At 34.4% G+C, this 68957-nt stretch overlaps 9 protein-coding genes and 1 long non-coding RNA gene across 27 annotated transcripts in view; 5 read left to right on the plus strand and 5 right to left on the minus strand.

The window, feature by feature from the left end:
- The first annotated feature begins 230 nt into the window (after nt 1-230).
- EGY1 (Peptidase M50 family protein) lies at nt 231-7364 on the plus strand. The gene is made up of 10 exons (XM_011080957.3): nt 231-672; nt 2501-2965; nt 3069-3209; nt 4082-4183; nt 5374-5585; nt 5848-5898; nt 5974-6043; nt 6638-6706; nt 6834-6884; nt 6997-7364. Exons 1-10 carry the CDS (start codon nt 346-348, stop codon nt 7153-7155), a joined length of 1647 nt encoding a protein of 548 aa, XP_011079259.1. The 5' UTR covers nt 231-345; the 3' UTR covers nt 7156-7364.
- A 265-nt stretch (nt 7365-7629) lies between these two features.
- On the minus strand, nt 7630-13564 carry LOC105162824 (Polyketide cyclase / dehydrase and lipid transport protein). Of its 10 annotated transcripts, none has more exons than XM_011080955.3 (7): nt 13405-13564; nt 11341-11618; nt 10141-10474; nt 9565-9732; nt 9028-9262; nt 8081-8186; nt 7630-7992 (listed from the first exon to the last, which is right to left on the minus strand). In XM_011080955.3, the coding sequence occupies exons 2-5, from the start codon at nt 11589-11591 to the stop codon at nt 9050-9052; spliced, it is 966 nt and encodes a 321-aa protein (XP_011079257.1). In that variant the 5' UTR covers nt 11592-11618; nt 13405-13564; the 3' UTR covers nt 7630-7992; nt 8081-8186; nt 9028-9049. The 10 variants fall into 10 exon arrangements, with proteins under 10 accessions (XP_011079257.1, XP_011079256.1, XP_088736645.1 ...); XM_011080954.3 differs by having other exon boundaries at nt 11341-11604; nt 13405-13563; XM_088880519.1 differs by having other exon boundaries at nt 11341-11659; nt 13405-13563.
- A 1638-nt stretch (nt 13565-15202) lies between these two features.
- Nucleotides 15203-16206, plus strand: LOC105162823 (calmodulin-binding protein 25). Its single transcript, XM_011080945.3, has one exon. It carries the CDS (start codon nt 15392-15394, stop codon nt 16025-16027), a length of 636 nt encoding a protein of 211 aa, XP_011079247.1. The 5' UTR covers nt 15203-15391; the 3' UTR covers nt 16028-16206.
- Nucleotides 16207-25606: 9400 nt separating this feature from the next.
- Nucleotides 25607-28482, minus strand: LOC105162821 (transcription factor IIIA). Of its 2 annotated transcripts, none has more exons than XM_011080942.3 (6): nt 28212-28482; nt 27892-28023; nt 26847-27132; nt 26494-26726; nt 26190-26333; nt 25607-26079 (listed from the first exon to the last, which is right to left on the minus strand). In XM_011080942.3, exons 1-6 carry the CDS (start codon nt 28338-28340, stop codon nt 25897-25899), a joined length of 1107 nt encoding a protein of 368 aa, XP_011079244.1. In that variant the 5' UTR covers nt 28341-28482; the 3' UTR covers nt 25607-25896. The 2 variants fall into 2 exon arrangements, with proteins under 2 accessions (XP_011079244.1, XP_088736349.1); XM_088880223.1 differs by lacking the exon at nt 28212-28482 and adding an exon at nt 27265-27412.
- Nucleotides 28483-29268: 786 nt separating this feature from the next.
- On the minus strand, nt 29269-31351 carry LOC148787986 (uncharacterized). 2 transcript variants are annotated; one of them, XR_016065610.1, is made up of 5 exons: nt 31266-31351; nt 30687-30753; nt 29870-29928; nt 29506-29649; nt 29269-29436 (listed from the first exon to the last, which is right to left on the minus strand). It is a non-coding gene; the product is annotated as an uncharacterized LOC148787986 (long non-coding RNA). The 2 variants fall into 2 exon arrangements; XR_016065609.1 differs by lacking the exon at nt 29870-29928.
- Nucleotides 31352-36462: 5111 nt separating this feature from the next.
- On the plus strand, nt 36463-43298 carry LOC105162820 (Transducin/WD40 repeat-like superfamily protein). 3 transcript variants are annotated; one of them, XR_002287035.2, is made up of 16 exons: nt 36463-36618; nt 36740-36795; nt 36911-37072; nt 37658-37772; nt 37862-37961; nt 38089-38262; nt 38846-38904; nt 39544-39631; nt 39727-39802; nt 40595-40694; nt 41383-41434; nt 41949-42086; nt 42299-42386; nt 42653-42720; nt 42884-43053; nt 43143-43298. XR_002287035.2 is itself a non-coding variant. In XM_011080941.3 (15 exons), exons 1-14 carry the CDS (start codon nt 36561-36563, stop codon nt 42713-42715), a joined length of 1329 nt encoding a protein of 442 aa, XP_011079243.1. In that variant the 5' UTR covers nt 36463-36560; the 3' UTR covers nt 42716-42720; nt 42884-43298. The 3 variants fall into 3 exon arrangements, 1 of the variants encoding a protein (XP_011079243.1); XR_002287036.2 differs by having other exon boundaries at nt 42884-42961; nt 43054-43298; XM_011080941.3 differs by having other exon boundaries at nt 42884-43298.
- Nucleotides 43299-45646: 2348 nt separating this feature from the next.
- On the minus strand, nt 45647-52199 carry LOC105162819 (alpha-L-arabinofuranosidase 1). Of its 3 annotated transcripts, none has more exons than XM_020693619.2 (18): nt 52118-52199; nt 51019-51266; nt 50703-50757; nt 49861-50072; nt 49566-49687; nt 49324-49471; nt 48900-48969; nt 48548-48693; nt 48400-48445; nt 48258-48310; nt 47932-48076; nt 47688-47806; nt 47527-47598; nt 47331-47434; nt 46946-47002; nt 46665-46863; nt 46031-46177; nt 45647-45850 (listed from the first exon to the last, which is right to left on the minus strand). In XM_020693619.2, exons 2-18 carry the CDS (start codon nt 51193-51195, stop codon nt 45701-45703), a joined length of 2022 nt encoding a protein of 673 aa, XP_020549278.2. In that variant the 5' UTR covers nt 51196-51266; nt 52118-52199; the 3' UTR covers nt 45647-45700. The 3 variants fall into 3 exon arrangements, with proteins under 3 accessions (XP_020549278.2, XP_020549279.1, XP_011079240.2); XM_020693620.2 differs by lacking the exon at nt 52118-52199 and adding an exon at nt 51851-52107; XM_011080938.3 differs by lacking the exon at nt 52118-52199 and adding an exon at nt 51610-51799.
- Nucleotides 52200-52513: 314 nt separating this feature from the next.
- LOC105162818 (subtilisin-like protease SBT3.9) lies at nt 52514-56851 on the minus strand. The gene is made up of 10 exons (XM_011080936.3): nt 56600-56851; nt 56435-56526; nt 56201-56298; nt 55934-56092; nt 54948-55627; nt 54776-54843; nt 54224-54493; nt 54027-54144; nt 53735-53927; nt 52514-53197 (listed from the first exon to the last, which is right to left on the minus strand). Exons 1-10 carry the CDS (start codon nt 56684-56686, stop codon nt 52611-52613), a joined length of 2352 nt encoding a protein of 783 aa, XP_011079238.2. The 5' UTR covers nt 56687-56851; the 3' UTR covers nt 52514-52610.
- Nucleotides 56852-60353: 3502 nt separating this feature from the next.
- On the plus strand, nt 60354-64557 carry LOC105162817 (histone-lysine N-methyltransferase, H3 lysine-9 specific SUVH1). Its single transcript, XM_011080934.3, has 4 exons — nt 60354-60447; nt 60862-63311; nt 64101-64144; nt 64236-64557. The coding sequence occupies exon 2, from the start codon at nt 61119-61121 to the stop codon at nt 63255-63257; it is 2139 nt and encodes a 712-aa protein (XP_011079236.1). The 5' UTR covers nt 60354-60447; nt 60862-61118; the 3' UTR covers nt 63258-63311; nt 64101-64144; nt 64236-64557.
- A 2600-nt stretch (nt 64558-67157) lies between these two features.
- LOC105162816 (putative protein S-acyltransferase 1) overlaps nt 67158-68957 on the plus strand; it is a 4997-nt gene continuing 3197 nt past the window's right edge. For 2 of the 3 annotated variants that reach the window (XM_011080932.3, XM_011080933.3), the window contains exon 1: nt 67158-67706. In XM_011080932.3, the coding sequence (XP_011079234.1) occupies nt 67605-67706 (102 nt within the window). In that variant the 5' untranslated portion in view covers nt 67158-67604. The remainder of the gene's footprint in view (nt 67707-68957) is intronic. The other variant, XM_011080931.3, reaches the window with a different exon arrangement.

Below are 68957 nucleotides of genomic sequence, written 5' to 3' on the forward strand. Positions count from 1 at the left end.
GGGAGTGCAGTTGTAATTTTATAAAAAATAGAGGATATTTGTCTAATTTAACTTAATTTTAGGGGTGTCATGTAATTTAACCAAACTAAAAAATATAATTATAGAATGAAATTTTATATTTTTATATTAGATTTAAATAAGCGGATAAAATATTTAAATAGAATATTATATTAATTTAAAATATTTATTTGATATTTTGAAATTTCAAGAAGACCATATCTCAAAATCTTCTCTTCTTACAAAATATCTCTCTATTTTTCTGAATTTATCTCCGAAAAACACACACACACACACACGCGCGCGCGCGGTATACGCATAGGAGAGTGAAGCTGAGTCCGATCGAGAATGGGGATTCTATCCAACTGTAGCTTTGTTTTAGGTCCTCCAAATGGGTGGAAATTCAGAGAAAAGTATCAGAACAACAGCAGCAAGTGTTTTCTGTGCGGAGAATTATTGTCGAAGAGGAGGCGATTGATTTCGAAAGAGAAGTTGGGGAAGTTGAATTTTGTGATTAGGTCGTGTTATGATGGTAGGAAGAGTAATGGAAATGATGATAAGGGCATGCATGGCGAAAGAGAAAATAAAGAGAATTCAAATTTGGCGACGATGGCGTCATCCGAGAAGAAGTCCGATGATAGTTCCAAGAATTCGCCGGCTTCAATATCTACACGGGTGAGCTTATTCATTTATGTATTGTTATTCTTGTTGTTGATTTTGTATTTTGTGCATTTTCCTTTTTTTTTTTTTTGGATTCCTTTTTAGGCAAAATTTCGTAAGCATTGTGTGTGAGTGTGTGAAGCGTACATTGTTCTTTATTACTAGTACATTTTGGGGGATAAAGTTATTGACTTTGGCAAAGGGGTAGTAGGAAAAGCATGTTAGGATGAGAAGAGAGGCGAGAGTAACCATTGTGTATTGGATGGTTTTGAATTTTCCTCTCCCTATAAATGCCCGTGTTGCTGGTATAGGTAGAGGAAGAGATTTTTTAAATCAGTTAGGTATATTACAATCATGGACAAAGTTTAATGATGTATAGAATGTAACAAGTGAAGTATTAGAAGAATATTGTAGAAGATCTCATATACAACCTAGTGCCCCTCAAACTCGAGCTTGTTGGCAAAATATCTACTGAGCTCGAAAATCTGATGAATAGGCGTCAATGACTCAAATCTAACGTTTCCATAGATTATCAACCTGTTGATGAATGATGACTAAAGATTACCATGTGCTAAAACTCTGGAAAAATAGAAGACTACAGTAAAAGAGCATCAATCAACACTAAAGCATCTAGACATTCAATGGACAAAAAATTTGAATGTCCGATGTGATTTGATTCTCAGATTTCAAAAGGAAATATTTGTAAAATTCATCACAAACATACATCATGGAAGAAAATATAGAAAATGATAAGTTATACAAGCACCAGAAGATCTCGAAGTAGAGTCAAAAGACTAATAAATCTAATGAATTGAATTGAAATTCTGAATAAACGGATACATCATTCAGACAAATCAAAGGTTGAAAAATAGCTATTAATGAAAGAATCCTAGAAAAAAGGATGTGCTGTAGGACTGTGGTCAGGAATAGCAAAGAAGATGAGAGTAGTGATCACTTTTACAAAAAGAACCTTTATACTTTCATACATTAATTTTTCCTAGATAATTTAAAATAAATCTGCTTACATTATTGACATATTCATACATAGAGAACGCTAACATGTGAAGAATAATGAGAATACTCTAAAAGATCAGAGAATCTATTAACAGGGACTGTTGTTTCATGTTTAGCTGTAGTTAGGTTGAAGAAAGGATTGAGTCAGAAAACTTTAGCTGAATTTTTGTGGAGAATGTGAGTAGAATATATGCAAGTGCCCAAGGGTTGGAAATGAGGGGTTAAGTAACAGAGTTTGTGTCCGAATCTGGTGAAGCAAAAGTCAGAACTAGTTGCCAGGGACCAAAGAAGAAAATAATATAAGGGAAAGAAGAGAGCGAATCCAACCATGGCATTAAACACTTTCCATATATCCAATTTGCCCAGTACGAAGTGTCACAAACATAGCTGAGAATAAGATTTGGAAGCTTAAGCTTCAAAGACCAAGCTTGGAGTACAAGTCATTCATGCCTTGATTGGATATCGTTAGACATAAAACAACCCAATATAGCAGTAAGTTTTTCTCTGTCAAGTGCACAAACTGCAACAGTGGTCTGACTTATGCACTATCCCCGAACAATCCTTGTAAAACAAATAAACATTCCAAGGCATAGTTTGGTATCATGGACACGCATGAGATGACAAATAAGTAAGTCGTTGCAAACACAGTGCATAAATGTCCCTTCCGAGTAGTAACAGCAGCCAGGTGGTGAAAAGCCCTAAGAATAGAGTTAAATAATCTAGCAAGAAAGTAAGAACTATGTATCACATTGTTGAAATAGTCGATCACTTAGCTGACTGTTTGAGGATGAATGATCTCTCCAGTACTTAACTTTTTTTGCTTCCTCAGCCACCAACTATGTCACCAGTTGGACCAGCTTACAGTAACTTCCAGGTGGACTCTTTTAAATTAATGGAACTACTGGGGCCAGAAAAGGTTGATCCTGCTGATGTAAAAGTTATTAAGGAAAAGCTCTTTGGCTATTCGACCTTTTGGGTAACCAGAGAAGAGCCTTTTGGTGATCTGGGAGAAGGGATTCTCTTTCTTGGCAATATTCGGGGAAAGAGGGAGGATGTGTTTGCAAAGCTTCAGAGTCAGTTATCTGAGATCATGGGAGATAAATACAATCTATTCATGGTGGAGGAACCAAATTCTGAAGGAGAAGACCCACGTGGTGGACCCCGTGTTAGCTTTGGCTTGCTGCGCAAAGAGGTTTCAGAGCCAGAGCAAACAACTCTTTGGCAATATGTTATTGCTCTTCTATTGTTTCTTCTTACTATTGGTTCCTCAGTTGAGCTTGGAATAGCATCTCAGGTATGCTAATCTGCATAACAACATCTTTTAGTTGATTGCGTGTATGGATTTCTCAACAATCTATCCAGATGGCCTGAATTAGTTTTGAGTTTTTACTATACAGATCAATAGACTTCCTCCAGAGATAGTCAAATATTTCACAGATCCTGATGCTATTGAACCACCAGATATGCAGCTCCTATTTCCATTTGTGGACTCTGCTTTGCCTCTGGCTTATGGTGTATTGGGAATCCAGCTGTTTCATGTAAGTAACATTTTTTCTCCCTGGTAAGTTAAATCCATTAAGGCATACAACTTCTACCTAGAGGCTCGAATTTCTCACCATAAGCCCTTTATCATTCACTGGAAAATGTAACAGATGATGAATGGAGTATAGAAACACTTAACTATACTATTTTGATTTAAAAACCCTTTTGTAAGGCATACATCTGGCAGAGGTACACATGCTCTGTTTTGTTGCAGCCGAATCTTTTGTCATCTTGTATTTTCTTGTTTGGGCATATAAATTGCAATTTGAATTAATCTTTGTATGTTCCTTGCAACAGTCGCTTTGGGTCTTTCTGCAAGATTTCTCTTGAGGAAAACATAATACTTTGAATAACAACTAATTTTTCATATCTGACCAAAACAATAGCTGGGCAGCACGCCTTCCAACTTTGACAATGTTGGAGAGAATGCTCCTCTCAAAGTCTTCCACAATGGTCTATGGCATGCTAAACATCTGGTGCTTTTGCTTGTTTTCTTGGTATATATTTTAAGGAATTTCTAAAACCCGGAGGGTGTTTCTGGACAATCTGTATTTTTCTGAACACAAGGTTCTACTTCTAATTAAGTCAAGTTTTCTGGCATATTTAGGATTGGTAGTGATGAACTATGTTTTGAGAAAAAAAGTTTCCAGACTCAAAGCTTCTTTTTTTTCTGGGAAATTGCATAATAAGTGTACCAACATTTGGTTCTTTTGCATTATTTTCTTTGTCATTGTAAGACCTTGCTGTCAGATTGTATCAATTCTTTTTCATAAAGTTTGACCTTGAGAAGGTGATCAGATATAGAATTTCATACTATGGTCACATGTTTTTATGAGATCATCGACATGAAGGAGTTCATTCCCTGCAGGAAGTTGGACATATTCTTGCTGCCTTTCCGCGAAATGTGAAACTTAGTATTCCTTATTTTATTCCAAACATTACCCTGGGGAGCTTTGGAGCAATTACTCAGGTAAGAGTCTATCCACAAAATCATTCATTCTCATGGTCTAATTCACTGTTTATCATGCATAGACGATGTTTTCTGGAGTTGGAAAGCAGTATAGGTTAATTATTTTCTACTTAGGATCATACACAATCTTATGCTAATTTCTTCGCTAGTAGTTCTTTTTTGTTTTTCTTTGTTTCTTTTTGGTTTTTGGTTTTTGTTTTTAACTTAGGAAGCTCCCTTGGAAGACTGATGTGGTAATCTGTTATATGTTCCTTTTTATTCTTGCTTGTATGCTGGAACATTTTTTCTCTTAATCTCTTGGTATAGTCCCTTTTTCGTCTCCCTTTTGTGTCTAAGGTTTTCACTCCTTTCCATATTTTTCTTTACTTTTTTGTCTTTCTGGAGGGTGACATTTCTAACTAGTTTTGCTGTCCTGCTCCATTATTCAGCACACGGTCAGTGTAGTTATGAGTTAAGACCGATTGTGCATTTCATCAGCAGCACAGTTGGGAATTAAAAAAGAGGTAATCAGCTAAGTAAATGCCTTTGTTAGATACGATTAGCATATGTTAGAAAATCAGGAGAAAATCACTGAGTTATTAATTGATTGCCCCTTATTGCTTACAGAAAATTCTGTTTTGGGTTCCATTTACGATTTTTATTTTCCTGGTTTGTAGATCAAGTGTTATTGTACATCAAATTCTCTTTATTTTTTTTTATCTTCTGGCTGAAAGTGATCTGTAGTGCTGTTGTTTCCTCTTCTTTCTTCCTTGATGCCTTTGATCTTGTATCAGGCAAAGATCCTTTATCTACTGTTTTAGATGGAGGCTGCTATTTCTGATCATACTTCCCCAGAATGTTAAGGTTTAGCAGTTCATTTTACTCTATGTGAATATACTGTCATGAATTAGAGCTCATGTTGCCTTCATATGGCAAAGTTATTTTTTTTCTCTATACTACGAAAACACAAAATTTGAAGTAGCATAAAGATGCCAAAATCCTGCAGTTCCATCCTTGTACTATTTTATTCATTCCTAGATCATTCTGAAATCTACATGCAATTTACCATCCCAGGGCCAGTCAGATATTGCATATGTCTTTCCTTTGCTCGAATCAAGTAATTCTGAAACACTATTCTTGTAATTATTGGGGCATTGAGGTTTCTGACTCCAAAACTCCCAATTGTTGTTTTGTGTTGCTTTATTCTGTAGTTCAAGTCTATTCTTCCTGATCGGAAAGCAAAGGTGGATATTTCATTGGCCGGGCCATTTGCAGGAGCTGCATTATCTTTCTCTATGTTTGCTGTTGGGTTGCTTCTTTCATCAAATCCAGATGTGGCAGGAGATTTTGTGCAGGTTCCAAGCACACTTTTCCAAGGTTCATTGTTTCTTGGCCTCATCAGCAGAGCTGTTCTGGGCTATAAGTAAGTCCGCGTATTACCTTTTCAAGTTTCTGTCCTAAGGAATTCTCCTCAAACAGTCAAACTTGAATGCTGAGATCCTCATGTATTCAGTCATTCTTATTTACAATAAAAAGGGGAGGTTGGAGGTTTTGTTATGTCCGTATTCAGACTTAGGCTACCCAAATTGGTCTTGTTTTATAGCTTAGCATGATTCTTCAGTGATCCTCTTCTATTCCGAAGTCCTGCAATTAACATTCTGTTACACTGCTTGTGTATGTTACAGGGCTATGCATGCAGCAACTGTTTCAATCCATCCTTTAGTGATTGCTGGCTGGTGATGCATCTTTATGGAGATTTAAATTTATTACAATAAATGAGTATGCTAAATGTCAAGCCTCTCACGTTGTAGGTGTGGGTTGACAACATCAGCTTTTAATTTGCTGCCTGTGGGGTGTCTCGATGGTGGAAGAGCTATGCAGGTAGCTGCTTTGTTTGTTTTCTAGCATATTTATCTTTATATTTGTCCTCACTCCAGTGCATGATGAAAATTGGTCCCAGAGACATTACATTAACCCAAAATGTGCAGATTGCATCACCTTAGTTGCCAACCGAAAGTAGTTGCTTTTTGTTCTGCTAAAAAAGTATTTACCTTAGTGTTCAGGGAGCAACTTGGGCATTGATATAATGACTAGACGCCATATGCTTTCTTTGTCTCTGTGCCAATATTATGTATGAATGTCCTAAACTGATTTGCTTCAATTGCAGCATTCTTCAAATATGATTTCTTTGCGGGTGCATAATTCTTGGCTGGAGTGCAAGATGATAATTTTCTAAAATGGCTGTTTGTGAGTAATAATGTAATCTTTCTCTGCAACCTTGGCTATTGACACATCAAAGAGAAACTCTGAAGCAGATTCAACATATTATTTCATGCTACTAAGTCCTATAGCTTGATTCCATCACCTGCCTGCTTGTGTGGTTGGAAAGATATGCATATTTTTGTAATTTGGTGGGTTAATTGTGTACTTTAGAAACATGACATACTTGACCAATATCTTCTATGTCATCATCAGGGGGCTTTTGGTAGGAATACACTCATCGCTTCTGGTTTGGCAACTTATACCTTGTTGGGGTTAGGAGTGGTACGTTCATCTTTGATTAGCCAAGTTTTAGCAAATTTGCTAATCTTGCATTCTGTTTCTTGTTTGTGTTATATCTGTATTTGAAATACAACTACTATCACTAAGATCTGCTTCTTCTGACTGTTAGCTCGGTGGACCCTTATCGCTTCCTTGGGGATTATATGTGCTGATATGTCAGGTATGTAATGAATAAAAACTGTCAAACCAAAGATTCAGAATACAATTCTCCTTTTGTTCTCGTGATGATCATAAATGTTCTCATGTTGATGAGTAAGTGTGAATTTACGCAGAGGGCTCCAGAGAAACCATGCTTAAATGATGTAACAGAAGTGGGGACTTGGCGAAAAGCAGTTGTTACAGTGGCAATTGTTCTAGTAGTGCTGACGCTGCTTCCGGTGTGGGATGAACTGGCAGAAGAGTTAGGTATAGGCCTAGTGACCTCGTTTTGATTGAGGATTGTACCACTTGAGCAGAAATTCCAATTTTGACTTGGAATAAGGTGAAATTAGTTCTTTTTGTTCCTTATAATGAGGCATCCAGTAACTAGTTGGTGGTTGCAGATTGATCTCTCAACAGGCTCCACTTTTGTTTATCGTACATAAATACTGTATGTTCAAACAGAGTTATCTTTAAATGTCAATACCTTCAAACTTTAGTCTTTCTTGGAATCCTTGCATTTATGTATTTTCAATGTCACAAGATGGTGGAATTGCTTTTCTCATATTATAGTTCATTCGGTTTGTGATTGGCAGATCTGTTTGATGCCCTTTTACATGATTGTGACATCATATTTCCCTGCGAATTAAGTCTGACATCACAGTATAAATTTCAAAAGATTCATACTATAAAGTAACAAACTAGTAGTATAAATTGCAAGTATTTTCAGAACAATAATAAGGAGTGGTTTTCTCAAACAATTACCGTTATGAAATGGAAACTTCTCATAATAAGTTCCCTCTTCTTCCCTTTCTTTTGTTTTTTTACATTTGTGAAACAGCATTTGTACTAACTTAAAACCCTAACGTATAAACCAAATAATGAAATAATACATACAACTTACAAGCTAGAATAAACAAGTAATACTGTAAATAGAATAGACAGCAGGTTCCTAATCAAGTATTCTCACTGCAGTGAGTCAATCTGATGTACCGTTGGATTCTCTGGCAATGCATCCGCCAAGTGAAATTCAAGAGCGTATTCTCTTCAATACAGCTCAATGCAAGCTCTGTAGTCAGAGTACACAGGAAAATGCTGTCGTGCCCTTGTTCTTTGCAATTGGCAAGCCTCTGTAGGCAGATAGATGACCAGAAATTCAAGCGGCAGAATTTAGTTGAAAGTGTAATTTCCGAAGAGAAAAAGAGTTGAGAGATGGACCTTACTGCAGCAAGTCAATGTAGCCATTTGAGAACAATGTGACATCCGGGGCATGCTCAATTTCTGGGATTACTGATCCTTGAACAATGAATGAAGACAAACAATTCTGTCGGAAATAAGCAAAACAAGAAGTCCAGTTTAATTTCATCCAAAAAAAGAATCAAGAAGGTGAAATTACAGTATAACAATACTCATGAAGGTGTATGCATGCTTGCTCTCAGAAAGCATGACCGAACCTTAAATCTATTACAAGCATGCACAAAAGAAACTGGCAAATTGACTTGCAACTCAAGGCTCATACCATACAAGTTCCCATGGCAAGTTCATCGTATCATGTATTGTGAATAATAATTACAGGATAGAAGAAAGCCCGTTCATCATATCATCAATAATATTACAGGATAGAACCAGAGGTCAATTTTGAGTCCACGAATGCCAATATTTCTACTAAGTTCCATAATATATTCTAATAAAGATAATTTCATTCTGCAATGGGTACTTCTTGAGACGCATATATTTTGATTGCCAATATTTCTAATAAGTTCCATAATATATTCTAATAAAGATAATTTCATTCTGCAATGGGTACTTCTTGAGACGCATATATTTTGATGATGACAGTGCGAGATCATCTAACTGTAACTATTTTTACCCTTTACGGTACTAATACTTTATATCATCAAGCTCACTGCTCATAATCTCACAGATCAAGAATCCCTATCTTGGGTGCCGTCTGGACGCCAACCAACTTGCAACAACATATTACAAAAGTACAAACATGTCTATTTTTCCAAGTAACCTCTTGATTTATACTTGTATTATTCCATAATACAGAGATGCTTGCTCATTGTGCATTAGAGAAGTATAATTTAATTCTGACAGACGAAAAGGGAATTAGTGAACCCACTACCAAAAGCTAAATATTCAAGAAACTGTACAGAGCATACCTACTGCAGACATGCAAATCTACTACAAAGCAAAATTTGTATTCTGAAAAGCTTTCTCAGCTTCTTCCCGTATGCATGACAGGTTTGATCTGATCTCCTTGCAGAGTCTACCCTCAACAAGGCGCACGGGCAACCACACTTTAGGTTTCACCAGTACAATATACAGAAGCGTTGTTTGATATTCTTCGCCAATTACAGAATCACTCTGTGAATCTCCAGGATTCTGCTTCACCTCCTGAAAAACACAATAGTTCTTTAGACTCCAATATAAATCACAAAATGGATTCTGAAATAAAACATAACCACAAACTCTAAAAGAATTCGTAATCAATGATTACCTTCAGTATGCCTTTCATTTCATTGGAAAAAATCTTACAATTATATAACTAATACAAAAAAGAAAACTAAGTTCAAGAAAGTATGCTTAACAATTGAAGAACTTCTCACTGATTTGTTATTGTGAACACAGAACCTTGGGGCTTGAGGATATGAAAAATAAAGTTACAATCAGAATAGGAATGAGAAACAAATCTCAACCTGTTCAATAGACCACTTCCCTTCAAAGAGTTGGAAGTCACCCTCGACCATCTTGAACTCAATATCACGCTTTTGACCAAAAGGAAGAGTCTGAAGATCTTTCTCGAAACAATCAATAATGCCTTTTGCATTAAATTTCAGCCCAAATGCCAAATTCTGCTCGCCAATCTGTTAAACGCAGTAGATGCAATATCAGTTGAGAATATAAGAAAGAGAGAGTGAATGTGACTCCCATGCGATATGGAACTGGTTAGTGATAGATATGAGGAATAGAATATATAATAATCACTTGATGATTCCTAGACTCCAACTCATTCTCAACAAGCACCAAGAAGTATGGTGCAAAGTAGTAGGGGCAATAGTATGAGATTAAAATAATGGAGAAGTTCTTAATCTAAGATGCTAACCAAATCAAATAACAAGTGAAAATATAGAGACAAATGAATTTTGTGCAAACATCTTACTTTCTAGATCCCTATTTCTTTAAGAATAATGTACCACAAAAAGACACTAACAAAAGGAAGTGAGTGAGACAAAAAGAAAAATAATTTGGACTAAAGGAAATGATGAGGATACCTGAAATAGACGAGCAAATTTATCTCTCTTCTCAAGCAACTGGCTTACTGCTAGGCCTGGAATAAAATCAGCCAATCTTTCATAGTCGGTTAATATATCCCAAACTGTTTGGAGGCTGGCCTGCACAGCTACCTTTGATGTAATTCTCCTGCTGTTCTTGCCTGTCTTTTCTATTGCTATCTCAATGCCATCATCTAGAAGTTCAAAATCGGGTGGAGGGTCACACGCGTCCTGTTCACTGCGCTCATCACCACTACCATTATCATCATTCTCAGCCTCTGGAGTATTTCCAGAATCACCCCCAAAGTAAGCCCTAGTTTGAGAAGACAGAATCCTGGTGATGTTAAGATAATTTCCGACTAAAGTAGGACGTAGTTATCAAATAAAAATGTTCCCATGCAAGTCATCAAAAATAGATTTTTTGTAAAGGGCATGTATGAGTAAGCCACATTGATCTGTGTTCTTGATTTCTTCGTGTATCCCCTATTTACTGCAGCAATTTACAATGCTGAGCAAAATAGATCACGAATTTATTCCCATGCTTGTATGTATATTGTATATAAACCCAAATATTATAAGAAGCAGTCCGAGAGTTGGGGCGACTCAATCACTGGTTAAAAGTTTGGATGTAAACTTACAAGGATTCTGCAATAATGTGTTGACCGACCACCTTACCTAAAAGTTTAAAACTTAAACAGTTAGAAAGGAGAATCATTTAATATTAATATCTTAACACGCCCCCTCACGTGCAAAACCTGCACGTGAAACATTTCTTTTATGCATGGGTGGCAATGAGGTTCGAACAGGTTCAGCTTGACTCTTAGCTCTACTACCATGTTAAACGACCACCTTATGTAAAAACTTATAATGTTAGAGAGGACAATCATGTAGTATTAATATTTTAAGAATATGACTTTCAATGAGGATTACAAGATCATATCACAAAGGGTAATGATTAAGAATTCTTGAAATGTGAATGAAAAATGAAATATGAGCACCACTAGGCTGATAATCAGACTTTGGTTCCTGTATGCTGAAAATTCGGACACCCAACACAAAGGCTACATGAAGTCTATCTTTCTATCTATCAACACTCAAAGTCAACTTGAAAGTCAAATCAAAGGATTAAAGAATCACATGCACAGAACCAAACAAAATCATGAATTTGGACAAGGAAAAAAAACAAAGAAAAATCAGTACCTAGTACAAGAGTAGGAGATGCAAACAACCAAAGGCTTTTTCTGTTGAAGAAACCGAACATTGGAAAGTTCATAGGGCTTCCATTTCCTTGGTGTATTGGCTAGAAAGGCAGATTCTGCTTCCAATACAACAAAGGGCCCAGTTCGATTAGGGCATCTGCTGTTGAACAGAGACTTTGCAATGGATAATTTGGGACTTGTAGTGGTGGAAGCACATGACAGAGTTGCAGTTGTAGAGAACAGTGGAGTCATTTGTTCCAAGAAGCTGCTCAAAATGGACTGACTAGTAATTAATTGAATGTTGCAGTAAGATTGCATTTCTGCTAAGATGAGTGTGTATGCATTGTCAAAACCCTCGGTGGTTATTACATGAGGTGGAGAGCCCAGAAGACATTACAGATGCTGGAGCAAAGATACTGTGCTTTCAAGACCAAGCATCACACGAATATCATTTTCCCAGTAGTTAAAATTTCTCATTTTGAAGAGCAGAGGAAAACAGAAGTAACTGGAGGCTGCTAATGGGAAACACAACATGGAAAAAAAGCTAACCGATAAGTATCTTTTGTAAACGTGGCAGAAAAATTTACATACAGCGTTAACAGTTTAATGTTATTTTTCAAACAACTGACTTCTTTCAAACTTACATTTAGAGGGTGTTTGGCTAAGCTTATTTGAAATATCTTATAACCTCCAACATATTATAAGATGTTTTAAGAGGATCAATATGTTTAATCTTATATTAAAAATAAGCTCTGAAAGTCTTTATGTCAAAGCTTATAAGATGTTAGAGTATTTGGCATAATAATTAAGCTCTTCATACTATAATAATGACCGAAAACCTATCAAATTATTAGAATTTAAAATTATATAAATAGATAATGTTGATTTAGGGGGGAAAAATCAATTATACGAAGGAAAAAAGTGAAGTACTAATAAATTTATGAGTGTGTTTTTGTTTGTTGGGATATAAAGATAAAAGAGTTGATAAGATGTTTTAGAGTTTATAAGATCCTAAAATTCTTATTTTAGGATCTATATTTAAAAAAAATTGCCACAACGATTTTCAAGAGTATAATCTTTAGAATATCTATTAAGACGTTTTAAGGAGCTTATGACCTCACCTTACCATGAACAGGTCCACATCATTTTTCTTTCTCCAGCCAAGTGCTACATCTAAGATGTCTTAGACACAGTAGTCCATCGAATTTGTCTTTCCTACACCATATGAATTCTTATATACTTGCCTCTGAAACTGCGTCTTTTGGACAAATTTTTGACATTTGTTCTTAAATGATCCCTCTTCCCAGGATACAGCTCTCTAGTTGCTTAGTTTGAACCATAGCCTTAAATCGTAGACACAGATCACTACCTATCTATGAATATATCAGACCTCAAATGTCTGACCATATAAACAAGGGAAAAAGAACATGAACATGTGATTAATCAATATCATATACTAACACAGAGTTCAAGCAATAAAAAGAAAATAATTCAAACAACCCAAATAGTCGAGAAGCGTTTATACTCCAAATCATCAAAATCCTAAAAGTTCTTGTGACAAATCTAAGCCGACATCATAGTTCTTCATCTTTTACTGGGGTCACATTCCCATGAAGAACAAATAACTCATTCACCAAGAATGCCTGTATGCGTGGATGTAACAACACTAACAGCACCCTTAACTTATGCCTTTTCTGCATGACATGGAAACTTTCGTCTTTTGTCTACCATATATCATTAGTTTGCTTCCAGGTTCTCTCCAGCTTTCCATATTCCCAACTCCGAGACTCTAAAACAAATTGACAATTTCTAAGACAACCCTTGTCAGTTCTAATCCGTCCTCAACAAAAGGTCATACTTGTGCAAGAATTAGGAAATATGGAGCTCAACTACAGCCGCTTAATTTCAATTGAGTACTCTAAGCTCCGTATGACATCAGCGAAAATGAATTTCAAACCATGCACGGAATTCAATTGATGAATTATGTTTCTGGAATTACTAAAAGGAAAAACAAAAAAAGCCGGAAAAGTTATCGAAAGTAAAGAAAACGAAACGAGATGGCTACCAGTAGTTCGTCGGAAAAAGTGTACAGGCGGAGAGAGACGGCGGCGGATGAGACCGGAATTGTGGCTGTGAAGCAGCCAATCTTCAGGCGGCCTGCAAGCTAATTCATTCCAAGAAACGCGATAACTAAAAGCGCACTTTACCAGTGAAGTGAAGTGAAGTTTCAGTATCTTTTAATTTTCTCTTATGTGATGAAAAATAAATATTTCGATATAAAAAAAATGAAAATTTATTTATTTGAAATATTAGGAAACAAAAAATCTTAAAATTTCATTTATTTTCCATTACTTCTTATAATTAAGTTCAATAAAATTTATAGAATTAAATATTCATAATGCAACTATGAAATGTTTTGGGCAGTCACGTAACATTTCTGCGTTATTATAATAATTTTTAAAATTTAAATAATAGAATAATTTCCAAAAATACAAAATTATTTTAATTTAGGATATAATCATTTAAAAACTTTCAAAATTTAAAACTATTTAGATGGATTTAATAGTCGGACAATTTTACTTCTAAGAAATTCAGAAAATAATTACACATAAAAATAATATATTTTGATATTGATGTAATTTTTTTCCTAAATATAAGATAATAAAAGTAATATTTTTGTCCTAATAATGTTGTGCTTGAAATAATATTAAAAAATTGTGCATCTTATTTAATTTTAAAAAATTCATCTTATGCAATTCAAATTTTGTATCATTTCTAAATTAAACTTTTCATAATTATTATATGATTGTTTGATTTTATATTCTCTCTAAAAATATTCCGAAAAATATTTTAGTATTTAAATAATTATATTTTAAATTTATAGTTATTTCAGTCATAGTATAGAGATGTCAAAAGTATTAAAAAAGAAATTTTCATAATTTTATCATAACTATTTTATTTTATAAAATCCGTTGAACCAAATTGTTAAACTTTACAAAATTAATTTTAAGAGTTGGGGTGCAAGTGAAATATTTATAAGGGTATAAGGGGGTTTTAAGTGATACAATCATTAGTAAGGGGGGATAAAGTGAAAAAAAACTAGAATAGATGGGGCAAAGTGAAAATAACGCATTATTTCGTATCAAACTACTGTTATACATCTTCACACGCACTAATGTATGTAATGAAGTATATCCTCATCCTTATAAGGGTAGTTTCATCAGAAATAAATTATTTACCATGCTATAAGTTAACAGTAAGTTAATTAGAAGTAAAAATGGATTTTTGTTCAATTTTTCGATCAAATTTTGACTAACGAATGAATCTATTTATTGAAAGAAAACAAACATAAAGAATACTAAATATAAACTTTCAAGCTATAAAAAAATTATACATAATTACACCAAATCATATAAAGAACAATATAATTATCTCTTAATTAAAATATAAATATATTATATTTATTATATAATTAATTCAACTACGAGAATACTCAATTTGGAGTAAATTTTTGGGTAATTAATGTAGGAAAATTTTTGTCCAAATCTAGTTCAGTCGAACCAATTTAGTCATAGAACAAGTGTGGGATATTTGCTCCATAATTGACTATTTTTTATAAATTATACATTAATCACATGACAAGTACGTTGTATCTGACATATAATTGGTTCAGATTTAAATGAGATGATTGGGAACAAAAATTTCCCATTAATATATTTGGGACGCATATAACTAATAATTAGTCCTCTACAAGCAAGTTTAAAAAGTGTAGGTTCCGTACATGTCAGCCTGCTGCGTGTCCAAAGGAACGAGGTTCCTTCCTCCCCACCCCACCACCGCCCTATTTATTGACCCTTCAGCCTTCACCACCCTCTCATCCATAAATCTCTCCCCTCTCTTCTCTCTTCACTCACCCCCTCACTGTATTATTCAGTGTTGGAACTCTTTAAGCTATATATGTGTAAAAACAGGACTATCCTTTTAGCTTATACCAAGAATGTGTTTGTTTTGAACGAAAGCGTTTTTCTTCTTGTTGATTTTGAGAAAAAGAAATGGCTTCTTACGATAATCTGACGACGATCGAGCAGCCGTGGTCGTTCCGGCCGGCCTTTGCCGCGGATGCTTGGATTTCCGATGTTTTCACCAAGGAAAATGATGCGATAACGAAGGCTCTGCAGAGCTCATTCACCAGTACTACTACTTCCGACGTTTTCTCCGCCGGAATGGTCGGCTCTCTATTCGCTAAGCCGGATGCAACGCCGACCCCTTCCGGCGGCTCTGAGAACGACGCCCCCGTCTCGAAGCTGCAGTGCCGGAGCGTTCCCACTAGCGGAAGGGTCACGAAGCGCAAGTCGCGCAAGTCGAAGCGAGCTGCGACGACGACGTTTATCGCCGCGGATCCGGAGAATTTCAGGCAGATGGTGCAGCAGGTGACCGGCGTGAAGTTCGGTGGCTTGAACGTTCAGCTCCCCGTCGCGCCGGTGTGGACGCCCGATCCATCAAATCCGGTGCAGCCTGGTGGAGGATTACCAACACTGGACGCGTCGGCTTTTTTACTGGACGGCTCAGTTTCGTCTCTGGTGTCTCAGCCATATGCGGCGGTGGGGGACGGTGGCGCCGCTGCGACAGAGCGCTACTTTGACTCTTTTTGTAGCTTTCCCACTCTCGAGTCATGGAAAGCTATGTAGCTTTGGAGCAACAGCAATTTTAATTTTAATTTAATTTTAATTTTTTTTTTAGGAAAAAGTAGGGGAGGGGTAAAATGGGAAGATCTGTTAATATTGTTGGGGTCTGTGGGTAGAACATCTTGGCTTGTATGAATGCAACTCTTTTTCCTTTTTAAATTTTAATTTTCTTATTTCCATAATTATTTGAATTCAATTTATATCTCATTCAACTAAAGCTCATCTAAATTTGATTTGATTATAAATTAAATTAAACTCAAATATAATCTTTTAAGTTCAATATTAATTTAAATAATAATATATTAAATTTAATTTTACTTACCTTACTACGTAATACATATAAAAGTGGAGTTTACTTGACTCGAGTCAAGTCAATCCAAATAGTCGCTTTGCAGTTCTGATCGAGTCTCAAGCATGTGGTGTTCATTACTTATATTTTTCGTTATTTACGGCTGTATTTTAACATAAATATAAGAAAAAAAGTATTATTTTAGTCCGTTAAGTATGTCTATTTTAGTCCATTTTTGTTTAGGTCCAATAACTTACGAAATTGTTTACTTTTAGTTCTCTGATTGATTTTCGAACAATTTTATCCCTATGCAACTTTTGAAAAGCAGTTTTAGTCCATATGCACTCGTAGGGGTAAAATTGTTCGAAAATCTGCCAGATGACTAAAAGTAAGCAATTTTGTAAGTTATTGGACCTAAACAAAAATGGACATATTTATCGGACTAAAATTAAAATTAGGCATACTTAGCGAACTAAAATAATACTTTTCTCTAAATATAATGAAAATGTTTTATATTCAATTATTTATTTATCCAACTTTACATTATTTTGTATATACTTGGGAATCTAATTTTACGAGATATTATTATTTTATAATTAGACGGTCGAGATTCTATTACAATAATCCATAATATTAAATTTTATTTATTATTTTATTCTAGTTCATGAGCTACGCATTCACTCAAAATTTCAATTATTTAATTATCACAAGACATTGGCCACGATGTGGTGTTTACGTCCGCAAATACGTTTCAAGTCCAAACAACTTAATCAACGTATGATATATCCAACGACTTCAGAGTATATGGATTTTGTCACAATCATGCAGTTTGAAATCCATCTTTTTCTAAAATTAAAAATTTCAAGTTGATGTAAATAAATTATTTGTTTATAGGAATAATTACACTCGTCTTTTTTTAGATTTGGTGTAATTACATTAAAAGAATTATACCATTTAACAACAGTTAATTGTCATGGTTAATAACAAATAACCGTAGCAGATAGTTATTGACCACGACCCTACAACGGTTGTTGGCCGTGACCATGGCTCTTAGTCGCAGTGAATAACTTTTTTTTATGGTGAAAAAACTAATTTTCTGCATTGATTTTATTTAATCCTAGTTAATAATGATCATTTACCATGATTTTTTAGCCATATATAGCCACTAATATGTAGCTAATAGTAATTCGTTTTCTAGTGTTACACACATGTAGACCCCCTGTAATTACCCTCATATTTTTTCACCCGTTAATGCATGTGAAGAGGTATATCTTCACCGTCATAAGGATATAGTTTAGTTCCAAAAAAATTATTTAATCTGTAATAAGTCAATCGGTGTTAAATATCAATTTTCATTCAATTTTTTATTAATATAAGCAAATTCAGTGAATTTTGACCAACATATGGATTTATTTGTTAGATGAAACCAAATTTCAAGGATGTGATATGTCATTTCCCAACCAATAAGAGATCTACATAAAATTATACTAAATCCAAAAGAAGATGAATATGATTATCCTTTATTTATAGGGATAATTACACCCCTTTCCCTCAAGTTCAATATAATTACATGTAAGTCCTCTGTTGTTTGAGAAATTAATCTAACATCTCTGGTGTATGCTTTTATCTCACAAATAAGTCCCTTAATTATTTAAAATTCATCAAATTTGATAATATTAATAAAAAGATCGAAAAAAAATTATATTTAACCTCGATTGACTTATTACTAACCTATTACAGGTCAAATAATTTTTTTTTGTGATTAAATTTTTCTCAAATGTCTTCACGTGTTGATGCATTCAGGAGGTACATTTTTCGACATTATAAGGGCAGTTTAGTCCGAAAAAAATATCTGACCTGTAATAAGCTAATCGATGGTAAACATCAATTTTCATTCAATTTTTCTGTTAATATTAGTAAATTCAGTGAATTTCGACCAATGAGTGGACTTATTTATTAGGTAAAAGCAAACTTCAAGAGTATTAGATATAATTTTTCAGACTACAATAATATTATATACAATTACACCAAATCTCGAAAGAAAGAAATATAATTATTTTTTATTTATATTTTCAAGAAAAGATAGTGCTGGAACTCATGGTCATGGAAGTCAAAAGTTGTATCAGAAAATAAAATAATATTAATTGTAACATGTTAGGTGACAGCATTAGGTTGACTTGGGTCTCGAGATTTCTTTATTTTTGTCCTATTTCAATTTCGAAATTGACGAAGCTCGTGAAGGATTCGGATCTGTTTTTTTTTTTTTGGGGGGGGTGGGATTAATTTAAATTGACTTTTATTAATTTAATAAAATTATTTTATTTGTATCAAATAATTTAATTTTTTGCTTCTAGAAAGTTAGGTATAATATAAGCGTACGTGGTCGTGCAGCTAAACCTAAGTCAACAAAAATCTTAAGCGGATATTTGTTTAGTATAAAATAATAATCGCGAGCTTATTTTTGGAATATTTGTCGATATTTGGAACGTAGATGACTTGCAGTTAAGATCGTTTGGGGATTTTGAAAATGGTATTTGTGTGATTGTACATAATATTTGAGGGCGATGTGGAGATTTTATCAGAGGTATTGTTCGATCCAGAATGACAAAAATGTCTCCTCATTTGATGGGTAGATTTTTTTTTTTAAAATTATGAATAAATAAAATTAATTTAAAATTTTGACTAAATTACGGGATGAAAATGGCTATATGAGTAAAAAGTTATTTTAAAAAAATTAAACATAATATTCTTGGATCATTTAAAAATATGAAATTACACCTGGATCTATCTAATATTTTTTTTTTAATATCAACAAATTCAGTGAATTTTGATTGACTGATGGACTTATTTATTAGACGAAAGTAAACCTTAGGGATGCTATATATAATTTAACAAACCACATGGAGTTTTTGTGTAATTACACCAAATTTCAAATGGGAGTCTAACACTATATTTGTTTTTATTTCCAATTTATTTTCGAGACAAGTCAAAACATACCCAATGTTTGTCATCATTCAAAAATACCTTATTTAGATATTTTTAACTGTTTTAGAATAAATATATACATATATATATACACACACATATACATAAATATATATAAAAAAGACATGATTTGATAATGATTTGACATGAATAGTAATTTTTATCTCCCAAAACACAACATTGAACATATAATACTTATTTTAAATTTTCAAAAATAAATGCAAGCATACATACTATCTCTAACACACACGTATTTATCTTTATTTTTCTCTCTCTATCTTCATAAAACACAACAAAACACTCAAAAAATGAATCCAAACATTATGTAAATATCCCTATATTTTAAGATAATGTCAATATCAAAAAATATATATATATATTTTCCTTGAAAATTTGCATTCAAGTCATCACTTTTTGCAATTAAATATATGTATATTGGAATAATATTTCACCATCACATAGTTTTCTTCCACACACACACACACACATATATATATTATATTAATTTTAATAAATAAAAAAAAAACTTTCTTCTTTCCTACCAAATCAAAGTTCTATGCCACAGCTTGACTGCAAAGTCTACATAAGAGAAGGGTCATAATTTTATTTTATTTAATCTTCAATGAATTTTTTTATTTTTTTTTTTTTGTCAATGTTGTTCATTACTGTCATATAGATTAATATTAAGATGGGAAAAATGCAATTTATCCTATGTGTTAATAAAAAAAAAAATAACAGTGAAGATATATCTGTTCATATAGATTAATGCATGAAGACATATGAGGGCAATTTGATCTTAAAAAGATTTATTTGATATGCAACAAGTCAGCATTAAGTTAATCAGGGATAAATATAGATTCTTTTTTTTGTATTCTTTTGTTAATATCAGTAATTTCGATTTGTTAGACAGAAGCAAACTACAGGGATAGTAGATATAATTTTTCAAGCAAAAAATGGTCTATATGTAATTACATCAAATCTCAGGGAAGGAAAGTGCAATTATCCTTTTATACTGTAATATATATATATATAACTAATTCACTCCACGAATATAGGTTATAACATAAAATATTTATATTTAAAATCACATGTGTGTATGTATTTCGTTTCACTTTATGTGAGTAATTATAATTTATTATTAATTAATTTTTTAAATTTATTATTAATTATTTTCTTAATACATTGATTATTAGTTGAATTTAAAAAACTAACTAGGTGTATTTACATAAACTATTATTATTGTTTGAAAAATCCAACAGAAAATGTCGACATTATTTATGCAAGTTATCCTTAATTTTTGAAAAACTGTACATATATTCTTCAAAAAACATTAATATTATTACATAACTTATTTATATTTTTTTACTATGAGATATGATTTTAATAATTATATAAAATATTAGAATAATTTATATAAACAGATCATAGATTACGGAATGAAAATCGAAAGTAGTTAAAAACGACGACGCATTGAGGTGAATTATTCAAAGAAAGACACAAGAAAGGGTCAAAAAAGCAATGCTGTACCTGATTGTACTCTCTTGTCCTTTTCAATTGACTACAGAACTCCATTTTCTTGTTTTATCTTCCGGGGGTAAAATTGACTAAACACAAATCCGTTGCAGAATTGATGATAAGTTCGGCTAGGGTGACGCGTGTGAACTCAATAAATGCAGACATCCACCGTCCAATATTCCCAACAGATCATCTGACGGCAGCTGTCTGGTGTTGACTCTCCTGCATTGAAGGAATGATGGTGGTGGTTGTTTGTATCTGTGGGAGTCCACACCGTTGAAATCCCTAGTCCCCCCACACAGACAATCTTGTCAATTTATTTCTTCATCCCTTAAGTGATGACTATGATAATTATGATTTAGGTAAATTGCAATGAGTTTCTTTAAAATTTGTGTAATTAAAAATATTTTATTATATTTTAAAAAATTATAAATATTTTTTTATAATTATGAATACTTTAAAAAAATATTCTTTATGGCAGCTCACTGTAGATAATTATAATTTGTCAAAATAACGCTAAAATACATAAAAAAAAAAAACCCTATGTATTTGAAAAATAAGCAAAAAAAAAAAAAAAAACCCTCTGTGTTTCCTAATATAGCTCAATCCCCCCTTTTCGTTAAATCTAACTAATGGCGTTAGTTTTTTTTTTTTTAAAAAAAGTTGACCATTGCACCCTTATTTAATATGTATTAATTTTTATTTTAATAATCGTTGTTTTTGTATTGGTTATACCAGAACCGTTATATCTAATCATTTTTAATTATATTAATTAAATATATTTTAGTTAATTAAGAATAATTTTAAATAATTATAATAATTATTTACTTATATATATCTTTTAATTAATTAACAATAATTTTAAATTTAACAATTATAAAATTTATTTAAATTTAAATATAATTCAATTTAACATTTATTTAAAGATGTAAGATTTAATATAAATTAAATTTAATATAATTTAATTTAATATTTTAATTTAAAATATAAAAAATCACAAATTTATATAGTTCGTTATATTTTTAAGTAAATATATTTAAAAAAATTATTTTTTAGACAGATAAAAGTATAGAAAAAACCACTCAAAATAAATAGAAAATGTACATGTGAAATATATAAATACCATAAGGCCATTTTAGTACAAAAACATCCAATTATTATTTTAATAGAAATGAGTTGAATTTTAAATTCCATTGGGCTACATTTGGATCAAGTATTATTTTTTAATAGATCAATTACAATTATTTTTATCAAATACTTATATATAAGAATAATAAAAAATTATAATAATTATATATTAATTATCAATATCATATAATATATTATCATATCAACAATCACTATTGAAGTAGAACGACGACTACTATTAAAGTATAATAACATTCTGAAGTTTTAATCTGAACTATTTATTTTATGAACCAAAATTAATTAAATTTCAACTATAATTTGAATTTTATAAAATTCAAATAAATCAAAAAAAAATTATTATTAGGAATTTTAAATTTCAATCTCCAAATCTGTAAATCCAAATATAATTCAACGCAACTTTTTTCTCCAGAGACAAAATTATAATCTTTCATGGATAATCACACCATTCTCTTCTCGAGTTTCGTATAATTACACGTGAATTTTTTATTTAAAAAAATTATATTTAGTACTCCTGATATTTATTTTTGTATAACGAGTAGTTTACTCCATCAGTCAAAATTTTATCGAATTTGTTAATATAAGCAAAAGAATTGAATGAAAATTTAATCTGTTCCTTAATTGATTTATTGTATATTAAATATTTTTTTTTATACTAAACTACATTTATACGTATTCACACGTTAATGTATTATTGTTTATTGATATTGATGACAAATATTTAAATAGGTGATTGGATTTATATTTAAAATATTATAAATTATGGGAATATATATTAAAAATTGAGGGGGGAGGGGAATATTATGTTGGGAAGAGGAATGCAGTGCAGTGGAAGTGGGGAAGGTTGTTGACCAACACCCACTTGCGGTCGGTTCGGTAAGCAGTGACGTGGCGGTTGACTTTGTCTCTTATTCTCTGTCTGTTGAGTCATAAGTAATGCAGTTCTTGTCTGTTTCTATCACATTCACATACTCACTTCATGCTTACTATATCATGATCTCATCATATACATATACCCTTTATAATACATTCCCACATGTGTGTCGGGTAATTATATTTTGTCATTCGAATTATAATTATTTTTATATTTTGATGTATAAATTTTATTTTGTGTTAATTTATCATTTTAATTTTATATAATTTAACACTTATGTGATATGGTGTGTTTTCATATATGCACAACATGTGGTGTTTTTTCAGCAGAAAATTAAAAAAAAAAAAAAAGAATCATATATGACAAAGTGAAAATTTTACAAAGTTGAGATGGTGAGGTGATACAAAAAAAAAAAATTTAGATGCCAAAGTATAAAAATGGGTATAGTTCAGATGACAAAATGTAATTTACCCTAAAATATGTTCTTGATTTTGAAAATTTATAAAATACTTTTATATTAATAATCAACTAACACATAGCAACTTATTATAAAGGAAATTTATTAGACAATTATTAAATTTATTGAGATATTTATTAGTTTTTTAAATAATAAAATTATAATAAATTATTGAGCAAAAAATTTTGTTTTAATTTGGGTTGTTAAGCTTACAGATATAGGTCAAATGAAATTCTATCCATAAATTTCAATTTAGTATTTGAATAATTTGATTTATTTTTCGACATCAATAAAATTAGGCAATGGTATGGCCTGGAAAAATAAAATAAAACGGCGAAAGTGGAAATTAAATCGAATTTAAATTCCAATTAAAGAGTGTACCCCTTGATTTCTCGAGACATTCTTTACTTAAAAACGTGCAGTGAATAAATTAATACATGCTCGAACGTTTTTGGTGGCTAGTGGCAGAAATAAAAAAATAATAAATCTAACTACTTAGATTATACTTTTTTTATTTTATTTTGTTTTGCTACACACGTTGTTCCTTCTCAATAATAAATCTAATCACGAGATTATACCTTTTCGATTTCATTTTATTTTGCTACACACGTTGTTCCTTCTTCAAATCTGCGCTCACGCCACACACTTATGCCTCTGCCACCTTTCGCCGCAGCTCCTTCGACCTGAAAAATGAATATGTAAAATACAACGCTTTCAAAAAAATAGTATTTTTCGTCCGTAATTTAGTTTTTACACCTTTGGTTCCACTCGTCATGGGATCATCACTACTTTTGATTTTGTAATTTCTAAAAAGAATCACTTTTCATCCCATGACGCATTTCGTTATATTTCCAACTAATTGATGCATAAAGCTTAAGAGGAATGAATATGGAGGACTTGGTCCAAGGAGGTAAGTAAACAAGTGGGGCTTTCTTAGCAAATATAAATGAAACTTTATTTGTTGTTCCCCACTAGAAATGAAAAACAAAAAAAAAGGGTAAACAAGACAAATTGTATCTTTTTTACCCCTAAGGGTACTTATATGACATTGACCCTCCCACTAATTCATTCAGAATGGGCACCACAGAAAACTACTAAAATTGCAAGGACTTCCAAGAAGAGATAATTATATTTATATTTCTAATTTATGATCTGTTTATATAAATATTTTTATTTTTTAAATAATTATACATACATTTATAAAAAAATATTAATATTAGTTACACAAACTATTTCTCTTTTTGAAAGATTCCACGTACGTCCCCATAGACATTATCAACGTTACTTTAATTATTTTTATTTTTTGGGTATCAGGGATGATTTCTGTATTTTTACAAAATACGAGGTTGTTTGTATAAATAGACCATAAACGTAATTATTTTTTTTATAATTTTTGGGTTGTAGTTACCCGAAACCCTTAAACTAATATGAATACAATTAATCACTCCATATCTTATATACGAATACTATTAAATACAATTAATTTTAATTATTGTTATTATTACTAATATTTTGTAATGAAAGTGATATTAAGTTATGGGTTGTTGAGTTTTATCTGGATCTGAATACAAGTAATTGATTATGATACTCGGATTTTCATAGGATCCGAGTTAAGATCCATTAGTCCAGATTGGATCCAGCATCCTAAGGCCCAAGTTCTGTCCTGTCATTGCACAATATTATGGAAATGGGGTCAGCCACTGAATCCAGATTGCTCACGTCAACTCAGTCTCACTACTCATCTATCAAACGCATACACTTTCTGTCCTCAGCTTTACACAACTCTGGTCCTCCCACCTGATTTTTCCGTCTTTTTACTAACAATCACGTGCGTCTTTTTATTTAACGGCCGTTAGGGTGATAGACCAGCAATATTATTACAAAATGTGGTACTTTAATTGTCATTCCCCATAGGACCAAATACGTGCCTATATATTATGCAACGATAAGTGCAATTTTGCCATCAAAAGCATCTTAACATTTACCTTTCAAATTCTGTATAAAGAAACTAAAACAACAAAACAAAACATATATCTCAAGGGGCCATAGAGATTAGCAAGCATTGCATTCCAGAATGTTTCTTGCTCGGAATATTAATCAAAGCACACACAGGACAGAAGGATTTGTGATGGGAATGTGCCTCTTTCACTAAAAGCCAAATCACCATCATACAAGTAACAGCACACAATTGCAGAAACCAGAGTTTCCATCTCAAAGGAGATGGGTAAGGCTTATGGTCTAACGCAATACTAACACAAGCAATGCAATTGGAAAGATACACTCAAACAGCTTATGCAACTCACCAAAAACACCAGCTTAATTAAAACTTTTATCATATTTCCACTCACTGAATCCATATACAAACCCACTGCACAAAATGGCACACTAAGGTAGACTGCAGCTAGCCGCCCAGACATGCTCAAACCTATGATACACTAGTTATTTGCCCATATTTCTTCCAAATATACACTATGTATTACCAGCTACTGATAAAATAGGCTATACATACATTGATCTAAGATAATGATGTTTATGCTATATAGAGTACTTCTATTAGTCAAAACCTAACTCATGGACTCCTACTACTAAGGGACTGCTAAGCTGTACTAAAGGACAGATTCAGCAGAGTGTATCCATGATGGGTATTCATCTCCCTGGTTCATGACAAGATCAGATTCACTAGGTGGAACAATCCTTTTCCGCATGAGGGTCTCTATAACCGGGTACTTCCTCTTCCTGCCACCTCTTGGTCTTGACCGGAATTGCTCGTCAGATTCCACAAAATCTCCCTGAACAAGTAGGGTCCAGAACAATCAGATAGCGCCAACATGATGATCCAGAAATGCAGGGGAGACTTATAATTAAACTAAAAAATTGGCCACAAGTAGATAGAACTTACGGGAGTATAGACATGGCACCCAGATTTTTCATGGTTGTCCCTGACATGTTTGAATGCAAATTTCATGTGACAGCTAGGAATACTGCACTTAAATGGTTTAAGCTCCATATGCACAGCTTTGATATGCTGATTGAGATTTGATGTCTGTACAGGAGAAAAGACATATTCTAAATAACTGTCCACTAGTAGGAAATAGAAAGATATTTGCAAGAACCCACAAAGGAGATCTTAATGAACTTGCTTCATATCATCCCATGTACGAGAAAAATACAAGTAACAGATTTTTGGATAGAAGGGAGCTTACAGTTGAAAACGTCAGCGAGCATCCCTCAATGCTACACTTGATTCTTTCTGAGGAAACCCCTTCATGTATGCGCATGTGACGCTTGATGTTCTTCTTTAGCTGCTTCGTGCCACATTTATCACATAGAATGTACTGATGACAAGACAATATATGCTCCTTCAGGCACTGCTCATTACTGAAGTATTTCATACAGCCTGGTTCAGCACAGAAGGCCTCCACCGAATCCAACTTAACTGCATTCAACCCAGAATCCGCCACAGGATCAGAAAGAGTAACTATATCTCAAAATAATGTTGCTAAAGGAACTAATGTGCATGTGCTTACAGAGGAAATACCCTCCGAAAGCAGCTTACCATGAGAATCCTCATGAGCACGCAACTTCGATAGATACTTGAAGACCTTTCCACACCCATGTTCTGCACAGATATATTCTTTTGGTTGCTTAACATTAGCATCAACAGATTCACTGTGGAACTCTTTCACATGTCGTGTCATATTACCCTGAATTGTAAACCTGCGCTTACAGTCCTCAACAGGACATTCAAACAATTTCCCTTGATGTTGAAGCATATGTCTAGTCAAGTGGTCCTTTCTTCTGTAACTGGAATGGCAGTCATCCACAGGACATGTAAAAGGTCTCTGTAATAGAACAAACTCAGTATCAGCCAAAGGTTTTCCAGACCTCTTACAGGATATACTCAAGCTCCAGTCCAATGCATAAACTAAAGAGTCCCCAAACCTCAAAGGATTAAGAGCGTGACAGAGGCTCACTTGATGGAGCTTCTCAGGTGGTCCCCCACCTGGTACTGATCCAATCAAGACAGTATTGCCCTCTTGCATTTTGGAGTTCTTTTATTTGGGATCCAATGCTTCACGCCCAGCAAAAAAGCATGGCAATGTTTTGCCACCTTACTTCAATCTGCAAGATTCTAATATTTTCAATTGACTAGATACTAATGATAAGCAACATATAAGACAAGCCAGCGAAGAAAGAAACTGAACATTCTATTAAAATCAAAGATAAGGAGTAAAGTTCGGATCTCAGCAACAAAAACCCAGAGATCGCAGGTTCAAATAGAGAGATAATATCCAAATACTCTGTAATCCACAAAGTAAAGCAATTGATGCGCCTACACTTCCATTCTAATATTAACTCATGGCAGACATATTCCTACCCGGAATATGGTTTTGTGATTTTAGCACCAAACTCAAATTATACCTAGAATAAGTCGTAGGGCAATCGGCAGTACTATGACATGCTAATGCCTAAAGCCACTCAGAGAAAGAAAAGATAAAAGAGAATAAAGTTACTAAAGACACTCCAATTATTATTTTCTTTCTGCATGCAATCCATGGCAGGAAACAAGGTTTTATAAAGAATTGAGTCAGAAAATTTACCTCGAGAGAATGGCTTTGCATATGCTGCTTCAGATGAGCAGGCTTCTGGAAACTCGCACCGCACTGTTCACAAATATTCAATTTCTTCCCATGCCCCTGTTCTTCGATCTGCTCTTTTTCCTTAATTTCCTCCTGCGATTTAGAAAACCCTTTTTTACTAACCAAAAAAACAAAAATCAACTGCAAGAATACCCAGACAAATCCATCCACAGGCACTCCATCCAGCTGTGACAACAGTCTGTTAATCACAACCCAAAACTTGCAAAACCCCAGAATTTCATCATAATAATATACACGATTGTGCAATTGAGCACACAAACCTCGTGGTGGGCGAGGATATGAGAGGCGATCAGGGCTTTCTTCGATCGGCAAATCCCACAGTACTCGCAGTAATATCTCCTAATGTCTGTGAATATTGCACCTCGCACTTTCTCTCCTTCGTTCCCCATTCTTCTACGCGTATATGTCTTCTACCTCTATAAGCTGCATATATAGATTAACAGAGTTCACCAAGGAGGGAGCACAGCAACCCTAACTCTGAGCGCCGCTGTGTGAAATAGTTGGGAGCGAGCACTGAAGATGATGGGCGATTAGGGTTCGCTGTATTTATAACACGGATGGATTATTACATAATTTGAGTTTCAGTCCCTTTCTATCCAAATATTTTGTTTACGTCCTCAAAGTGCATCATTTCAGGTTTTTGCACCCCTCAAAGTTAAAATTTTCACTTTACACCCCCAAAAAGGTACTATTAGCATATTGCACCCTCTCAGCTTCTAATTGCCGTCCAAAAATTCGATTAAGGCTCCGAACGGCAATGGGATGGGTCTGAGGCAATTTTGCCAAAATTTGGACCCCTCCTATCAACAAAATTTTGGATTTGAGCTTGGACATGAACTCAATTCAGATTTAGGACCACCAAGTTAGACTCGATAAACATAATTAATATTTTTTTGTAAATTAATATGTAGATATCTTAGGCATTGAAAATGTTAAATCTTTTAGAATAAGTGTTACTTATATAAATATTAACAAGTTTACAAACTATCGATATTATTATTTTAATTTACAAGGATATTAAACTTATGTATTATATGCAAGTGTAAATAAATTATAGAGATAATTACACTTTCCTCTTTTGATGTTCGGTGCAATAATTATATAGGAAAATGTATTATTTTAATTTGCTAAGTATGCCTAATTTTAATTTTAGTCCGATAATTATGTTTATATTTGTTTCGGTTCAGTAACTTTCAAAACTGTTTACTTTTAGTTCTCTAATATATTTTTTTGATAATTTTACTCCTATTCAACTTTTAAAAGATAATTTTAGTCCATATGCACCCACTTCGCAATTTTTTGTTAATGCTCGCCAGAAATGGTATCAGAGCCGGTGTTTATTGAAGAAACATCTGTTTATATTACATTTTGATATTATTTATCCACTAATGGAGGAGACTGAATCTTCTTTCTGCGATCTATCAGAATTTGCTTTCTACGAAAGCCCGAGCACTTGAGGGAGAGAACCCGAATAAAAGTCGCCGCCTGATGAAAAGGAGTTAGTACTGAATATAAGGCACAACAAGATCGATAAAGAATAGCGAGAGTACCTACATGAGAAAATGAGCACCATATTCTTCGAGACGAGTGTGGGGTGTTTTCAGAAGAGCAGCCTGGTCGTGAGGTAGGCAACTCGCTGTAGCAACCCCTTCGCTACAAGGGCTATATCTTCCCTAAACGTCATACTTATAGTAATCCCTGTGTTCATAAATATAAATTTGCACATAATCAACTAATCAATTCGCATACGTAATCCCAACACGTCATAGCAGGTATTAACAACTTACAGCATTATATATAAATCAAACACCACAAGTAGTCCACACAGTTAATCTCCACTCCTACGTTCTCTTTATACAAATAAAATACAATTTACACTCTAACTGACAAAGAGGAGAAAACAGCATACTGGCCCGACCTGCCTGAGTATAGCGTATAGAACTATTCTTCAACAGTCAGACACCTCAAAATTTACTCCTGAAAGAAAATGTTAGCAGAGGAATGAGCCTGCCACTCAGTAACCAAATAACTAGCCCTATCTATATATGCATATCAAACACAGCCCAAGCAAGACAAACAGGCAACACGCATGGAATAAAATCAATTTAATTCCAACATAATCAATTGTAGTACACCACATAGCTATCTCACAATAAAATAATCAATTAAACTCTTTTTTTTTTTCCTAGTTTGCTTACCAGAAGGTGATATCGTGTTTTTCCCATCAACTCAATCTCACCTCATATAAATTAAAGTGAACCCCCTTGACAGCCGGCTCATCATTCTCATTTCGCACATAGCATTTTCATTTCGCATCAAAGCTCTTCATTGCGCACATAGCATTTTCTTTTCGCACATAGCATCGCATCAAAGCTCTTTTTATTTCATTTTGCCTTATAGGCTTTTCAACACATCAAGGGGTATTCACATCACAATTATATATTCAATTTCCACCACTCCCTCATTTCCACATATCACCATTCTTGTAAGCAACTAGTAACGTAATACAATATATCATTACATTCTCATTTTCAGACACCCACAACACAACATACAACAAACATGATATTTCAACGTGTCTTCACATTCCACGTACACAGTATTGTCAATCAAATCAAATCATTCACCACGCACATATTTTCAGATAAAACAATATCAGCATGAACCACAAGTCATATAATAGTAATACCACAAATAAAGAGAACATATATAGATAATACTAATTATTTACTTACCTCGACCTTACAACGTTTCTTTCTACTCAATCGCTAATTGTCAGCCATTTCACCTCACCCCCGTATCCTATAATGAGTTATACCACATACAGTTAATATATCGAGAATATCGTAATTTCTTTTAAATATAATATTAAATATCATTCGTACAACTTCTAATAATTCTTCAATATTACATTTTTATCGAAGTACAAATCTTTATTTTTCCTCTTTATTAACATACCATTTATTAAATATAATTTTCAAATTAATTTTATGAATTTTCTACCAATTTATCGCTATTATACACTTTAATTGAACAATAATACACATAATTGTGTATTTGGTTAACAATTCCAATGGAATTAAATAAATTGGCTATAGCAACAGTCAAATCTAATAAATTTAATAATCTACTTAACTAACGATATCATTTTTATATCCGATTTGGTATTTAATTAGACACTATTTTAAATAGTCAAATTCGTAAAATATTCCGATTAAATAGTACACCGCTTAGCATAAACAACATTTAACAAAAAGACTAATTAAATAATATAATTATATAAATTAATATAAATTAAAATCAAAATTTCGTACCTCAGATGTCGCCGAAATTGTGTATGTGCAGATGTATATTATAATGTGTGTGAATGTGATTGTGCATGTGTATATGTATTAGAAATAAGAAAGAGAGGAGAGAGAAATGAGGCGGTGGGTTGGTGGGCCTCTCACTCTAATTCATACATATATATATATATATATTATTATATTACTTACTAACATATATATATATAATATTATTATTTTATTTATTTAATTAAACTTTTCATAAAATATCAATTATGTCCTTCTTAATTTTCTTAATTACTATAATTTGTTCTCAAATATTATAACGAGTTCCAATTTAACCATTCAAGTTTTATTATATTCCAATTATGAACATAATTTATTTTCCACTTAACTAAATTTCATAAAGATTTACCAATTGATCCCCCAATTATATATTATAATTTTTGGGGCGTCACACTCACATTGTACAGTTCCCAAGAGTCCTGGCTCGATTGGGTGTTTAGCACATAACTACGATCAGAGACTTTCTATTCAGGAACCAATTTTTCCCCTTCTAGCTCAGCAGTCGAGTGGTTCTCATTCTGTAGCTCGTCGCGAGCCACTTTCCACCATTCAGTAATTTCCTTGACAAGAGCCAAGTTCTTCTCTTCCTCAGCTCGTGCGGCTGCGACCTCCTCTTTCGATCGCCTCGAAGATCGCGACTTGCTATGTTTAGACTTGGAGGGACTCTTACTACTCTTGTGCTTGCATTTTCTTCTTCACTCGCTGGGTCCCTCAGTCGCAGTATCACCAGCAGGGGAGTTATCTTTGGACCCCACTATATCGATACTTGGGGATGAACTTCTTGTTGCTTGATCGCGAGGTTGGGTATCCTCGCTTGCGATCTCTATTGGAGCGACATCCCTTGAATTTTGAAGATCCCAAGCTTGCATGATGACGTTATCTACGAACACTGGAAGTTAGAAAAAGTTGATTTGAAGCAGGAAAACAAGAAAGAAATGAAGGGAGTGGTCACCTAATGAACCCTTAACTCGGAGGGGTGCTGGATAGAGATGCGCGAGCCAGAGTACTTCTTCCACCAAAAGTTTCTTCCGGTTATATCGATAAGAAGTGAGACTATTTATTTGATCTCCTTTCAGTTTGTCTATACTCCAATCACACTTGAAGGGCCACTCTTGAACCGAGGGAGGTCGCACGAAGATAAACTTCTCTTTCCATGGACCATCATTAGACTTGAGGGTGTCTAAAAACCTACAGTCTTTTCGAGTCGAAAGATAGAAAAAACCCCTCTCTCCCGAGCTCTTCGAAGTAGTGGAAGAATATAGCGACCAAAAACTATCAAAATTGGATTCGAATCGGTGAACTTGTATTATTATGATGGAAAGAATTATATAATTGATAGACTTGGCGGATAATTGCATAGGACACAAATTCAAACCCCTAAGAATTTAAGATACGTGGAGCCAAGGGTAATCGCAGCCCGGCATCGAAATGGAGAATGAAAAAGGAGCAAAATCCTTTAGGAGGAAGATGCATGCGATAAATGACCGAGGAATAAAGACCTCAAAATTATTAGGGATGAAATATTTTTCCTTTATGCGATAATCTCGAGTTTTACGGTACCCACTATACCAGCCCAAGGGCTACGCTCTAGCATCCTTTGGTACTTAGCATGAGTAGGAACCTCGTCATCATCAGACAAGCCTACCTGACGACTAGACCTAGACCTAACCTTAGATGGACCATCCGCGGGTATTGGGGTCGCTCCCCTTATTCGGGGGGAGGTCGCACAAGATGAAAAATCAAAACTAGAATTAGAAGAGCTAGAGGAAGACATGGTACCTTTACAGGAGGTCGAAGAAACGCAGACAGTGATCTCAACAGGAGATGAAGTCGGTGAAATTTTTTTAAAAATTAGGGGTATATATAGGTGAAGGTTTGGAAGGGCGCGCTAGAAAAGGGCCCTTCACAGGATGACACGTATCGTCACGCGGATCGAGGCGATTGATCGGTTTAGAATTAACGACTGTTCAACTTCTCCTAAGGTAATTAATTACACTTAGAAGAAGTGGGGGAGTTATGATGAGGATTTAATTATTAAAAGATGAAAAAGCCCTTCATTAAGAGCGTAAGAGTCATTTCGCTAGGATCCGCGCATGAGGTCGCGGGTCGGGTCGCCAGGACCCGCCTCGCAATTTGATCCGGACCCGAAGGACGAATAAGCACCATACGATTGGAGTAAGGGAAGCTCAAATCAAGACATGTGGATTGATCTACAGTGTCAATTTTGACCCTATAAATACTTCAGATTTAACTAAATCGAGGTAACTGGCATTTATTGCATTGACTTTTTGGCTTTAGATCGCATATTTCTGTCTCTGTCATCAACTAACTTGGGCATCGGAGGATCTTTGTCAGGGACGAACTCGACTAGCTTGATGTACCTATTTTATCCTCAGGAACATTACAGATCTGGGGAGGTGACGTGACCAGATCAAGTTCGTTGATCGAGGTCACACATTCGAGCCGAATCACTTCCCACTCTTTTTTTTTTCTTCTCCCAAATTCTCAGATTTGAACTCACGTTACTCACCAACCATTATGCTTAAGTCCACCACCGATCGACTCCTCTCCTTCCAATTAGTTGACTGAACCTCTCCGACGATTTCTCGTCTTTTTTCTTCGTTTTCATTGGACTTTTGCTCCTTTTTTCTTCGTTGTTCGTCAGTCATTCACTGGTGGACCACCACCACCACCTTGCTCGCCTCCTAAAGGTGCTTCTTCCCCCAACCTATTTACTTCACCACTAACTCTCACCGTTGGCTTGTTTTTCATGGGGATTATTATTTTTTTTTCTATTTCATATCTTTATTTTTTTGCAAAATGATTATGGACATTTTGGAGTCAGATGTTGAAGAAATAATAGTTTATTGAAGAAATTATGGACAGTTTTGGGCATCGTATGTTGTTGTTTATCGTCTCACTGAACGACTAGCACTAATGATTCCCCTTATTTTTAGAATGGGTTAAATTTATTTTGGCACCACGTGATATTATAAAAATATAAAAAATCCTCTTATGAATTCTTAATATAAAAATTTATCCATATGTTATGAATAAATAATCACACCGTCTTGATCAACTTGACCCTATTTTTTTTAAAAAAATAACGACTAAAATGCCCCTCCTAATCAACCGATTAATTAGGCTTATTAATATATATAATTCTTAACTATTAAAATATACTTATAATATATATAATTACAATTTATAAAAGAAATATTATTTTAAAATAATAATTATAACCCACCCCCACCCCCACCGACCCGTGCTTTCCTCCCCCCCCCCATGCACAAACCTCCTCCCCTGCCACCCCTATCCAACCCCGACCTCTTCCTCCCTCCCTTTCCTACGACCCATCCGCCCATCCTAGGCTTATGCGATGTCGGTCATCTAGAATTGGGCGACCGACGTCACCCTCAATGGATGGGCGACGATGGCCCCCCTCGATGCATTATGTCGCCCAAGTGTGAGGAGGGTGGCGCGCCCTCCTCTACAGGAATGACATCGATCTGCCTTTTGTTTCATAATATATAAATCAAATTTTAATTAATTTATAAAATTTAATTAGAATAATATTTTACTATATAAATAATTAAATAATGATCTTATAAAATAATATTTTATTATTATATGTGAGAGAAGGGTACAAATATCAAATTACTTTCATAGCCAATTCACAGTCGAAGTGTGTTGTCCAATTTTTGTACAGGTTTTTCTAATTTTATTTTATATCACAGGGGTAATTAATACTTTAGTATTCAAAGAAGTTTTTTTGAATATTTCTATTAGTATAGAGGAAAAAAGCATGCCACCCTCTTGTGATATACGAAATGTGCAAAATACTCCTCAGTGTTAAAAAAGTATCAAAGTACTCCCTTGTGTTTTTTAAGAATAAAGTAATTTACCCTTAGTCCTTAAAGTAACCTACACGCGCCTTAAGTGCGATTTTAATTGATATTTAAAAATAAATATTATTTTATATTTAAATATAATATATAATAATATTATTATATATTTAATATTTATAATATATATATTTATTTAAAAAATTAAATAAAAAACCCTCCCCCACTCTTTTTTCTCTGTCGATCTCTCCCCAAAATCCACCATCCCTACGCCCCAACTCGCCCCCCCCCCCACCCCCACCTTCCCCCCACCAATCGGCCGCCCCAACCGGCCCCCCTTCACCGTCATCGGCTTCGGCCCCCTCTCCCACATTCCTGTCTGTTTCGCAATGCCCCCCCCCCCCCTAATCCACCATCCCGCCATCGCCTCCCTCCACCAATCAGTCCCCTAGCCCACCCCTTCCCTATCGCCGGTGTCGCCCCCCCCCCCCCAAACAATCAGCCACCCAGCCCGCCCCCCCTTCCTCACCTCCCCCCTTCCTCGTCGTCAGTCCTCCCTCCCCTTCCCCATCTGTCTCCGTCTCTTTCTCTTTCTATATATACATATATAATTTTAATTAATAAAAATATATTTATTGACCTTCTACGCGCCTCCCCTCCCACAAGGGGCTTTCCAAAGGCCTTCGTTGGTCATATCATGCAATTCCCCCTCTCTACCAACCTATCTATCGATTTTGAGTAAGACATGCGAATTGGAGAACTTATGTCCTCCCTAGCGATTAGTGAAATGGGGTTCTCACTGTAATAAGAATCCCAAGGATTATCAGTTACCTTCGCTCAGTGGTAGGATACTGCCGGGAGAGAACGCCACAAGGATGTGGTAATACCAGTGTCTATTATAGTTAAATTTTATATAATATATATATATATATTATAAATATATGCTTTTAATATAGACTGTTGAATACATTTAGTTTAATCGGGACCATTGATCTTGTTAATTCAATTTGAGCTTTAGATTCAGACAAATCCAACGACTATTAATAAGGATGTGAATATAATTTTATAATTAAAAATAAAAAAATAAAATAAATAAAAATAGCACGTGAATGGCACGAAATCACATGAGGGGCTTATTTGCTTTATTATGAAAAATATAAGAAAATAATTTACTATTTTTTTTTGCAGGAGGTAATTTACTGATTTCTATAACACAGAGGGTATTTTGTATATAACCCATTAGTACATGGGTCTTCGAATTTTTTCCTTTTTAGAATCATACCCATTTTGGGGTATAGTTGTAATTTTTTGACAATATTTTAATAAATAACTCGGCGGGAATAAAAACCAAAATTTTCTATAAACCCTACTCTCTCTCTCTCACACACACACACACACCACCCGCTGAGACACTATGCCGTCGTTCCCTCAGCCAGGCACAGTCACCGTTTGCGAAATCAACAGAGAGCTCGGTACCGATCACCATTATTTAAACCTTTTAAGGCGTTTCGATGGATTTTTTCTATTCGCTTTGATGTTTACGCTTTCGACCTCTCAAATGGGTTTCAATTTTTGTTCAATTTAATATCGCAGTTACAGCAGACCACCTCAGCGATGATCAGGCGAGGGAGACCTATGCTAAAATCCTTGTACTTCAATCTACTCGATCCTATTTGATTTTATTTTCTAAACATTTTCGAGGAATGTGGGCTTTTCGTCGGATAATGATTTGATATTACCATCCATTGATGTATGTGATTGCAGGGAACTGTATTTAGTCCTATTCCGTTTGAATCGGATAACTTATTAGGCACGGTAGCTGAACAGGAAGGAGTTTCACAAAGGAAAGGCAGCTTAGGCATTTTATCAGCAGCGACACGGGCGCTGTTCAGTGGCTCTCTAAAGCCTCTTTTCCAGCCTGCTGATGTAGTTATCCCTTTGACACATGTTTTTATATTTATATCTGTTGCTAATGAATTAGGTATTTGTGTTTTATTTGGATAGTTTATCATGTCCAAGCAAATGTTGTAATTTGGTTGGGGGTAAATACGGAATGGTTAGTTTTGGACAAGAGTTAGCAGCTTTTGGACATTGCATTCTTTTGTCATTATGAGAAGGTCGATAGCTTGAAATTGAAGAAGAAACAGTTCGTTATGATGTTGGTTTGTTCCTTAAGCTGTGATATGAAATGCAATTTACTGATGTTGAGTTATATGCTCTAGTCATTGTGAGTTATTAGTATTTTGGTGAATAATATATTATATATGCGCATAATACGTGATAGTGCATCCAAGAAAAAATTTCAGCTATGGATATTTAGTTGAGACATATTCGTTATCCGTTTTTCAGCTACAACTGAGTGATGAAATCTGTTAACTTGGCATGTAGACTGAGCATGCACCTACGGAAATTTATCAGCAAGAGACTAGAGAAAATAGAATAAGGCTCAATGTAAATAACAGTTTTAGCCATGACTGTTAAGTTACTTCATTTGTTTATGTATGTTTTCAGGTAAAATTATTGCAAGATGTTGATCTTCACAGTGTAAGTTGGCACCACCACAAAAATATTTTGGCATTTATTTCTGGGCCACATCATGTGACAATCTGTGACTACAATGATTCTGGTAATTACCATTACTGCTTACTTGATGCTCTATTTCTATGGCCCTTATGGTACTTAATATTTTGTTTTGTTTCTATTTGTCTCAACCAGATGGAAAGCCTCCTTGCATCTTGTCCATTGAGTCCCAGAAAGATGTAAAGATTCTTGAATGGAGACCAAATGGAGGAAAAACCCTCTCTGTTGCATGCAAGTATGTCCTGCAAATTCAATCTCTTTTTCATCTCAGTGAAATATTTTATTTGCTTGCTTATTTGTTGAACTTGCTTGTGCTCTAGTTAAAATCGTTGTTGATACTGTAATGTAATGTTTGCTAACAGCGGTGGCATTTGCATCTGGGCTGCTTCATACCCTGGTAATGTTCCATCTGTGAGATCAGGGGTCACTTCAAACACACTCTCGAGAGGCTCTGGGGCTAGATGGACTCTGGTGGATTTCCTTCAAAGTTTTGATTCTGAACAAATTAGTGCCCTTTCATGGAGTCCTGATGGAAGATATCCTAATTCAACTATCATTTTTTTGTTTAGGCATGAATACCATTTTAGATATTATCATCACTTAACTTTTTTCCTCTTAGGCTCTTACTATATCACGCAGTCTATTTATTGGTTAAAATTTCACTGCATATAGTGCACCTACTCAGATGTGTATTGCCCTATCAAGGATTTGAGATTGAGCTGGTTATTATTTGTTGCCATTCCATGTAAAAAGAAAAGATGAATTTTTCTCATCCTTTAGCCATTGCAACTTCTGAAGGGAAAGAATTTTCTTGTCTAGCCATCTTTTGATCCTGCTGAAAGTTATTCAGGTTCTCTAGTTGCTAACATGAAAATTCCTTTCGCGATTCTTATATAATAATGGAACTAGAGCCATATAAGTATTATCATATATCTTAATTGGATATTCTCAGTTTTCTTATAACTATCTGGGAAGCTGCTGCAAAGAAAAATGATTCAAATGCTTAATTTCTAGGGGTACATTTGCCGTTTGCTGTTAGGCAAAAAGTTGTTACTGTTGGAAGTTACTTTATTTCCTAAAATTACGTTGAATCTGAAATATTCCTTGACATAGTTTTACATTTTTAGCATCAGCGTCATTTGACAGTTCATCTTTCACCATTTGGGATGTTTCTCAAGGTATGTGATTTTCTCATCTTTTCTGTTCATAAAATGATGTGCAGAGTTCCAAACTAGTTGGATGCGTTCATAAACATCAGAATATTATGGGTTCTCCCATCCCATTTCCACGTCAATCTTTGACTAATTTTGAATTGTGTACTACTATGTTTTCTCCTTCAATTTTGCGTTTCATGGATGTTCAATGTGATAATACATACTTATGATGTGATCTATTGATGCTTTAAGGCAATTCATTGTATGTCATTTGCCTGTGCATCCTGGTCAAATTTATTGAACTCTTTGACAGATTTAGGATTTTTCCTTTCCTGTGTAATGGTCAAGGTGGATGACACCATGAATACAAATTGGTTTAGATAGCAGTTACCAGGTCATAATTGTTTTCTAAAGTACCTTTCTCCATATGGAGACAAAAGGACACTGATATATCCTTGGATTATAGGTTATTCCTTAGTAGAATACTGAATATTTTATGTAGAATACTCATGCATGATCATCCACCCTCTGGTTAGGTTTTTAGATTTTTTGAGTGTTTAAAGAACTGAATTACGAACAGAAATCTATGAACTTTATATTGCTCCGCTATATTCTTCTTCCACTCCTTTGTCGATGTCCGACCTATATTACTTTTAAACGCAGGTCTGGGCACTCCTATTCGAAGGGGTCTAGGAGGCATATCCCTGTTGAAGTGGTCTCCCTCAGGCGATTATTTCTTTGCTGCAAAATTGTACTGTAAATAACTAGATGTTCTCAAGTTTGATTTGCATGTGTTCTTTTATGTTATTTATATGGTAAGATTTGAGTGACCATCTTTTTCTGCAGTGATGGGACATTTTATCTCTGGGAGACAAACACATGGACATCAGAACCATGGTCCTCAAAAAATGGATTTGTCACGGTTGGTGGATAATCTGTTATTTCTATTAATAATAGAATTATGGGTCATTATGCCAACTTTTATGTCCTATTTGATGTTTAAAATATTGAAGTGCTGCGTTATGATTCCTGTGCAGCATTGTATGTTGTTTTTATCTATTATTGGATAGTTCTACAGTCGAGTGAATGATGCTCCAGCTATGCTTCTTATCTTTGTCGATAAGACATGCTGATGCTTGTGGTCTTGTTTCCGATACTAGTGGGAGAAATAAAACGGGTTAAGAACTTTGCTTTGAAGTACAAACATTATTGAGATTCTCGTGGACAAAAGCTTTATGTCTGGTGTTTCCTATATAAAATTATGATATTCTTGTTGTGAATGGAACAGGAAGCTGGCTGCTTTGCGTAGCGTTTCTGTAACTGATGCTTCGCTTTGGAATTTGTATGTGAGTGTTTGTGTTTGAGTGAATGCGAAGAAGGAATATCATCTGCTGTTTTTCTTTGTAGCATGTTTGAGTTAACTAGTATTTCTCCATGGGTGAAGCATCATGGATTTATCTGGTACACATGATTTTTGGCTAACTATGCTAGAACATCATGGAAGAGAGTGTGATAGACACGATTAATATAAAATAGTGGCTGTTGCTATTGGCACTTCCTGTTTAGAATTCTTTGGTGTAATATCCTTTGCCTAACTATGCCTTAGGTGTGTATTTGTTCATATTGTTCATAGTCTTAAACGCTTTTCTCTTTCCTGCTGGGTAATTTCTTGACGGGGTTATGGCCTAATTGTTCCTGTGATTGTTGACAATAGGGAGCAACATGGGATCCTGATGGGCGAATGATACTTCTTTCATTTTCTGAATCTTCAACATTAGGTTCTATTCACTTTGCGTCTAAACCTCCATCACTAGGTATATGATCTATTTACTGGTTTTGTATGTTCTATTGCATTGATGTTTATCTTGTGATTCTAAGATATGCATTTGTAAAGGATTGATGTAAATTGAAATTTGAGGGCCGCCTAAGTGGAGCTTTACTTGCTGCATTTTATTTCTTCAATAGGGTTACAGGTTTCCTGCATTGCGCTTTTCAGAAAAAAATATGAAAGACCAAACTTTTCTCAAGTGAATTGATGCATGTTAATTCACTGAATACCTTCTGTGATATCCTGATGAAGTTGTCTTGGGATTTAATGGGCTTGAAATAAGTGGAGACTGCATAGTTTGGCTATTGTAGCATACAAGTTACAGGTCCAAATGATACTGATGCATTCAGAACCTTAGGAATTTCCCAAACGCTGTATGTTTTGAATGTGAAGATTATTCTTTTTGTCTATGATAATATTTGATGGATATTCTCCGGAAAGCACAAACACTTGTTTCTTTCTTTTGCTGTAGAACTTTTCTAACTTTTTAAGAAAATAGGCTTGTCAAATAATCTATCTTACAGTAGAAATCTGTCTGTTCTTCTGTTGCTGATATCTACAGTTCTATGCATTTTAACATGTTTTGACATGGTATTTTCGGGAACTACATTTGGTTGATGTATATTCAATTATAGGACTCATTTCTTTAATCTCTTTATGATGATTTTATCCAGATGCACACCTTATTCCAGTTGAGTTACCAGAGATAAACTCATTGACTGACAGGTAGATAAATCCTCTGATATAGCTATAAGATGTACTTTCCCTACTCTTTGGTGCAGCTTAGATCAGCTTTATGTGAAAGTTGAAACCGTTTCTGTTTCAATAGTAAGCTACTGCTTCAAAGAATTTTAGCTAACTATTTACTAGTATGTTTGAAAATTGTGCATTTCCTGTATTTTACTGTGTTGTTTATCTAATGCAACATAATTGCTGTTTTTCATTTCTGTTGTGTACTTTCTGGAGCCCTTATTTGCGATCGCCATTTCAAATTCTTTAATAGTGTTGTACTTTCTTTAGAAGTTTGAGACCAGAAACGATTCTTTAAAATCTAAGGCCTTTAGATGATTCTCCTGTCTTTTGCCTCATTCTTCTCTTATTCTGTATACTTCTCATAATTTTGCAAATAGAAGATCTATGTTTGTGATACTATTCTTAGGCAAGAGAGGTCGTTTATCTCAAGTCTTTTTGACCACCTGCACTTGATGGATGGCATAGCTAATTTTATGTCATTCTGCAGCCGAGTTATTGAGAAGATAGCATGGGATGCTTCAGGAGAGAGATTGGCAGTATCATATAGAGACGGTGATGAGTTGTACAAAGGTCTCATAGCCATATTTGATGTCAAACAAAGCCCCTTAATTTCAACATCATTGATGTAAGTGCAAATCTAGCTTAGTGAAAATCTTATTGCTTCTATGATTCTCTGCATCATTTTGTTTTTACTTAATTTTCCTAATAAGATCTCGTAAACCAAAACACGAACACATCTTGGTGGATGCTTGACATTTTCTGTTGTGGACAATCTGGATGTTTGTGTTTGATAATTATATCATAAGCTCATCTTGATGTGTATTTTTGCCGATCCAGTGGATTCATCCGAGGTCCTGGGGACAATCCGAAGCCAATAGCTTTTTCATTCCATGACAAGTTCAAACAGGGTCCATTGCTTTCTGTGGTTAGTCACTTGCCTCATCCTTTTCCCTTCTTTCTCTTCTTTCATCTTTTTTACATGGAGGTGATAATATCATTGGTATGTTGTACACATGTAGGCCTTATTCAGGAGAATTACAATAGGCACACGCATGAAGATATTCTAAAAGTTGGCATATTGACGTGAATTGAATTTAAACAGTCCAACTATCTTTTAATCCAATGCTATAGCTACAGTTACCTTCTTCTCCAATTACCACAGCATCTTGATTAACTAAAATTCCTGTGCAGTGTTGGAGCAGTGGATTTTGCTGCACCTACCCTCTTATATTTCGCTCAAACATTCTACCATAGCTGAGGTCTTGCTCTTGCTCAAAATTTTCCTGAATATTGATTTCCAACTTACCGCTAATTCCTAGTGGAATATATCATTGAGAATACAGACTATCACTTATTGATGAAAACTGAAGAGCTTCTAACTCATTGATCAGCTCACACTTTGTTCCTCAAAATGTTCTGTAGAGATTAACCAGAGGAGTTGAATAGTAAATCAGAGAACAACATTGCCAGGCCAGAGGAAAATCCAGTCCTGCTCTGCAAGTAACTACTATTCAAGTACCAAAATTGATGATTCTGACAAGCAATTCTGCAGACCTGGCATTACAGATTCTGAAATTATGTTTCAATTTCAGGTTTTTGCAGAGATTTTTTCTTTAGGTAACTGCTGCTGCAGTAATGTATCACTGAGTATCAGAATGTCTGATGTTTTGAGTTCTTACAGGAGGAGCTCCTTAGGTGCAATTCTCTATCAACTTGACTGTATATTGAGGTGTAATACCCTGCCAAGGGGTAAGTTCAGGATTTTATGTAAAAACCAGTCATAACTTGAGAGGTTCAAGTGTTTGTGTAATGATGAAACAATGGATTTCTGCAATTACATCAATTGTATTGCCATGTTTCTTTTTCCAGAAATAGGGATGAAAAAGATTATTATTCATATGAATTTGAAGTCGTGATTTCATTTCAAAGTCTTAATTTATCCCAGAAGTTCGTTCTAAATCTATATTTGGATAATCAGAAAATCATATTCCTAAACAAAATCCTTAACGAGCATTCTACTTCTTTAAGATCCATAAGAAAGTAAGAAGCCAAAAAAACTGTCTTCTCCCTACAAAATAGTAAGATATTAATTCAACTCTTCAATAAAAAAAGTTGCGAGTTTGAGTCTTATGAGTATATTTAGTCTATTTTAATAGTAATATATTATTTTTTTTTGAAATTTTTGGTGGGATTCAGAATTATTAATGTATCATGTATTGAATGTTGTAATAATTACATATTGATTGAGAGAGAGAATTTAAAAATCAATCTAAAAACGTAAAAAAGGAGCAAAGAATTTACACATCTATACTATTTATTAAATGTGAGGTTCTTAGAGTAACTAATTTTGATTTACAAAATATTTGTTGACATTGTATATGTATACATATATTCTAAAAAAATAATCTTCTCTTTAATTATTATTTTCTGAATAGTTTCTCCACGCACACATTTCAAATTAAAATATTTATTTTTGATAAATTATTTATTTTTATTTTATTAAAATAAATAAATATAATAAAAATGTATAAAGGAAGAGGATTATAATAGCAAAAATCTCTTTCAATTAATAGAATCTATTCAACTTTACAATACATATTGAGTTAACTACCCAATCACCTTTTTTTTAGAAAATTAATTCCATGCAATTGCCTACACTCAAAAATTTATTAAATTTACTCCCATTTTGTTTAAATTTATTGTTAAATGAAATTGAAATAATATATTAGTATTCATTTTGCATGTATATATAATCATCATTATCGAAATGACATATATTAACAAAGTGTTAATATTTTAATTTAATTTTAATGAAATATGCAATGATAATTAATGCATTATAAAAAGTTATCAGACAGTTTTTATATGTGAAGTTGTAATGTAATGATAAATTTTAGTATAAAATATGAATTTTGATAACATAAAAGTATTACTAGAAGTTATACGAAGATACTACGTGCCACCCTATCTATTATAATAAAGAAAAATAGGTTAAATATACTTAGACCGTCCATTCGAGAATTCACCATCTACACCTAACTTTCTTTCGTGTTTGGATGGAAATGCCAATGTCTGCCAAGAAAATATATAAATATTTTATTTTACATCTCATTCAATATTCCAGAGTAATATTTTTATACGTATAAGGGAGTAAATGTAATATATAGATAAAGTTAAAAGGTATAATCGTAATAAAATATTGCTTTAAAATTATAGTCGTTGGGCAGACATATTACAGAAGAATATTAAATGGGGGATAAAATAAAAACAATATACATTTTTTTTGCTAACGTCAATAGTTTTTCATCTAAACCTAATAGAAGGGGTCGGGTGTAATGAAGAAATTTAGAGCGATTGTAAGTATAATTTTAATTTTTTTTAGAAAAAAATGAAATCTCACGTTTTGAAAGGGTGTAACTTATAATGCATGGGCATGGACACGATACGATACGGATATGGAGGCACAAAAAATATAGAAAAATTAGGACACGACACAGGGTTGCTCTTAAAGGTAGTTGTCCCCAAGCTCTACCTTTAATCCAGCTTTTGACCGACCCTGGGGAACTAAAAGCCTCTGAAAGAGGCTGTGAGAGCTTATTCGAAGAGTGTCATGCGATTTGCATGTTTGAGGAGTGTCGGTGTCCGACACTTGTCCAACACTATATTGAATAATTTTTCAGAGTGTCATGTATTATAGGGTAGAAGTATAATTACTAAAGAAAGAAAAAAGATTGTAGAGCTGCATGGAGACAGTAAAAGCATGTGATTTTTTTTTTTTGATAAATCTAAATTTTATTAAATAAATTGTAGTATATCAGTACAACACGATATGAAAGGCTATGTAGCCACCTCAACAGGTCAAGAAATCCGCCGTAAATAAAAAGTGTACAAAATTAAGATAATAGTGATTCTTTTTTGGGTGGGTGGGGGCGGGGGGGTTGGTGGGTTAATTAGGCGTGTGAAAAATGAAGACTTATCCAAAGACAGTGGAGAGTGGAGACATGGCGCTGCTCTTCAACTCCACTCCTCTCTCCTCTCTCTCTTCATCTTCTCGACTCGGCGCTGACCCTTGTAATTAACTTTATAATTAGCTTATATTCGATCTATGCGAATTTGCTTAACTTCATGTCAGGTTCTTCCATAGACTTTGACTTCTTCTACTTTATGGTTTCTTTGAGATGTAAATTATTGATAATTTTGTTAATTCATATATAATTATTATATTAAATGATACATAAATTACAGTGACGTACATAAAGCAGCATTACATCCTGCGACTTGGACAATATTTGATTTTCTGAGCAAGTCGATGGAAGTTAAAGAATACGGAGCTAGTACTACATTCATTCTGTTGCTGGCATTTTCAAGTTGACTGGTAGTTGGGGCCACCTGCATAAGCCAGAGGAATATCGTTAGACTGTTAGTATCATAAAATTGTCACAGAACATTGTATCTGATCTTAGTATTACTACCAAGTTCAGTAACAGTATTATATACTAAAGATCTGTTGGTCTGAATCCTATAATGAAAGAAAATGCTAATAGCACAAATGAGGTAGATGGGACTTACCTTCTTTGGCTCACTGAAAGAATTTTCAGCCATCGCATTGCTTGACATCAGTGTAGTAATCGTAGACCCTGCTACTTCTATCGAGTTCTTGTCCAGCCCATCAACCGAAACCTTAAGACTCACTCTGTTGCTCCCAAAGTTCACAACCTGGATAAGAACCACTTGAGCATGAGCGGAAAATACAAGACAAGTGTAGGTTCAATTACACCATCTCCCGAAAGTTAGTATACCCTTCACCTCTAAGTGTTTGCAGTACAAAAGCACCTTACAGTTAAATATCCCGTAGGAGATAGAACAGTAACATCCCTAAGTTTTTAATATCACTGCCTGTTTTATGGAACAGGGTGACATGTGGACTTAGTGGGGCTTTTGGTTATTTCAAAAATGGAAAGGGTCCATCGGCAATTATAGTAATTTTTGGGGAAAATGGATGTAATCAACCTGCCAAGTGATAAACATAAGTACTGATGCCTTAAGAAACTGAATAATTTGAACCTTTGCACCGAAGGTGTTTTACTTCTTTTCTTTTTCTCAATTCTTCTTCAGTTTTCAGTAGAAAATTGAGCTTCAGAGCCATCTATAGGGGAAAAGGACAAAAACTTGATTGCATTCTTTTGCAATTTCAGTTACAAACCTTTATCCTTAAGTAACTTCTGTTGCTGTCTGGATTTTTCCAAGAAATGGCAGATGCGATAAGGGAACTGGAAGAATTAGCTTGCAGTTTGGAATTGAGAAGAATGGCGCCATTCGACTCTTTGAAGAAATGCTGCATCCAGTAACTAGGAGTACCGTACACCTTTGAAGAATCAAAAACTATTGCATCTGGATTGAACCTAAAATGAAAAACCACTTGTCGTTTGAGGAAAACTTGATAAACAGGTTAGTACCCAAGGGTAATGAACGGAATACATGTACCTCCAATCGTTGGCATTCACAAACAGAGGAGCATTACTTGCCATTTCGACAACATCACTGCAAAATAAACAATTGCAGGTTTGCATGGTGTTTCAAATAATCTACTAGTAAAGGCCATTTTACGGACTATTACAACGAAACCCCCTGAGATTTAGGTATATTATAAAGAAACCTGTCAATTTTGAAAATTTATATTGCAGCTGGTGAAGTCATATACAAACTCCCTTTGAAAACCAGATGTAGGGAATATGTGATATGAAATATGGTTGTAGGCGATGTTAATTTAATTTCCAAGAATTTAGGGGTGTCAATTTGTAATACCCCCAAATGTCAAGAGTTCTCTGTGTAATTTCTCCCTTTTGTTATCTTCTTGAATGTAAAGTACCTGTTGATCTCCAGTCCAAGAAGGAATGCAGCTTCAGCCAGTGCTTTTAAGAGACTTCCTCTGCCGGCATCATTTCCAGTGACAGCATACTCACTCACAAAAGCCTGAAACGTTGATCTCGAGCAGACAGCTGAGAAGCATTATTACACAGACGACGAAATCTGGAAACAATCAGAAGACAACTCAAGAACAACACCTTTGGGCCACTTCTTGAGTTATGATCAAAGTTGTGAGCCATCGAAAACATAGAATTTGCGTTCGTGTAAACCTTGGCACAGAAACATGGCATTAGACATGAAAATGAAAATTGACAAAGAAAAATCGTTTTACTACATGTTTTGAAGTAGAAATTCTTACATGGAAATCATACAAATCCGCTGGGTGATCCAACTGTCGAGTAGATCCGTCACAGTTTGAGATAATCTTGATATCTGGGTAGGCTCCTTTTATGGCAGTGTAAAACTTCATGTAATTTCCTAATATGTGTAACAGAATACGTGAGTTGAAAGCTGTCTATACTGGATTATGAAGTCTGATCCTAAGTTACGTTTCGGTCTAGATATCATGTAATAGCAACTAGCTGAAAGACAGACAGACATACCACGATAGTTCTTGTTTCCACAGTCTTGATTCCCGACAGCAACATATCGCAAATCAAAAGGTTCTGCGTGGCCCATTGCTGCTCGAACAGAACCCCATGTTGAAGTGGGGTCTCCCCTTGCAAACTCAATAGCATCAAGAATGTCCTGTAGAAGCAGTTACAGACATACCTAGTTGAGAATTATGTTAAAAAGTACCAATCTCTAACATACATGACTAGTCCGAAAGTTAAGCAAGCTTACTCTACATGAATTTTTCATCTAGTCAATCTGAATTATTTGTTAGGACAACCTTCATTTACATGAAACAAGAATGGAGAAAACATACTTGCACGAAGGGTAAAATCACCGAACTATCAACTTGATCGTTATGACTGATTCCTACGGGGAGAGAGAGAGAGAGAGAGAGGAAGGTCATTAGTGTCCGGAATATTAAAGCAGAGTGGTAACTGAAGTATTCTTGTTATTACCATTATTGAAGACCCAAACTGGCAATGCACCTAAATCCTCTGCAAGCTGCAGAATTACAACAATGTCATACATGTGAATCAAGAAGAGAAGTTCCTTGAACGTTGCTAGAGTACGATGCTGCAAATATAAGAAAGGACAACATATTACTTGGAGATACTCGAAATAACCAAGTCCATCATCAGTCCAATATTGCCAAACATCCCCAAAATGGCCAGGTCGCTCTTCCCATGCTCCTACAGTTTCTTTCCATCGGAATGCATTCACTAGCCATTCTCCTTCGACAAATGAACCGCCTGTTCAAGAATTATATTACTATTTTGTTGGAGTACAGTTCAAAGTGTAAGTTGGGATAGACCAACCAAACAACCATGAGGTATTGAATATAAGGTTTCTTACTTCAAGAATCTGGAACTTGTCCGAACACTCTGTACTTTTAATGGTCAGGTGTATGAACTAGTACTCCTATATAGTGAATCATTCTATTTATCATAGTAACTACCTGGGAATCTGATAAATCCTGGCTTCAAATCAGCAAGCATGTTGAAAAGATCTTGCCGAAATCCATGTCCCTGAACCAGGATTTATGTGAAAGATTTCAGTTATACAAAGTGCATTTACTGCTATAAAGCAATATCAAGTTAAGTGATTTAGCTCGCTGTCAAGTCAAGAAAGTTCTGAACTAAGAATTCTTAAAACCATAATGAAATCACCAAGAAACAGACTGGCATTCCTTCTTCTGATACTTTGAGCAGAACATATGACCTATCAGTTCCTTTTCCCGTTATTTTTCCCTGTTTACCGCCTAAGACTTGTAGCTAAGGTTTACTGATCAGGGACCAAGCAATAGCGTAAAATGAGCAGGAATAAACAGAAGCCTTCAAGTTACTGTCAAGAAGTTATTGGAAGGTAGTAAATACACGTACCTTGTGTGTGCTTAAAGGCATTGCTGAGACTTGATCAACCCATATCGTGCCCTTTTTCCTTGTCGTCAACTGCAATCTTGAATTAGGGTCTGTTCCTGCTGCTTGCAACAGAATCTCCTTCTTCGTCCAGTTTGTAACATTTTCATCTCTGCACGAGCAACTCTGACTATAAGATATAAATGAAGACATAAACGGAATCAATAGGTTCGATCTATGTAGCAGTTACTCTTAGCCATGCTCACATTATATCAGCTGTGGCTAGTTTTTGCAGTGCATTTGAACCAATAAGTGATACAGACATTTCAATTGGCTGCAATGAGCGAACATAAAAGGTCACTTTGTACGTCTTTCCTTGTTCAATGTTCTGCAAGAAAAGATAAAGGAGATCAGCAAGACATCACCCAAACACAACTGAGAAGTTTAAAAACACTACATCATTGGTAAAAAAGAAATAAATGTGTCCAAATGGACGACTCTTCACAGTAGAACCTGTCAGAAGATCAGTACTTAACTGAGAACAGGAACGTGTTTTCTTACCATGCCCCAGAATCCCGGGTTGTAAACTCCAACTCCAGCTGCTGGACACATATTGCCACCATCAGTGTTGCACAATACCTCCATTCGGGGTGCAATTCTATTTCTGTCAAAGCAGGATGAACGGTCTGTTGATACAAATATAAGTGATTCATCCCCAAGGATGGACCAAGGACTAATATTTGATGGAGTATTCTGGCCTCCAGCTTCGAAACCTGGAAACATAATTTCTAAGAATCATTACCTCTAAAATTATTATGAATCCGTTTTTGTCACTATCATGCATCTAGCAGCCCCATTCAAAGAGAATGAGAATGGAAGAGTGTGGGAATTCTCATTGCCATGGGTAAATCAATCTTAGTCTCTCTGAAAAGGTTCTAAATCCTCGGTATCACTTTCTCCATTTAGAAGTAATACGGGAGACGAATCACGTGAAGGTACTTCTGATATTTGCATTCAGTGCTAGTTAACTGAAGAAATCAAGATATGTTCATCATAAGATGTTTAAACGATTCTTCAAATAGGAATTTGACAAAAATAAGCTGCCAATTCCAGAACGATGTGAAAGTAAAAGTTACTACACAAGTCATAGCATTAATAGAAAAATTTTTCCCCATATATGTTCCTTGCAAGCAGAAGTCTGGCTCTAACATTAGTGTCCCATGATTCCCAGTAACCTTAGAAATAACCAAAAACTTTGTTTTAGGCTTAAACTACATATTCTGCAAGGTAGGTATACAAATCCCAGTCATTCTTAAAGCTTGATGAGGTCAGAGCAACTAAGTGATCCCGAAACATGTCTATATCAATGTAACTTACGCACAGCTATGACAATTTTTACTGACCTCTGTTGCTGACAAGCTCTGCCCAGAGTCCTCCAGCCCCAGAATGGTTGATCTCCTGCAAAACATGTTGGACGGTTATGATTCTATATAGTTAGCCATTTATGGAGAACATTAGTATCAGTAGAAGTAGTGTGCAAAGTAGGACTATCATTAAACGATATGCATATATGAGTAAAGCATAGATTCTGCACCATAATTGGCATAAAAATTAAAGCCTCAGCCGTAAAACAACAAGAATAACGAGAAGAAATAAATCGAAAGAACACATATAGAAGGCCATCCACAGGAGACAATCTAATTCGTGTACAAAACTGACCTCAAATGATATTCCAAACATCGTATTCGGTATCTTTCTTGGAGGATTTTCTGACACGTTTACGAATAACCATGCTGTCTGGTTTGCATTGATCCCAGTTGCACAACACTGATGGGATGTGCGGAATATAAGAAGAAAGAAAAGCAGCAGTTTACAAGCAGCATAAGTCAAGTCCATATCTTGCTCGCTCGATTCTGTGGCTCACCCGCCTATCTTTAAACCCACAGAGGCTGCTATTTATTGCACATCTAAAAGGACAGGAAGACTATGATGTAAAAAGGAGTGATTTTGTTATATGTTCTGTTAAATTCAACAATTTAAAGTAGTAATATGTAAACAGAATAACTAGCTTCCACAAACGATTGTCATCAGCAAATATACACACTGAGGCAACTGCTACAACCCTCACAACAGCCAAAGCATTTCAATAAGCTTCGACGATCACGCAATCATTACATACATCATAAAGTTGAATCAAGAAACTATATGTCCAACCCGTTCACTTTTGAATCAAGAATCAAAATTACAGTTGATAGAAGAACACACGGCCACTACAAAAGTTTCAGAATGGTAAAAACCCAAAATTTGTACCATATGCATATTTTTTTTCCCTTTTTCTTTCGTGTGTGTGTGTGTGAGTGTATGTGTGCACTCTCCATATAATGTGTGTGTATCTCTCTATATATGTATATATATGTGAGTAACGAACGTAGAGATAGAGAGTTTGACTTTTAGCAGTGCCAGAAATATATAAAAACCAACAGCTAGCAAGAATCGAGAATCATGGCAAACTCCGAAGATAATCGGCAAGAGAAAGATCAAGATTTATTACCTAGCATCTGATCGCTCCAAATTACCAGCACATGAACACCCGGAAAAAATAAAACTTGATTTGGGCTCTTTCTCACGCAAAACCGTGTGAAAATGGAAAATGTTTACATTCAAGTTATGGGCATGAACAGATGAGGGAAAGGTAGTTATAACTGGATTTCTAAAATCTTTCTGTGTGTGTGTGTGATATGAATTGCGTATGATTGTTAAGAATGTAATAAAGGCGACTTGATCTTTGTTATCTTTTGCTTTAAGGGTAGTGGCTTACTCTGTTTGTGCCTTAAAGCTGCAGAAGTTTGGAAATCATTCCTTGAAAGTTTCTCTCTTGACCCCACTTATCCTTATTCCCCAATGGTGCCAACTATTTTTCATCTGATGTTGGCACTATACGTTATATTCAAATCAATTAAGAAGACCATCTTTGGATAAGTTGAAAAAGTATTACTATGAGTCACTTTCGCATAAGAAATTTAAATAATGCAGATTTTTTTATAAATTTATGACATTTAATCACAAAGCTATCTTGATGATTCAATACAAGTGTTTGAAGGAAATTGTATTATACTCATTGTATTTATTACCCATATGTGGCTTTTACCTTATTACTTAGATGCTTCTTGATTTATATTTTTGTATTAACTGAAAATAACATCTTTCAAGAATCTGTTTCTAGACAACCTTATATTTGATTAAATTATATATGTTGAATTTACAAGTAAGACTGTAGTACAGCATATTACAACACATATTTCAGTCTCTCATTAGTGCAAAGAATAAAGGGTTGTCCGCACAGATATGGGGCTTCTAACAGAATGCTTGCCATCAGTCCAAGTCAGGCTACCAAACACATACCCAGTATTCATGTTCTGTTCATCATTAACCGTCACCTCAAAATCGATCATCCTGGTGTTTGAATCGAACACCAAGACATCGGGCTTAACAGAAACTGTTGTGCCGATTGGAAACTTGATCGTAGCTCTGTACACGGAATTGCTTGGTCCTACATTGGTGACTCTTCTTTTGACAGTGATGGACGTCTTGAGCGCTGGTATTACGATGGATGGCAAGTTGAGATTCAAAATGGAGAGGTATCTGTTTTGGCAGATTAACTGCTCGGCTGTAGCATTGTATGCCGACGTTTCTTTTGTAGCATTGTAGATGTCGGCGGTGTAGTAGTCTTGAGAGCAAAGGTAGTTCATGTAGTCCTCTCTATCCATATCATAAACCAAACCAGGATATGCCGCACCATTTGGGTTCACAATGCCACCACCGAAGTCGAACGGGTCGGCTATCTTGGCTGGGGATCCTTCAGCAAAGATTGGAGTCTTGTGCGAGTCTTCGTTCCAAGCTGCAAGAGTAAAATAATTCAATCAAATTAATACTATTACTGTGGTCAAGAGAAAGTGACACTAGCTCCATCGATACTTCGGACAATAGAGTAGAAGTGCATGAATCAAGAAGAGATAGTAAATGTCTTTATCATATGTCTTTATTATGGGCGCTTTCTTATGTCTCCGCATTCGTAAGGCCAAGCTTAGCTGGCACAATAAGCATAGCAATTCAAAGAGTTTTGCTTGGAGAAACAGAAGCAAACATGCATCTCATGCATAACATCTGAGAATTCACCCCATGAATATCTACTATAATGGGTGTGTGAGAATCAGTCCATGAAATCTTGAAGCAATTTAAAAGAAATTGTATTGAGAAGTCATCTTTGTGGAACCTGTGACGAGTCTAGCGTCTCAGGGGTCTGTTCTGTAACTGCTCAAGAATCATGTTACTGCCTTATGTAGAAATCACCGACAACATACACATTCCAGCAATATGCATCCTGGACAAGTACATAAAGTGCGCATTTGACAATGAGGAGCGTGAATTTACAAACCTGTTGTGACAAGTGCAGATTTTATAGCTGCAGGAGACCAGTGTGGATGTAAAGCTCTAAGGAGTGCTACAATGCCACTAAGATGAGGAGCAGCCATGGATGTTCCCGACATGAAAGCAAATCCATTGTCGTTTGCAGGATAACCAGGAGGAACAGCGGCTAGTATACTTGCTCCAGGTGCTGCTATATCAGGCTGCTCCAAGAAAATTAAGGAAAATAGACCGGAAAAATGCTTTCAAGAAAACAGATTGATTTTATATAAACAGATGTTAAGATCATGACGAAGAAGTACCTTCAGAATTGCTGGGGCCAGAGCATTAGGTCCTCTTGATGAGAAGCCAGCAATCTTAGGTGTCAGTGGTTTTCCCACTAGAACACTTGAGGGTCCTATCATTATGGTGGCTTGAGAACTGCACCGGAGACAGAATTCAAGTTATTAATTAAAATTAAAAAACCAGACTCAATATTCTGAATGTTTATCACAAATACCTCTTCTCCATGTACTCAAGTATTTCGTTCCCAGCCTCAAAATCAACTTCGACAATTGGGATCCTAGTTGCAGGATGTTGCATAGAATCACAGTATGCATATAGATCAGTGTCATCGAGGGGTCTCACTACTATCAGTGCAAGACCACCTGACTCAGCTACTTGTACAGCAGCTCTAGGATAGTGGGCAACATAATCTTTAAAAAAAGAGAGAATCACTTTTCCCTCGATTCCTGGTACAGGGGCTTGATTCAGTTCTCCCTCGTGGACCCTAACAATGAGAAATATGACAAAAGGAAAATATCAGAATATGCCACCAGACGCATTGCGAACAAACTCAAAAATGGTTTAGGTTGTAATTTCAGCGAAATTCTAGTCCAAACCAGATTTAACCAAACGAAAATTGTTACATGGCCAGTGCATTACACTTGCCATATGTTTGGTGTATAATCTGAGGAGGGTGATCCACCATATAGCAAGCGCACTTGCAGTATAATTGATTCAGTGTGGCCAAACTTGAATTGAGTAAGATTTTCCAATTATTTGAAACTACCTCTTAGGGAGTTCCTCTTGAACCAACCCTGCAAAACCAACCCTCGTCCCAATGACCAAGCCGCGTCCCTGCGATAATGGAGAAGTTCCAAAAGGATGAAATAAGCACGAGAAATGAACTTCCACTAGAATCTCTATTCACCAGTGTGATGACGGATGGAAACAAAACGCACCATTATGGTTTTGTTATTCCCAAGTGTGATAGGAGTAGGGAAGGCTCTGTCCACAGTACTAGCAGCAACAGATATCATCCATGGTGCTACTTCCTCGATGCTGGAAGTGGTTGGACCCCCATTTCCAGCTGAAGAAATTACAGGAATGCCATGTGCAATGGCATGGAAGGAGCCAATTGCAAGGGCGTTATCTGGTGAAACTTCTGGTAAATGAGGGAACGACCCACCTAATGACACTGATATAACATCAACCCCATCACGCACAGCATCATCTATTGCTGCTAGAATATCAGAACTTGAACACAGTTCCTTGGGTGCATCCCAGCACGCCTTGTAAATAGCTAGTCGGGCACGGGGGGCGCCGCCTCTAAACGTTCCCATGTCGAGGCCATAATAGTTGACATTACTAACAAAAGAGCCAGCAACTGTGCTGGCTACATGAGTACCATGCCCACCAATGTCAATTGGTGAAGGGGTTCCTTCTGGTGTTTCATTAAATTGCGCCACATTTACCCCAGTCTCGTGTAAATACCCCTTGATGTACCAACGAGCTCCGATTATTTTCCTATTACAATGCTTGGAGGCATTGAAAAGACCGTCAGATTTGCAAACACCTTTCCAGCGATCTGGGACGGGACCAAGTCCTTCATCATTGAAAGCCTCTGAATCCGGCCAAATTCCTGAAAAAATTAACTTTGTTCAGTGAGAATCTCCAAGTTCCAAATATAAGGAAGTGAACGAAGGATTAAGGAAATGATTCCAAATGACGTCATACAAAAAGAATTTGAAACCCATCCATATTCAACAAAATAGAATTCAAAATGAGAGCTGAACGATCTGAAAATCAAAATTATCCAAACAAATTCAGAAGATTTAATTTTAGCAATTTGGGATCCCCAACTTCATCTCATCAATCCATATACAACACAAGTTCTTTACAAAAGAAGCCTGCTTCAAATAAGAGATATATAGGTGAGAAAGAGAACCTGAATCCACAACTCCGACAATGACTCCATCACCCATGTGTGCTTGATGAAGTAGATTGTTCGGGAGACCAATATGAGATAGGCCTAATGAAATCCAGCTCCTGGTATTCTGCACCCTGTGACGTCCATCCGGTAATACTCGAAGCACCCCTGGTTTCTCTGATAATAAGTAGCCAAAAGAACAACAAATCATCAAAACCGCACCTTGCATTTGGTTTTGGGAATTATATTCACCAACATTAATCATAAACCAATATTTTGTTGTACCAGCCAACTTCTTTGCCTGAGCCTTTGTGAGTTTAGCTGCAAAACCAGAGAAACTGTGCTTGTAGTTGTACACCATCAACCTTTTGGCTTCTTCTTTGCTGCATGCATATAGCATAGCCACTTTTTCACGTGCAATCATATCATTTTTTGTTTTCTTAAAAAAAATCCAAAAACAATACCCCTGCAGACAAACAGATTCCAAAATTCTCGGGGACATTTGTTCAAACACCATACCTCCCAACAGCACTGGCAAGAATGTCATCATGTGACTCTGCAATGCATTCATGATTATGCTGCGGCTTGTCCCCCAGATAAACAATGTATATCTGCTAAGAATGCACAATGATTAAAGAATCAACCTTTGGAACGCAAGATGATTGTTTGTTTCAGATTACTTACCTGGCTCTCTTTCACATCCCCGATTGTCATGCCATTCACAATGACAAGGAGATGAAATAACATCACGAAAGAAATGGGATTCCCCATGTCATCCCCTCGTTTCCGACAAGAAGATGGCACGAAGAGAAAGAGAGACAGAGGGATTGAATGTAAGAGCCCATAATGTCATCATGCATAAATACTAGCTTCTTTCTCCATCTCTCTCTCTCCATCTCTCTCTCTCTCTACAAACGGACACAAATCAATTAACTTCACACCTCACGTAAAACCTCCGGCACAGTTATTTTAGGGTTAATTATATTTTGTTATTTAAATTATGTTTATTTTTATATTTTATCTAATTTTTTTTTATATTAACTTATTATTTGAATTTTGTAAAATTTATATTTTTTTTATATACGATTGTTATTTATTAATTTTTCTATTGAAAGAAATCACATGCACTATACATGTAATGCTTAAAGGCATACATATACATGTGATGGATTTTTCAACAGAAATATTAACTGAAAAACGGACATATATGTAGGCTTGTGCATTTCGGTTAACCGAACCAAATCGAACCGAATTTTCAGAACCAAACGGAAATCGGAATATGTGTATGGCTTTAAAAATTGAAAAAATCATTTTTTTTAAATAATATATATAAATAATTGTGATATTTTATTAATTTTATCCAAAAATATAAATACAAAATACCAAAATTAAATTCTAATTTAACAGTACAAGTCCCAACAATTATCTATTTCTATATTCTATAATGATATATATTAATAATATAATATTAATATATAAGTATAATAATATATTTTATTTAATATATTATTTAAAAGTTCGGTTAATCGGTTCGGTTCAGTCACCGAAACGGTGACCAAAAAACCGAACTTTAAAATAAAAAAAAAAAATCAATGACCGAACCGAAAATTTCAGTTCGATTTGGTCCGATTAGACCAGTTTAACCATTTTCTGCACACCCCTACATATATGGCAAAAGTACAATTTCTGTAAAATTAAAATGTTAAGTTGACATAAAATTAACATAATGGACACTCGGCTTAAAAATTAGCATAATTACTTTTATGAAAAAAAGAAAAGCCCCTTATCGGATTTGAACCGATGGTAAGTATTTTAAAAAAATTATAAATAATTTTAACGTCCAGCTAACAACTAGCCAATTTTATTAGCCTCTGTTGGGTTTTCATCTTGCGGTAAATTTGACGAAATAAAAATTATAATTCTATATTTTTTAGAACTTCTTAACATATTTTTATAGACTAATGTACTATATCGATTATTTTCTTTATCCACCCTGAGATTTTTTTTACATTTTATCAATTTATTTTGTTGTTTTCTGGTAAAAATAAAATCAGTAAGTATATAATAGTAATTTTCAATATTTAGAGACCATATAATTATTTTTGTAGTTTTTAAAATAATTAAGATAAATTTATAATTATGTCAAATCTTTGTGAGTAAAAATGAATTCTTTTTTATATTTGGATAAAAATAAATTGTAGACAAAGGAAAATTAAATACTTATTAGTGAAGGGTTTTCTATCTTGATTTGGTGTTATATAATGGTATGTCATATCAATATATATTGCATGGTATGCATTCCAACTCTTATAATATAATTTAATTCAATAATATATATATTTTTGAAAACGCAATCACATTTTAATTTATTCTGATCGTAAAATTAAAAGTTATTGTAAATACCTTTTTAAATTAGGGTTGAATTAAAAAAAATTCAAAAACCAACCACCTGAATCTGTTCGAGTCAGATCGTTTATTATGATGTGTTGAACAAACTGTGATTTTAAATTTAGATCAAAACTGCGTTGCACCTATTGATTTGATTCTGGTTTAGGACTAAAACCAACCGCAAAAACCCAAACTGTTCAAAATATATTATTTTTAATTTCTCAAAATTAAATGTGTAAAATAAGGTGACAAAATTAATTAGTTTTTTTGTAAGACTAATGATTAAATATAATTTTTATTATTGTGATTTTGCTAATATTAAGTTTTCTATTTCACTTGCATATTTATTTTGGTATATTTCAAGATATTTCTAAAGATTTTTAGTAGTATTATGTCTCGAATTATTGTGTATTTATTTTAATTATTTTAAAAATATGTTACTCTTTGTCACTTATTTATTTATTTTTTAATTATGTATGTTTTTCAATTTTTATGTGTTTGACTTCAACTATTTTGATAGTTTATTGTTTTGTGCCAATTAAAGAATTTTAACAATATATATTAGGGATAATTACACTTCCCTCCTTAAAATTTGGTATAATTACATTTAAACTTCTTGTAGTTTGAAAAATTATACTTAACATCCATGAGATTTGCTTTTGTCTAACAAATAAGTCACCCCCATTAGTCAAAATACACTGAATTTGCTGATACTAATAAAAAGACTGAATGAAAATTGATATTTATCCTCGTTTGACTTATTATTGATTTGTTGCAGGTCAAACGGTTTTTTTCATACTACCCTTGTAACGGTAAAAATATACATTTTCTCATATGCATTAAAGCATGAAAATATATGAGGGTTGTTTGATTATAAAAAAAATTATTTGACCTATAATAAATTATTAATAAGTCAATCAGGGGTAATTTTTTTTTTGTTTTTTTTGTTTTTTTTGTTAATATCAACAAATTTGATGAATTTTGACCAATAGGGGCTTATTTGTTGGACAGAAGCAAACCTCAAAGATGCTAGATGTAATCTTTTTCAAACCATAGAGGGTTTATGTATGATTACACAAAACCTCAGGAGACGGAATGTAATTATCCCTACATATTATTATCTTTTGTTAGTCAAAATTTTAGTTTTGTTGTAAGTGTTAAAATCGCAAAACCGTTCCAAACCATTTAAAATCGCACCTTTGATTTTAATTTTAAAAAATTATTTTGTAAAATCATCAATGTCAATTCAATTTGAAAATAATTTAGAAAAATCTGGAATCGCATTGCGTTCACCCTGAACGTAATTGTGGCAAAATTATATTTATAGTCCTGTAGGATATAGTGTTCATCACTTTTAATCCTCTACTTTATGAAATTTTTAAAATGGTTTCAAATTTGAAAAAATTCGATAGGGAAAAGTATTATTTTAGTCCGCTAAGTATGTTAATTTTAATTTTAGTTCAGTAACTATGTCCATTTTTGTTTAGACTCAGTAACTTACGAAATTGTTTACTTTTAGTCCTCTGGCAGATTTTTGGACAATTTTACCCCTATGAGTGCATATGGACTAAAACTGGTAAAATTGTCCGAAAATCTGCCAAAGGACTAAAGTAAGCAATTTCGTAAGTTACTGAATCTAAACAAAAATGGACATAGTTATCGGACTAAAATTAAAATTAGGCATACTTAGCAGACTAAAATAATACTTTTCCCAAATTCGATATATTTAGTCCTTTAATTGAGTTTTTTCAATTTCCCCAGCAGACTAAAATTGAGTTTTTTCAATTTTGAGGGACCGCTTTGAAATTTCATAAAAATATAATTAAATGTGTCAAAATTTTTTAATTTTGAAATTATTCTGAATATTTTGTAAAATAAATAACTAAAAATATTGAACTTATCTTATGAGATTAAAAGTGTAATTTGGCCAGTAAATTGTGGATGAGGATCTTAATTGGGCCTAGAAGAAGAGATTATCTATTGGGCCTGGGCCCAATTGTTACAGATGGTAATGATTAGTCACTGAGACAACACTATTTAGAAAATAGTACAGACTACAGAATACATGTCAACAAAAAGTGCAGACTGCACACTACGCTTTTACTACTCGGAATTACTAAGAAAAATCTCTCTCTACCTCTGAGGTATTGTCTCCATTTCAAGATCTTCCTTTTTCTTTCACTCTTAGTATTTTTTTTTTAAAAATTTTAAATAAAGCATCTGATCTGGGTTGTGATGAAGTCTTGTTCCATTTGATTCTTGAACTTGAAAAGTTGGCCTTTTTTCTTTAGTTGCTCTATTCTCTGAAGTTTTTGATGCTTACAGAGAATTTAATGCAAAATACTTATTTATCCTTAAATTTTGACGAAAGGGATTCCGTATTTTGCGGTTTTGCATGTGTTTTGTGCGTTAAACTTCTTTCTTGCTGATTTTTTCTTGATGGCTTCTTGAGGAACAAATGAAATTTAGGGATTTACTGTTCATTTTTGTGGGGGTTTGATTTTTGCTCGAGTTTTTTCCTGTCTAATCCCTGGTTTAATATTTCTGCATGTTTGCAGGAAGCGGGTTCTTGTTGGATTTCGTTGGATTTTGTAGCTATAAACCCTTAGTCGTTTTCAAACATTGGTGTGCTAGTTTGGTGCTGTAGCTATATATGGGGAGATTCGGTTTTGTATGCGCTCTTGGTGGAAAAACGTCTTTTTTCTTGTGCTGAGAAGCAGTTTAGGGTATTGGGCAAGGCTGAGATATTTTTATGTAATTTAATCATCATATTTGAGGTGATCAAAACTTGAATTTATTAGTGTTGTTGTGGTAAATGGAGCAAGGTTTGGGTTCTGATTCAAATGCTCCTCCTGGGTCAATTGATAAGTCTAGGGTATTAGATGTGAGACCTTTAAGATCCCTTGTCCCAGTTTTTCCAAGCCCACAGGGTATGTCTTCAATTTCGACACCCCAGCCGGCACCCTTTGTTTGCGTGCCGCCTTCTGGTCCTTTTCCCTCTGGAGTTCAACCATTTTACCCTTTCATGGTTCAAAATGATTCTCAGCGCACATCGGGTGGTCAAAACCAACCAAGTAACTTTGGTTTCGGTACTAATATACCAGCTCCTGTTCCACTGAATTCATTTAGGACTCCACCAGCACATGCGAATGGAGGTCCTGGTCGGCCTAAGAAGGCCTCTAAAGCTCGTGGATCAGGATCTATAGTTATAGAGGATGATGGCTATAGTGACTCGCTGAATCATAGCGACCAGTATGTTAGTGGGTTTAGCATGCATGTAACTGATGACGATGCCAGTAATTCAGTGAAGCGAAGGGGTCGGCCGAGGAAGAGAAGAATTGAGAACGGGGAAGAGTTTGATGTTGAATCCCTAGTTAATAGCTTCTTGACGGTGTTTAAGCTTAAGGAATTTGATGACTTTAGAAGATCTAGTGGTGACAAGGATACCGTTGGAACCATACTCTTGGCGTTTGATTTGCTTCGGAGAAGGCTTACTCAACTTGAAGAATCAAAGGATTTAGCCCCTGGGATTGCCAGACGTCCAGACCTGAAAGCTGCTACACTTTTGATGACAAAAGGAGTCCGGACAAACAGCACGAAGAGGATTGGTCATGTACCTGGGGTTGAAATTGGTGATATTTTTTTCTTCAGAATGGAGCTGTGCTTGGTGGGCTTGCATGCTCCAAGCATGGCAGGAATAGATTATATGAGTGTCAAGATTACCATGGATGAGGAACCTGTGGCTGTCAGCATAGTTTCATCTGGAGGATATGATGACGATGGGGATGATTGTGATGTGTTAATTTACAGTGGCCAGGGTGGAGTGCAAAGGAGAGATGGACAAATGTTTGATCAGAAGCTTGAAAGAGGAAATCTTGCTTTAGAAAAGAGCTTGCATCGTGCCAATGATGTAAGGGTTGTAAGGGGTATAAAGGATATTGCCGGTTCAAATGGAAAGATCTATGTTTATGATGGTCTATACAAAATCCAGGAGTCATGGGTGGAAAAGAATAAGTCTGGGTGCAATGTTTTCAAGTATAAGTTGGTTAGGGTACCTGGGCAGCCAGAAGCTTTTTCTTTGTGGAAATCAATTCAGCAGTGGAAGGACGGAACTGCTACTCGGACTGGCATTATTCTTCCTGATCTGACTTCAGGTGCTGAGAGTCTGCCTGTTGCTCTTGTGAATGATGTTGACAGTGAGAAGGGCCCTGCTCATTTCACCTACATTCCTACTCTCAAATATTCCCAACCTTTCCCCGCACCTAAACCTTCAACGGGTTGTCATTGCTTGGGTGGATGTCAACCAGGTGATACCAACTGCCCTTGCAGCCAGAGAAATGATGGCTTCCTCCCCTATTCATCTCTTGGGGTTCTTTTGACTAACAAATCCTTGATACATGAGTGTGGATTGACTTGTGCATGTCCTCCAAACTGCCGGAATCGTATGTCTCAAGCAGGAATAAAAGTCCGTCTGGAGGTTTTCAAGACAAAGAATAGAGGCTGGGGACTTAGGTCTTGGGATCCAATCCGTGCTGGAGGTTTTATTTGTGAGTATGCAGGGGATATCATTAAAGCGTCCACTGCAGGTGATCTTGGGAATGAAAATGATGATAATTATATATTTGATGCCTCCCGCCACTACGAGGCATTAGAACCTGTTCATGATTCTACTAATTCCAAGAAAGCCCCATTCCCTCTTGTTATAAGTGCAAAAAACAATGGAAACGTAGCCCGTTTCATGAATCATAGTTGTACACCAAATGTATTCTGGCAGCCGGTTTTGCGTGAAAGTAACAATGATGTGTTTCTCCATATTGCTTTCTTTGCCATTCGGCATATCCCACCCATGCAAGAGGTAACATATGATTATGGGATAGTTCCGCCTGAGAAAGCAGACAAAGGAAAGAAGAAGTGCTTGTGTGGATCTGTGAAGTGCCGAGGGTACTTCTATTGATGATGTCAATTAATGAAACGGATGCATTTTGGTGCTTGATGCCTTTGCATAAAGGTTAGCTTTTATCGGTTTCTGATCACCTCTATATTTTCTGAATTATATACGTAGCCGTTGGCATCTCCCATTATGGTGTAACTGCCGTCTGTGCACTTTCTAGTGCCTATATGTACTTAGAACTTTTACTAGTGAGAAAACCTAGACCAAAAAAATTGACCAAAAACAGAAGAATGACGTTAGATTTATAATACCTTTAACTGCAAAATTAATCGAAATTCGCAAACAGATACTTCTTAGTTCAAATTTGTCAAGAAAGTTATTCCTTTAATAGATCAGTATCAACGGGAACAAGGGAGTTGGTCATTTAATTACTCAGGTTTGCGTTGTTGCATTTAAGAAAAACTTCCATGCCTGCAATATCACGTGTGTTTTTTGTGGATGTCAAACTTTTTTGTGGATGTCAAACGTATTGGAGAGAAAGTCTAACATTCTATAAATCAGCTGTTCTTAGATTCTGTGCTGATTACATGGTTATGTTAGTCGGTAGTGTTGGTGCACTTTGTAATAGTGATCGATCAATTTTTATTTCTCTTCCATGTTTGAAAGATAGCTTTAACGTTACCACATTTCACTCCTTCATCAGTGATCCATCTATTGACTTTATTTGATACGATGATTTTGGTAAGGAAATATAATGAGTCAATTATACAATGACACTATTTCACTCTTCACTTTCCTCGATTTCTTGACTCGCCGCATTTGGTTATAATAAGTCCTACTTCACATTTTATGCTCAATGATAAATCCATCTCTAGACTAATCAACGAATCTGCTAATCCCATATAGGTACAATGCCAGCAGCCTGAAGAACACAACTTTGTGGATTTCAGGTAAATTAACATGCCTCTCTATGTCTTGACGTATATGTAGCACAAGCCAACAAAGTAAATCTTACCGTCCTGCGCTTCATTTTTTTCTCAGTTCATGGCAGTTGATAGTAGGGACGAGCTCGCCCCAGACTGTAGTTTTTGGAGTTGCCTATGATGCAGGTGAACCAGAACTTTTTTCGGGATGGTAGCGTATGGACTTACCGATAGTTGTTGTAATTTGTGTAGTTTGTCGATGTACAATACCGTTATTATTTGTGTTAGAATTCATGATTTAGAACTCGGCGAGGCAGGGTTCTTGAAACCTCACAAGCTTCCTTCATGTTTTGGCTGCTCCTCCTCAACTCAAGTTTTGTCTTAACTGTTAGATCAGTTCCCTGGGATGGTTTAGAATGTCCCTTTACATTTTCATGCTCCATGAGTCTCATTTTTCTTCAGTGTGAATTTTGTGACATTTTAGACGTCAGTATGTGATTGAGATATACATTTTTTAATAAAAAAATATAATTATCGATAATTATATTTACACATTTTATGAAAATATGAAATTGTACTTTCTCGTTAGAAAAAAATTAAAATTACATTTACACTCTCTAAAAATTGTTAGTTTACAATTGTACTTTTTTTTAGGATTGAACGGTAAATACGAACCCAAATAAAATTTTGTGTATAAACTTTTAATTTTATTCTCTATTTAGTATTTTTTTTAAATTTATTATATGTATAAAGTCAAAAGGGTGTAATTATAAGTTTGTCATTCGATATACAGAATGTTAAACGAACCTTAAAATTAAAAGTTGACGTAATTTTCTGTTAACGTCAGCATGTCCTATTCAAATTCATACATGAATTGTATAATTGTAAATATAGAATTCTCTTATAAGCAATGCAAGTGTAATTTCAAAAAAAATTTAGAAAAATGTAAAATTTTACATTTTTAGGGGCGTTTAATGTAATTAATTGTTATATTTCATCAAAACATATCCTAACTATGCCACACTCACATGTTTTTACGATTTTGGTCCTCATACATAGTCATTCGTGCAAGTTTGATCCTCAAATAATTTGAAGTTGCAGTTTTAATCCTTAAACTATTATTTTTTTTTGACATTTTTATCCCTTCTTTGAATAAAACTATTAAAATTTACACGAGTTTCATTTAAAAGTGAAAAAAAATATAATTTTTATTCTATTTTTGGTTTTTTCAATGTTGGGTTCGATGTGATTTGTTTAATTCTTTTTCAAGCTTAAAAAGAGGAAAAAGAATTATAATATATATATATATATATATATAATCTTAACAAAATATTATTAATGATACAATTAATATGATCAAAATATAATTCATTAGTTGTAATGTATTTGTATCAAAAAATTAATATGCACAAACATATCATAAAATTCATTCTTATCTTTTAACTAAACTTTATTTATATGTAAATAAATCTAATAAACAAAAGATATTTATGACCTTTGGAAAAGAATTAAAATATGATTCAGTAATTTAAGAATAAGTTTGGAAAAAAATTAAAAAAATAATTTACATATTACTTTTTAGTTAAATATTATTTTGAGAATATCTATTACTTTATATTTAATATGATACAATTAATATATAATCAATTATTTCTTTATACGTAATGTGATATAAATATTTATTTTCTATTTTTTCAAATATTTTTTAAACCGTAGCATTGTTTAAATTATTTAACATATTAGTGTTGTTCAAGCTTTTTAAGCCAATAACTATATAAAAAAAGAAAGCATCAGAAAAATTAATTTGGTCCATAAATTAAATAACCATTAACTGAAATAATTTCTAACTCATTAATTATATGTATGAAAAAATCGGTGCTCAATTGGATCATATTACAAAAATTTGTAAATTACAAAAAATCCGTGCGGAATTCGATCATATTACAAAAATAAATTTTAGATGTTGTCATTTCTATTTTTAATTACTAGTGCTACGTTTTTTGTGAATCTTTACATAAAGGCATTAGCAATTAGTAATGTAGGAGCAGTACTGTAGCAGTTACGTACACTACTAACAATATATCAGTATTGAATACCTAATTCATATTTTTATTACTTCAATTATGTATTAAAATTTATCTGTTCACACATAAAATTCTAATGAATGTATTTTCAACCTGTTATATAGTGCATTTAACGCTTGATTACAAATTTCTTCAACTTAGACCATTTAAATCTTTTGTACTCATAATTTTTCCTATTTCACTGAAATATTTTCAAATTTTCAAATTTGAGGACAATATACCAATAATACATACTTAATTCTAAATTTTTTATTTAAATTTTATATATCATGTTTTTTAATTCCAAATATAAAGTCCAATAAAATCATTTTGGAGACAATACTATAATATGTTTAATTATTCATTAAAATTATACTTATTATTTAAAAAATAAAAAGAAATGCCTCAATAAAAAAATTACTTAACATAAATATATATATTATATTTCACTAACAAACAAAATACTATATACATACACATATATATATTACTAAATATATATATTAAAAGACATGATTTGACAATGAACAATACCTTTTGTCTCCTAAATCTCAACATCAAACCTACACCACTTATTTTACAATATTTTATATTATATCAAAACACAAATCCAAACATACGATTTATCTCAAAACACATACTAACTTATCTCTATTTTTCTCTCTTTATCTCCAAAACACCAAAACAAAAACATCCAAAACATTAATCCAAACAAATGAATATTTCTTCAAGAAAAAAGAGATAAAATGGATCAAAATTTGAAAAATAGCATAAAATGGGTGAAAAATAATTATTTTTTCTCTTGCAAATAAATTTTTTGTTAATTCTAAAGATTTTGTTAAAAAAATAACTAAAATATAAAAAAATAATAATTGGAGGATCAAAATTAGCATATCAAATGATTTAAGAGCCAAAATTGGCCGAGTAAGGAGACGTACTTATCCAACATTTTCTTGATATCATCATATTGTGTACGTATTGCGAAATAAAGCATGCAAATCTCCCAAATCCGTTGCCCGCGGAGAATCCGCTTGAATTCGGGAATCCTCAAAAACAAATCGTCACAAGTTCCAAGAATAGTTAGTTTGCATTACGAGAGAGAGAGAGAAGGACAAGACATTATTGGAGGGATTGTGTTTTGAGAGAGGATGTAGAGCAGGGGTAGCTGGTAGTGCTAAAATATTTAGGGGAAAAAGAGAGAAAGCCTTCGGAAAATTTCCCTCTTTTCCATGTTTTAACCAGGCCCTTTTCACAAAATCTTGATCCCCTCTCACACCCATTGATTGATTGAGTTGTTCTTGTTTTTGCATGTGAAATAGCAGAATAAGGGAAAACGAGAGGGAAAAAAAATAAAAGAACGAGAAGGAAACCAGCCCATGCAAGAATAGAAAGGCTAACGTAGATAAAGAGTTAGTTGTTTTCCGATGGGTGGGACGAATAATCAAGATTTTGTTGCTCCACCCTCCAAAGCTACGGATCCTCCTGCTGTGAAGAAGAGGCGTTATCAAGTTTGGAGGGGTCGCAATGTAAAAATCTTTCTTGCCCTTTTTCTTTCTTGGTTTTCCTTGTTTGCATTCTCTTGTTGCTTTTGTGTGTGTTTTTCTTCAATGGGCTTTGTGAATTTTCGAGATTTTTTGGATTATATGGGCCAAGGAATCTTCAGCGGAAATTGGGTTGTGAGAACAGAATCGAGTTTATTACTTTTGATGGAATGATCCTTTAGTTTGTGCTTGGTGATCAAAATAATCTTATGTTAATATGTTGTTATGGGATAAAGATCAAGAATCTCTGTTGTACTTAGTTTTTCTAGTGCATGGAATGATGCTTTTGGAGTTGCTCTAGTAAACTATAGCATTTTGCAGATATTAAATCGACATTGTGAGCTCAAAGTAGATTGATGATTCTTGGTGTTTCCTTATAATTTGGTTCAGAAATTACAGTGATGCAAATTATAACAACTAATACAGTATCCCTTTAGACCGTTGGGATGCAGTACGTCCTCAGCTCCTCATCAATTTTTACTTAATTTGATGAGGTAGGGGAAAGCTTGAAAAGGTGTACGAGCATATGCTCTTCAGAAAACTATGCAAGAAATCATTTTTCTTGGTAGCTTTTATTCCTTCGGTAAGATCTGAATTGAATCTATTGCTGTGTAAGAAGCATCACTTTTGGAACTATTGAAAACTTGGTTTGTTCTATGTATTTACAAATTTTAAGAGCTAAGAGACAAGTACATTGCTACCTTACTATCAGTTTCAGTATACTCGAGAGTTGCTCTTTCACTGCTTTCAGTTCGCATGTTTGCTCACTTGTCTTGTATTCAGCTGTTTCAGCTCAAGTAAATCTATATAGTGCTTTTCTCATGTATGAAGAACCCTCCACCTCAGTTGTTTTTGGGGTTTGTATAACCTACTCTTTTGATAGGAAACGGGACCTCCAATATTCTTGGTTTCTAGTTCTTTACTGTTCCAATCTTCATTTGATGGATAAGATGCCAAACTAATGATTTGTTGCAGAACTGTTTTGTTCAACGTTTACTGATAAGTTTTAATGGTTAACTATACAACATATTTTCTTCTTAAGAATTGCATTTAAACCTTTATTGCATATTTCACTTCAATTTCACTTCCACATGCCGGTAAGACCTAGTCAGCGATTCCTCCAACGTTTAAGCTGACCTACTCTTGGATTTCAACAATTTATGGTCTTATCTTTATGGAGGATGTGTAACATGCGGCCATATGGCTGGTGCCACAGCATTTATTTATTTATTTCCC

This window comes from Sesamum indicum, linkage group LG5 (assembly GCF_026168435.1).
Source record: "Sesamum indicum cultivar Baizhima isolate 11 linkage group LG5, ASM2616843v1, whole genome shotgun sequence".
NCBI classification, from domain to species: Eukaryota; Viridiplantae; Streptophyta; class Magnoliopsida; order Lamiales; family Pedaliaceae; genus Sesamum; species Sesamum indicum.

Bases quoted from the DNA above. Each gene is read 5' to 3' on its own strand.
- EGY1 (XM_011080957.3), top strand. From the start codon at position 346: ATGGGGATTCTATCCAACTGTAGCTTTGTTTTAGGTCCTCCAAATGGG. The intron at 3,210-4,081 runs GTAAGTAACATT...CATTCCCTGCAG, and splicing joins TGGGAATCCAGCTGTTTCAT to GAAGTTGGACATATTCTTGC. The intron at 4,184-5,373 runs GTAAGAGTCTAT...TTTATTCTGTAG, and splicing joins GCTTTGGAGCAATTACTCAG to TTCAAGTCTATTCTTCCTGA.
- LOC105162824 (XM_088880519.1), bottom strand. From the start codon at position 11,657: ATGCAATCTTACTGCAACATTCAATTAATTACTAGTCAGTCCATTTTG. The intron at 10,475-11,340 runs GTACTGATTTTT...TAACATCACCAG, and splicing joins ATCTCCTACTCTTGTACTAG to GATTCTGTCTTCTCAAACTA. The intron at 9,733-10,140 runs GTATCCTCATCA...TGCGTTTAACAG, and splicing joins AATTTGCTCGTCTATTTCAG to ATTGGCGAGCAGAATTTGGC.
- LOC105162823 (XM_011080945.3), top strand. From the start codon at position 15,392: ATGGCTTCTTACGATAATCTGACGACGATCGAGCAGCCGTGGTCGTTC.
- LOC105162821 (XM_011080942.3), bottom strand. From the start codon at position 28,340: ATGGGGAACGAAGGAGAGAAAGTGCGAGGTGCAATATTCACAGACATT. The intron at 28,024-28,211 runs GTTTGTGTGCTC...TCTAAATCGCAG, and splicing joins ATATCCTCGCCCACCACGAG to GAGGAAATTAAGGAAAAAGA. The intron at 26,334-26,493 runs GTAAGCTCCCTT...TCTCCTGTACAG, and splicing joins GCTCGCTGACGTTTTCAACT to ACATCAAATCTCAATCAGCA.
- LOC105162820 (XM_011080941.3), top strand. From the start codon at position 36,561: ATGCCGTCGTTCCCTCAGCCAGGCACAGTCACCGTTTGCGAAATCAAC. The intron at 42,087-42,298 runs GTAAGTGCAAAT...TTGCCGATCCAG, and splicing joins TTAATTTCAACATCATTGAT to TGGATTCATCCGAGGTCCTG. The intron at 42,387-42,652 runs GTTAGTCACTTG...ATTCCTGTGCAG, and splicing joins AGGGTCCATTGCTTTCTGTG to TGTTGGAGCAGTGGATTTTG.
- LOC105162819 (XM_020693619.2), bottom strand. From the start codon at position 51,195: ATGGACTTGACTTATGCTGCTTGTAAACTGCTGCTTTTCTTTCTTCTT. The intron at 49,688-49,860 runs GTAAGAAAACAC...CTTTTCTTGCAG, and splicing joins ACCCGGGATTCTGGGGCATG to AACATTGAACAAGGAAAGAC. The intron at 46,178-46,664 runs GTTTGTAACTGA...GTTCTTATCCAG, and splicing joins GAAGTTACTTAAGGATAAAG to GTTGTGAACTTTGGGAGCAA.
- LOC105162818 (XM_011080936.3), bottom strand. From the start codon at position 56,686: ATGGGGAATCCCATTTCTTTCGTGATGTTATTTCATCTCCTTGTCATT. The intron at 55,628-55,933 runs GTTCTCTTTCTC...TAATTTTTTCAG, and splicing joins TGTCGGAGTTGTGGATTCAG to GAATTTGGCCGGATTCAGAG. The intron at 53,928-54,026 runs GTACTTCTTCGT...TTCTTGGAGCAG, and splicing joins TGGCCCCAGCAATTCTGAAG to CCTGATATAGCAGCACCTGG.
- LOC105162817 (XM_011080934.3), top strand. From the start codon at position 61,119: ATGGAGCAAGGTTTGGGTTCTGATTCAAATGCTCCTCCTGGGTCAATT.